General features: G+C 48.5%; 1 protein-coding gene and 2 pseudogenes across 1 annotated transcript; 2 read left to right on the forward strand and 1 right to left on the reverse strand.

The window, feature by feature from the left end:
• The first annotated feature begins 663 nt into the window (after positions 1-663).
• On the forward strand, positions 664-24,951 carry LOC139039744 (tubulin alpha-3 chain-like; annotated as a pseudogene).
• A 2,564-nt stretch (positions 24,952-27,515) lies between these two features.
• LOC139046037 (P2X purinoceptor 6-like) lies at positions 27,516-40,907 on the forward strand (annotated as a pseudogene).
• A 2,543-nt stretch (positions 40,908-43,450) lies between these two features.
• Positions 43,451-46,363, reverse strand: LOC139046106 (cationic amino acid transporter 4-like). Its single transcript, XM_070516866.1, has 4 exons — positions 45,382-46,363; positions 44,324-44,916; positions 43,956-44,064; positions 43,451-43,855 (listed from the first exon to the last, which is right to left on the reverse strand). The coding sequence occupies exons 1-4, from the start codon at positions 46,361-46,363 to the stop codon at positions 43,665-43,667; spliced, it is 1,875 nt and encodes a 624-aa protein (XP_070372967.1). The 3' UTR covers positions 43,451-43,664.
• Between the last annotated feature and the right edge of the window lie 25,020 nt (positions 46,364-71,383).

Below are 71,383 nucleotides of genomic sequence, written 5' to 3' on the forward strand. Positions count from 1 at the left end.
AAAGAAGCCCAGGTGGAGAGTCTAATCATTAGCACCTTCCTGGGCCCAGCATGCAACTGGGAGCACAGGCCCAGATGGAGAAGTGTTTCCTGGGAGGCTTGGGGCAGGGTCCCACCACCCTGTTCCCTCCTACCTTGTCTGGAAGGGCCCCTTACCACAGATGGAGCCAGCCTCCAAGATGAAAACCCCCAGCAATAATCCTGTTGGTTGAAGACATCAGTGAGCACCCAGTCAGGGTCTAGGATGTGCCAGGGCACCATGATGGTGAGCATGGTGGAGACAAGGATGTTGGCACCAAGCAACAAGCCAAGCAAGATAGTGATGGCCATAGGCACAGCTCACTTTGGGTTCTGGGCCTCCACACTGGAGACAGCAAAGGAACCAAAGCCTACAAAGGCATGAAGCAGGCAGCAGCCCCAGCAATGATGCCAGTGAAGCTAAGGGGTGAAAAGCCACCTTCCTCAGTACTTCAGTTGTGCTGGAGGGCCAGGACAACCCCCAGGATGATGATGAAGAAGATGATGACCCAATTGATAGAGAATGTGCGGTTGAGCCAGGAAGAGACATGGGTTCCATAAGAGACTAATGCAGAAGCCAAAAGTATGGCAATAGCAGCCAGAAAGTCTGGAAGCTGGGCCAGGAAGGTACCTGCCAGATGCCCACATGGGCCTCAGTGAAGCTGCAGATGCAGTGGCTGAAGATGGGATCCAGGTAGCTGCTGCAGTCAGGGGCCATGACTGCACCACCAACGAGGTACTCAAGGAGTGTGTTCCACCAGTGAGGAGGAGCCACAGCTATCCCCTTCACCACAGTGCCCGTGAGCACATAGAGGCCCATTCTCCCCATGGCACCTACACCTAGCAGGGTCAGGTCCAGTGTGGTCAGGTGGTGACACAATGATGTCTCCATAATTAGTCTCCTCCTCTGTCTTCAGCCAAATCAGTCTTTGTCAGAAGAATGCCAGGCCGGCAGTGCTGGGCAGCTCATGGGCCATGATGGGCAGCTAGAGGGGCACCAGGCCAGCTGCCAGAACATACAAGGGTGAGAGGGGAGTGACAGGTTGCCTAGCTGGGTCCTGACCAGCCTTCAGTCCTTGCTCTGACCCTGCCCTGGGGACCCAAGCCTGGAACCACTGGGATGAGGCAGGCTCAGGGCTGCCAGCAGGTGGAGCAGGAGGTCACAGGGAAGCATGGAGATCCCTTCAGCCTGCCTCCCAGGCAAGGGAGGGAGCCTGGTCAAGCCTGACACGGACATGTTTGGGAGAGGACCTGAGGGTGGGGAGGCAGCAGTCCCAGGAAGCCCACTAGGAGCCGCTCCAGTGCTCTGGGATCTCTGAGCAGGGAGAAAACTGAAGGCTTCCCTGGAGCTGAGCCCGGCCTCTAGGATCTTGAACAGGAGCGACTGTGTGGCCCTGGGCTATGCCCAAGTACCCACATGGCCCCAGATGACAGTGGTCATGGTCCCATCCCCTGCGCCACCAGGCTGGTATATCAGCACATGTCACCTGGAGTGGACAGTGCTCTGGGCCCTGCTCCCAGCATCCAAGACCCAGCACCCCACCCCTACACCCTGACATGCCCCTGGAGCCAGATCTGCTGTGCCACTGTCCCTTGGTACCACAGCCTTCACCTCCTCTCTGGCCCAAGTCCATCCCCGCAGGACTTGCTGCAACTAACGTACCATCACGACTGTTCTGTGTGCTGTGTCAGCCCCACTCTGGGCACTAGATCCAGCACCAGGCCTAGCCTCACAGTCAGACATGCACTCAGCCAAGCCTGCCTACACCTCACACAGTCAACCAGACTCCCAGGTTCTAGGGAAACCCTATGGCTGTGTCTGGTTCACAGATGAGGAAGCCCAGGCCACCAGGAAAGTGACTAGCCCAAGTCACCTGGGTGGCCTCGGGAGTCCTGTGGAGGTTAACATGCAGGTCTGGGGAGAGGTCTGGAGCCCACCTGCTTTCCACTGCTGCAGACACCCTCCTTGATCCCTCATCCCAACACACAGACTCCACCAGCTGGGCACCACCCAGGCCCCTCGACCCTGGGAGGTGTGGGAGCTGCTGGAGTCAGGCAAAACGCTGGTGAGATGAGGGTCTGAATGTTGCTGAGAGGCCCTGGGCAGTCCCTGACCTCTGGCACAATGGGATGGCAGGAAGCCACCCTCACCCACTGACGAGGGAGCACCCGGCTGTGGGGAGTGTTCTGTGAATTGGCAGAACTCATGCTGGCTGTTTTGTTCCGACCTTCTACCTACAGAGAGTGTGCTGAAAGGAGGCAAGCAGACGCCTGTGGATGACGTCCAGCCCTCCAGCTTGGGGCACACTAGGGCCCCTCAGATGGCAGCCCCTCCCAGCCCAGGAGCACCTGTCAAGCCTTGAGGACTTTTGAGGACCCTAACAGCAGCTCCCCACTTGTGGATATCTGTGAGAGGTGTCATGGGCTAAGCATCTGCTCCATACCAGTCCCCGCATCATGGGGACACATCATGTGTCTCAGCATGTGACCATCACAAACCACCTCCGGTTTATTTATTCCTGGGGCTGAGCAGTGTTTGTCCTTCTGCTCTTCCCACTTTGAAAGTGGAAAGGTTAGTGTCACAGGGTGTTAACTTGTTCACAGCAAAATGAGGACAATCCATCCAAGCAAAGCAAAACCAAAATAGTCATCCTCTTCCCCCAGAACTCTCACCTGCAGGCTGTCTGGCTCAGTGGGCTGGTGACAGGGTGGTGGACTCACAGACCAGATGATGCCACTTGGAGCACTCTGCCTTAGCCAGCCCCTTGCTCCCTTCTGGTATTTGGCTGACATTGTCTTGAGGAACTTCTCAGTAGGGCTCCCACTTCCTGCACTGGTGACTCCTCCCGCACCTCACTCCTGTGTATCCGAAACATAACCAAGCAGATGTTCCTTGTTCTGAAACACCAAAAATCTTGAAAAATGCATTTATTTCCAACTAAGAGGCTCAGGCAATTTTGTAACAGAAGCTCCATCAAGGCCTCACTGATGACCTCCTGAGAGCTGGTGCACAGGGTTTCAGAGCACTGACTTTTTATCTACCCAGAGAGGGAGTCTCAGCACACCCCCTTCACAGGAGCCAACATGCAATGAATATTTGTGGCCAAGCGTGGTTGACACAGTAACCTGTAAATGTCCAGGGACATGGCTGGGCCAAGTTCTAGGACCTCACTGAGCAAGGCACTTACACAGAGCAACACATGAAGATGCAGTGAAGATAAAGAACCAAAAAATGAAAGAAGAAGACAGAACACTTTCCACCTCATCCTACAAAGCTGGGATCACCCTGACACCAAATCCAACAAAGACATCACAAGAAAAGACAACTACAGAGACCAACATCTTTTATGAACACAGATGGAGAATTGCTCAACTGAACACCAGCAAATAGAAGCCAGCAACATAAAAAAAAGACCAAGAAGGAATTATCCCAGGAATGACAGATTGATTCAGCATATGAAAATTAATCAATGTATTAGCCGTACTAATAGAATAAAGGACTAAAACCACATGGTCATTTCAACAGACACAGGAAAAAGAAGTCAACCAACAGTCTCCACACTTTTCCCTTTCCAGAATGTCATGTAGGTGGAATCGAATCACACAGTATGTAGCCTTTTCAGGTTGGCCTTTTTCACTTAGTAATATGAATTTAAGGTTGTCTTATGTCTTCTCATGGCTTGATAACTTCTTGCTTTTTAGGAGTAAGTAATATTTCTTGTCTGGATGGACGACAGTTTGCTTATCCATTCACCTCCTGAAGGACATCTTGGTTTCTTCCAAGTTTTTGCAATTATGAATAAAGCTGCTGTAACATCCATGTGCAGGTTTTTGTGCGGTCATAAGTTTTCACCTCATTGGGGTAAATACCAAGGAGTCTGGTTGCTGAATCATATGGTAAAAGTATGCTTAGTTTTGTAAGAAACTGCCAAAGTATCTTCCACAATCCTACACCATACTGCATTCCCTCCAGCAGTGAAGGAGCGTCCCTGATACTCTGCATCCTCAGCAACATTTACTGTTGCCAGTGTCTTGGATTTCTGCCATTCTGACAGGTGTGTAGTGACATCTCATTGTTGTTTTAGTTTGCAATTCCCTAATGACAGAGGATGTGGAGCATCTTTTCATAGGCTTATTTGCCAGCTGTACCTCCTCTTTGGTGAGGAGTCTGTTCAGATCTTTTCCCATTTTTGGTTGGGTTCTTTGTTCTCTTATTGTTGATTTTTAGGAGTTCTTTGCATATTTTGGATAACAACCTTTCATCAGATATGTCTTTTACAAATATTTTCTCCTAGTCTATGCCTTGTCTTCTCATTCTTTTGATGGCCAATTTATTCTTGACAAGAGAGCCAAAACAATTCAATGCGGGAAACAATAGTCTTCTCAACACATTGTGCTGTAACAACTGGAAATCCACATGCAAATGAATGATGTCAGACTGCTACCTCACACCACATGCAAAAATTAACTCAAAATGGATCCAAGATCTGAATCTAAGAGCTAAAACTATACAAACTTAGCTTGGAAATATTGAAGGTTCAGTTCCAGACCACTGCAATAAAATGAATACCCCAATAAAGAGAGCCACATGAATTTTTGGTTTTCCAGTGCATACAAATGTTATGTATACTGTAGTTTATTAAGTGTGCAATACCGTTTTGTCTAAAAAAAGTACATGCATTAATTCAAAAGTACTTTATTGCTAAAAAAAATTCCAACCATCATCTAAGCCTTCAGGGAGTTGTAGTTTCCTTACTGGGGGAGGGTCTTGCCTTGATGTTGATGGCTCTAACTGATCAGGGTGGCGGCTGCTGAAGGTTGGGGTGGCTGTGAAAAATTTTTTAAATAAGACAACAATGAAGTTTGCTACATTGATTCTTCCTTTCGTGAACGATTTCTCTGTAGCATGCAATGCTGTTTGATAGCGTTTTACACAGAGTAGAAATTCTTTCAAAATTGGAGTCATTCCTTTGAAACCCTGTCACTGCTTTATCAACTAAATGCATGCAATATTCTAAATCCTTTGTTGTCATTTGAACAATCTTCATAGCACCTCCTGCAGGAGTAAATTCCGTCTCAAAAAACCGCTTTCTTTGTCCATCCATAAGCAACTCCTCATCCATTAAAGTTTTATCATGAGATTGCAGAAATTCAATCAATTTTTTGGCTGTAAACCTAATTCTAATTCTCTTGCCATTTCCAGAACATTTGCAGTTACCTCCCCTCTGAAGTGTAGAACCCCTCAAAGTTGTCCATGAGCGTTGGAATCAACTTCTTCCAAACTCTTGTTAGTGTTAATATTTTGACCTTTTCCCACGAATCATGAAGGTTCTTAATGGCATGTAGAATAGCGAATCCTTTCCAGAAAGTTTTCAATTTACTGTACTCAGATCCATCAGAAGAATCACTATGTATGGCAGCTATAGTCTATGAAATATATTTCTTAAATAAGAAGACTTGAAAGTCAAAATTACTCTTGATCTGTGATCAAAATGACTGCCCAGATCTTGCAGAATGGATGTCGTGTTAGCAGGCATGAAAACATCAATCTCATTGTACATCTTCATTGGAGCTCTTAGGCTGTCACATGCATTGTTAATGAGCAGTAACATTTTGAAAGGAATCAACTGAGCAGTATGTCTTGACAGTGTGTTTAAAATATTCAGTAAACCATGTTGTAAACAGATATTCTGTCACACTGGCTTTTTTGTTCCATTTATGGGGCACAGGCAGAGTAGATTTAGTACACCCTTAAGGGCCCTAGGATTTTCAGAATGGTCAATGAGCATTGGCTTCAAGTGAATGTCACCAGCTGCATTAGCCCCTAATGAGGGTCAGCCTGTCCTTTGAGGCTTTCAAGCAAGGCATTGACTTCTCCTCTCCAGTATGAAAGTCGTAGATGGCATCTTCTTCCAATATGATGCTGTTTCATCTACATTGACAATCTGTTGTTTAGTGTAGTCACCTTCATTAATGATCTCAGCTGGATCTTCTGGAGAACTTGCTGCAGCTTCGACATCAGCACTTGCTGCTCCCCCTTGCACTTTCATGTTATGGAGACTCTTCTTTCCTTAAACCTCATGAATCAACTTCTCCTGGCTTCAACCTTTTCTTCTGCAGCTTCCTCACCTCTCTCAGCCTTCATAGAGTGGAAGAGAGTTAGGGTCTTGCTCTGGATTAGGCTTTGACTTAAGGGAATGTTGTGGCTAGTTTGATCTTCTATGCAGACCACTAACACTTTCTCCATATCATCAATAAGGCTGTTTTTCTTTCTTATCATTCGTGTGTTCACTGGAGCAGCACTTTTAATTTCCTTCAAGAACTTTTCCTTTGCATTCACAGCTTAGTTAGCTGTTTAGTGAAAGAGGCCTAGATTTCAGCCTATCTCGGCTTCTGACATGCCTTCCTCTCTAAGCCTAATTGTTTCTAGCTTTTGATTTTAAGTGAGAGATGTGTGACTCTTTCATTCACATGAACACTTAGAGGCCATCATAGGGATATTAACTGGCCTAATTTCAATATTGCTATGGGTTCCTAAGCACATGAGGTAAAAGCTGCTGCTAAAGGACATCTTGGGAAACAAAAGGCCACAATATTGATGGCTGTTAGTTGAGCAGTTAGGAGACATTAGGGTCCTCACAGCCTCAGGATGACTCCCATGCTAGGATAAGATGGTCATGGAATTGGGTGAATGACAACAGGTCCCCTGCCAACCTCAAGAAAATTTCCATGTAATGAGGTACTCAGTAAAATGCACTCAATCCCCAGCTCCATGGCACATCCCTCCTAGGTGTCAGTTTGGCTCAATGAGACCCAAGGGGTAGCTAGACCTGTTACTGTGCCTATAAGAAAAAAAACCCAACTAGATGAGGTTCTTCCTCCTGTCTTTTTCTATGTCCTGAGAACTGGGCTTTTTGGCCAGTGAGAATATTCTCTTTGGTCTCCACCATCCTGAATGTATATTCACTAAAATGCACGTTGGTGGCCAGACAGATAAACTGGGGTTCTGAGTAGTCTCTGTTCAGCTGGACTAAGCCCTCATGGGAGTTTGTCACAGTGGCTTCTGTCCATAAAGTCCTCTGTCACCACAACTTTCCTTGCTTGTTAGTGCTAGAAAAACCCCATTCCAGTAGCAGCTGCCCAGTGTCACAGATTAGCAGGTCTGTGTGGAGGCGTATCGTGCTCTCATGGGAGGCCAGAGACATCGTTTCCACTATAGCATCCTTATCACCTGTGCAATGAAGCTCTTTACTTTCCCTGACTATTTTGGGGAAGGAAATTCTTGGACCATGGGGGCTACATCATCCCTGCCCTCCCCAGGGACGCCTCCTGCATCCAGGATAATGACTTACCCTAAGCCAGGAAAGTTACCTCCAGGTCTTTCCTTAAAAAGGCTCATTGGATTGAGTTGCAATTGGAATAAATATACAAATGGAGAACCTCCTCATCAATGGCCACGTGATGGATGTTTTGAATGGGAAAAACTATATTTGAAAAATATTTTAGAGCGCTCTCATCACAAGCAGCTTCCTGATTGGTATTTCTGGAGAGATCAAATTGAAAAGAAAATCCCCCAAAATATAACGGCTAGCCTTATAGACTCGCTTAATAAAATGAAAGAACAGAAGTCAGACTTAGAACAAAGATTAAAGAGCACATTTAAGGGAATTCCCCTTCTCCTCCCACCTATGCTCCCCTGTACCCCCAGCTCCCTGTCCCTGACCCCCTAGAAGATCTGGTGGGTCTCTGGGCCCCTGGTTTCAACTCCCCTTCTCAAGACTTAGCTCCTCAGCCACTTTCCTCAGATCCTGAAACCCCAACTCCTCCAGACAGCATCCAGCTGCCCATCTTCACTGTCGTCTCTTTAGGAGACTCACAAGGGCCCTCAGGCCTGACCCCCAAGCTAGGGGCACACAGGTCACTGGTGTAATTGAAGCCAGGAAGTGAATTCAGTGGAAGCAGCCAGGAAAGGCAGGAAGGCTGGTTTCCTGCCCCTTCCAAGTCCTCCTGCTTTCCAGAGCTCTGTCATCAGGCTCTGCTGGCATCAGGCAGTCCATGCAGGGTCCACTGTGGATGTGCCCTGGACCTCGGCTGCAGACAGTTCACATCCCATGGACACAGCCCATCTATTAAATTATAAACCTCTCCTATCTCCATGGTCAGAAGATCCCACTAAATTTAGAGAGGACTCAGAAAGGTTAGTGGCTGTTCATAACCCCACCCACGCAGATCGTGGCTGGCTGCTAAGGGGGTTCTTCCAGCCCAGGATTGCACTGTAGCTATCAGACTGGCCAGAGGGTCCCCTGGAGGAAACCCCCTCACAGGGGAAATAGAGGGCCAGACCCTCTCCCAGGCCCTCCTGCAAACAACCAAGAAGGGGCTCTGCTCGAGGCTGATGCTCAAGAATGAATAGGAGCAATTTTAGAGGCATTTCTTCCTAAAGTTAATTGGTCAAAAATGAAATTATGCACTCAGAATGAGGAGGACATCTGAAAGCCTTTGTTGAACACTTATACAAACTTTTCAAAGGTGCAGTGCATTAAACCCAGAAGCCCAGAACACAGGAACCTCCTAGTTCCTGCTTTAGTAGGAAATTTTCTTCCTGACATAAAAATCAAATTCCAATTAGTGTGGTTGGTTGGTCAGGGCAGCCAGTAAGTGTAATAGTGGAGGCTGCTACACAGTATTTAAAAAATAGTCAGCAGGAAAGTAAAAGAAGAAAGAATTAAGAGCAACTCTTCTCACTTTACAACTTGAATCCTTGGAGAAGCAAAACTGTGACTGTGAGAGGAAACTGAAGCCACTCAGAGGGCTCCCTATTCACCTCCAGACACTTGCAGGTCTCGCAGGAAACCAGGGCATTGGAGAGAGATTGTCCTGCTCTTAAGAGAAGGGAAATTGGAAAAATAACCCCCTTGGCCCCAGCTCCCCCAGAAGCCTCATCTTTCTCCTTCCCTCTTTAAATGATCAGGTTCATCAATCCTCAGTTGCAGCCCTGAGCAAACAACTAAATGTAAAATAGAGGATCAGGAACCGAATTTCTTAAGTGACACTGATGTGACTTTCTCTACTCTCCCTTCAGAGGGTTTATCTCTACCCATCCCCCAAGATTCTGTGCCAGCTGTCAGAGTCTCTGGGCAGCTTATTTCATGGCCCAGATCCCAGCTCACTCCCATATCTTTAGACCCTTAACACTCACCCAGCCTCTCTAGTCTCCCACTGCTCACCAGCAAACCTTTTTGGCAGAGGTTTGTTATGTAAATTTAATGCCACTAGAAATTGTAATGACCAAGGCATTTTCACCTCCTTGCCCTCAGGCCAAACCCCAAGTCTTCTACTTTCATTACTAGAAAGCCATCCTGATTTAAATTCTTCTGAAGAGAGTGAGTCTTTAAAAGATGTCCCTATTAGTCTCTGGGCTACACATGCAAATGAAGTAGGATTGTTACCAAGCCCATTACTAAGACAAAGAATGAACCATGTCCATCAGTTGCCCATTACCTGCTCTCCAGAGATGCAGAGTGAGGAACTGAACCTCTAACAGGCCCCCTTCTGCACAGGGTGGACTAGTTCTTACTTCCTCCCCTGTAATCTTCCAATCTGGCGAGTGAAAAAAGAAGGAGAGTTTGACTCAGACGAGAACCAAATCCATAGATGTGTACAAGACCTCAGAGCCATAGAGTCTGTATTCCTCCACATACTTGGCCCCGATCCAGCTGTCATCCTGAGCTGGGCTCCTGCTGGTGCAGCCTGGGTGACAGGAGTTGACCTTGCTCAGCTCTCTTGTCAATCCCACTGTAGCCTGACTCACAAGTTTGTTCTGCACTTACATTTAAAGGGAGGCCATTCACATGGACTCACCTTCCTCAGGGATATTGTGAGTCCCCCTCATATTTTCCCCAATCCTACAGCCCACCTGGATTCTGTAGCCTTCACTCAAGGCTCCGCTCCTGTTCAGTATGTGGATGACCTTCTACTCTGTAATCAGAGTAAACAGGGAGCCTTACAGACCCTTCACTCTCCTGAAGGCACGAGCTGTTTGAGGCCATAAAGCCTCCAGATCTGAACCTCATTGGGTGCAGAGGACTGGGACCTACTCAGGACAGGAGCCATGTCAAGGCATTCAACAGCTCACCCCAAATGCCTAGAGTCCGTTTGTCCACCGTCTCCCCAAAATGAAAAAACAGCTATGTAAACATGTAGGGGCAGCTGGTTACCACCCCAGTGGATTCCTGATTCTGCAGCCCTTGCTAACCCTCTGTGTGCTTTTCTCCCAGACATCACCCCACAGCCTATTTCCTGGCCTTCAGAGCCATTAAACTCCTGTGAAGCCTTAAAATTTGCTTTGTCCACACTACAGCTCTTGGCTTACCTAATTTTGACCAACCTTTTCATCTATACTGCCATGAAAATATTGGAACTGCTGCCCGCATTCTAGGACAGTCTTTTGCCTCTCAGACACGTCCTATAGCATATTTCTCATGCCAGCTAGACTCTGGCATCAGGCATGCCCCATGCTTACCTGTTGTGTTCATAGCTGCCACCCTGACTGACAGAGCCAATACTCTAACATTAGGCTCTCCCAGTCATCTCTCTGTTCCACAGGCTGTCTGCTGTTTTACAAGTTCACAGGACACAACACCTCTACACAGGGCCACAGACCACATTTCAGCAGGCTCTTGTAACTAACCCTTTCATCATCTTACATCATTGTAAGACTGGTTTTAGACACTTAAAAAATTTTTTATTGCAGTAACTTTGGTTTATAACATTATGTAAATTTCAAGTGCACTGGGTCGTATTTCAACTTCTATATAGATTACATCATGTTTACTACCCAAAGACTAATTACAATCCATCACCAAACACATATACCTAATCACCTCTTTTGCCCTCCTCCCTCTCCCCATCCCCTCTGTCCAATCCAATCTCTGTCTCTATGTGTTGTTCATTTTATCTTCTATTTTTGAGTGAGATCATTTGGTATTTGACTTTCTCCTTCTGACTTATTTCACTTAGCATAATACCCTCAAGATCCATCCCTGTTGTCATAAATGGCCAGATTTCATCCTTTTTTATGGCTGAGTAGTATTCCATTGTGTATATATACCACGTCTTTATCCATTCATCCATTGATGGGCATCTAGGTTGCTTCCAAGCTCTGGCTATTGTGAATAATGCTGCAGTGAACACAGGGGTGCAGATATCTTTATGCATTCATGTTTTCTTGTTCTTTGGATAAATACCCAGCAGTGGAACAGCTGGATCATATGGTAATTGTATTCTTAATGGTTTGAGGAATCTCCATACTGTCTTCCATAGTGGCTGCACCAGTTTGCACTCCCTCCAGCAGTGCATTAGAGTTCTGTTTCCTCCACATCCTCGCCAACACTTATCATATCTTGTCTTGCTAATTATAGCCATTCTGATGGGCATCAAGTGATATCTCATTGTAGTTTTGATTTGCATTTCCCTGATAGCTAATGATGTTGAACATTCTTTCATGTACCTGTTGGCCATCTGTATATCTTCTTCAGACAAATGTCTGTTCAGATCTTTTGCCCATTTTTCAATTGTGTTGTTAGCTTTGTTGTTTTGAGATGTATGAGTTCTTTATATATTTTGGATATTAACCCCTTATCAGATATATGGTTCATAAATATCTTCTCCCAATTGTTATGTTGTCTTTTCATTTTGTTGATGGTCTCCTTTGCTGTGCAGAAGCTTTTTAGTTGGGTGTAGTCCCATTTCTTTATTTTTTCTATAGTTTCCATTGCCCAGTCAGCCATGGTACTTAAAAATATGCTGCTAACACAGATCTTGAAGAGTGTACTGCCTATGTTTTCCTCTAGAAGTTTCATGGTTTCAGGTCTTATATTGAAGTTTTTAATCCATTTTGAGTTAATTTTTGTGTATGGTTAAGATAATGGTCTACTTTCATTCTTTCGCATGTGGCTGTCCAGTTTTCCCAGCATCACTTACTGAAGAGGCTTTCCTTTCCCCAGTGTATGTTCTTGACTCCTTTGCTGAAAAGTAGCTCTCCATAGATGTGTGGGTTTATTTCTGGGCTCTTGATTCTGTTCCAAGGACATGTGTGTCTGTTTTTGTGCCAGTACCATGCTGTTTTGGTTACTATAGCTTTGCAGTATACTTTGAAATCAGTGAGTGTGGTACCTCCATCTTTGTTCTTTTTTCTCAGGATTCCCTTGGCTATTAGGGCCTTTTGTTGTTCCATATAAATTTTAGGGTTCTTTGTTCTATTTCTGTGAAAAATGTCATTGCATCTTTGATAGGGATTGCACTGAATCTGTGGATTGCTTTAGGAAGTATGGACATTTTAACTATGTTAATTCTTCCAATCTGAGTGCACGGATTATCTTTCCATTTTTTGTCTTCTTTAATTTCTTTCAACAATGTTTTATAGTTTTCAGTGTATAGGTCTTTTCCCCTCTTTGGTTAAATTTATGCCTAGATATTTTATTCTTTTTGTTGCTATGGTAAATGGGATTGTGTTCTTTATTCTCTTGCTGCTACTTTGTTGTTAGTGTGTAGAAACACAACTGATATTTGTATGTTGATTTTGTATCCAGCAACTTGACTGTAGTCATTTATTATTTCCAAAAGGTTTTTGGTGGATTCTTTAGGGTTTTCTGTGTGTAAAATCTTATCATCTCCTAACAGTGACAGTTTCACTTCTTCCTTTCCAATTTGGATCTCTTTTCTTTCTTTTCCTTTCCTGATAGCTCTGGCTAGGACTTCCAATCCTATGTTAAATGAGAGTGGTGAAAGTGGCATCTTTGTCTGGTTCCTGTTTTTAGAGGGATAGCTTTCAGTTTTTCTCCATTGGGAATGATATTAGCGGTGAGTTTTTCATATATGGCCTTATTATGCTGAGGTACTTTCCTTCTATACCCATTTTATTCAGGTTCTTCACCATAAATGGATGCTGTATCTTGTCAAACACTTTCTCTGCTTCTATTGAAATGATCATGTAATTTTTACTCCTCATTTTGTTAATGTGGTCTATCACGTTGATTGATTTGTGGATGTTGAGCCATCCTTGTGTCTTTGGAGTAAATCCCACTTGATCATGATGTATGATGTTTTAAATGTATTGTTGTATTTGATTTGTTAGTACTTTTGAGGATTTTTGCATTGATGATCATCAGTGATATTGGCCTGTAATTTTCATTTTTTGTCTTGCCCCATCTGGTTTTGATATCAGGGTAATGTTGGCTTCATAGAATGAATTAGGAAGCTTCTTGCCCTTGTCAACTTTTTGGAAGAGTTTGAGAAGGATAGGCATTTAGTCTTCTTTGAATGTTTGGTAGAATTCACCAGGGAAGCCATCTGGTCCTGGACTTTTATTTTTTGGGAGATTTTTGATTACTGTTTCAATATCCTTACTGGTGATTTGTCTATTCAAATTGTCTATTTCTTCTTGATTCAATTTTGGAGGTTGTATAATTCTAAATATTTATCCATTTCTTATAGATAATCCAATTTGTTGGCGTGTAGCTTTTCACAGTATTCTCTTCTAATCTTTTGTATTTCTGAAGTGTCTGTTGTAATCCTATTCTTTCATTTCTGATTTTGTTTGTTTGAGCCTTCTCTCTTTTTTCCTTGGTAAGTCTGCCTAACAGCTTGTCAATTTTTTTTTATCTTTTCAAAGAATCAGCTCTTAGTTTCATTGATCTTTTTCTATTTTTTTAATTCTTTATTTCATTTATTTCTACTCTGGTTTTTATTTTATTTCCTTCCTTCTGCTGATTTTGGGCTTTGTCTGCCCTTCTTTTTCCTCTTCCTTTAGGTGCACTGTTAGAGTATTTATTTGGGATTTTTCTTGTTTGTAGAGGTAGGCATGTACTGCTACAAACTTCCCTCTTAGAACTGCATTTGATGTATCCCATAAATTTTGGTATGCCGTATTTTCACTGTCATTTGTCTCCAAGTATTTTTTGATTTCTCCTTTAATTTCTCCTTGACCCAATTGTTTTTCAATAGCATTTTGTTTAATCAACACATATTTGCAGCTTTTCTGATTTTCTCCCTGTAATTGATTTTTAGTTTCATACTGTTTTTGTCAGAAAAAAATGCTTGGCATTGTTTCAGTCTTCTTAAACTTATTGAATGTGATCTAATCTGGAGAATGTTCCATGTGCATTTGAGAAGAATGTGTATTCTGTGGTTTTGGGATGGAATGTTTGTATATATCTACCAAGTCCAATTGGTCTAATGTGCCATTTAAGGCCAGTGCTTCCTTATTGATCTTCTGTTTGGATGATTTACCCATTGATGTATGCCGAGTGTTAAAGTCCCCTACCATATTGTGGTGTTGTCTATTTTTCCTTTTATGTCTGTTAATAATTGCTTTATATATTTAGGTGCTCCTATGTTGGGTGCATAGATATTTGCAAGTATTGTAGCCTCTTGTTGGATTGTTCCCTTTATCATTATGTAGTGTCTTTCTTTGTGTCTTGTTACAGTTTTTGTTTTAGAGTCTATTTTATCTGATATGTATTGCTACACCAGGTTTCTTTTCATTGTCATTTGCATGGAGTATCTTTTTCCAACCCTTCACTTTTAGTTTGTGAGTCTCTTGAGGCGCGAAGTGTGTCTCTTGTATTCAGCATATATATGGATCTTTTTTCCTTTTCCAATCAACCAACCTATGCCTTTTGATTGGAGCATTTAGTCCATTGACATTTAAAGTAGCTATTGATAAGAATGTATTTGTTGCCATTTTTACTTTCTTCTGGATGTTTTAGTAGCTCTTTTCTGTTCCTTTCTTCTTCATTTGCTCTTTTCCCTTGAAGTTTGATGGCTTCTTTAGTATTATGTTGGGGTTCCTTTCTCTTAATTCTTGTGTCTTTATCATAGGTTTCTGGTTTGTGATTACCATGAGGTTCATATATAAAAACCTGTGTATACAGCAATCTATATTAAGTTGATGGTCTCTTTAGTTTGACCTCTTGCTTAAAAGCTCTGCTCTTTTACTCCCGTCCTCTCACATTTTATGTTTTTGACATCAGATCTAACCTCTTTTTTTGTTCGTGTGTATCTGTTACCCTCTTATAATGGAAGTAGATAATTTTAGTACTCTTGTCTTTTGACCTTCATATTAGCTTCATAGGTAGTTGATCTGCTACCTTTAGTTTTGTTACTTTTTCTGATGATTTTCTTATTCTTGTTTGTGATCTTCTCTTTTCCACTTAAATAGGTCCCTTTAGTATTTCTTGTCAAGCTGGTTTCTTGGTGATCAACTCATTTAGTTTTTGCTTGTCTGGTAAGTTCTTTCTCTCTCTTTCCATTATGAATGATAACCTTGCAGGCTAGAATAATCTTGGCTGTAGGTTTTTTCCTTTCAGCACTTTAAATACATTGTGCCACTCCCTTCTAGCCTGTAAGTTTTCTGCTGAGAGGTCAGCTGATAGCCTTGTCTAGTTCCCTTTGTATGTAACTTGTTGCCTTTCTCTTGTGGCTTTTACAATGCTCTCTTTATCTTTAATTGTTGTCATTTTAATTATAATGTGTATTGGTGTGGGCCTCTTTGGGTTTATCTTGTTTGATGCTGTCTGTGCTTCTTGTACCTGGATATCTGTTTCCTTCCTTAGGTTAGGAAAGTTTTCAGCTATAATTTCTTCAAGTAGATTCCCTGTCCTTTTGTCTCTCTCTTCTCCTGGGGCACTTATAACATGGATGTTAATGTGCTTGATGTTGTCCCAGAAGTCCCTTAGGCCATCCTTGTTCTTTTTAATTCTTTTTTCTTTTACCTGTTCAGCTTGAGTGCTTTCCTCTAGTCTTTCATGCAGCTCACTGGTCCACTCTTCTGTATCCTCTACTCTGCTAGTGAGTCCCTCTAGTGAATTTTGGATTTCCAGTATTGTATTCTTCATTTCTGATTGGTTCTTTTTTATATTTTCCAATTCTTTGTTGAAGTTCTCACTGGGTTCATCTATTCTTCTCCCAAGATCAGTGAGCATCCTTATGACTTTTTGTTTGAATTCTTTGTCAGGTAGATTGTTTATTTCTGTTTCATTTAGCTCTTTTTCTGAGTTTTTGTACTTGGAACATATTCCTTTGTCTCATTTTGCCTCTTTTTGCTTATATCTATGTTTTAGGTAGGTCAATTATGTCTCCTGGTCTTGGAGAAGTGGCCTTATGTATGAGATGTCTTATGAGGCCCAGCAGTGTGCTTCCCTCTTGTCACAAGATCCAGATGTTCCACGAGTGTCCCCTGTGTGGGCCATGTGTGTCCTTCTCTTATGGCAGGGTTACTCATACTGTAGGTGCCTGGGGAGGCTAGGCTGTCCCCCTGGCCATCAGGTTGTAATGCTCAGCTGTGTGTGGCTGCTATGGTCCTATCAGTCACTCTTTCAGGCATGGGGAGCCACAGTACAGTTGGCTGCATGTTCTAATAGCACTTTCCTGTTGCAGTTTTTCTGTTAAGTGAGTAGACTCCCAGTGTGGTTGCTTGGTAGACTCAGGGGCTTACTATTGTTGTAGTGCCCGGGCCTGCAAGGCTGTGGTCAGCTCTCTCAGGATTGCAGCTGAGTGGGACTGGCCCCAGCCACAGGAGCACCAATTGTTTTATGATTTAGAAGGTTGGGTTGATCTCCTATGTGGCTGTTGGAGAAGCACAAGTCTGCTGCAGGTGACAAGCCCCACTGCCTGCAGGGCCACACACTCTGTCAACACAGTCTTGCCCTGTGTGCACACTCAGACTCACTGAAGTGGATCCTATTGCCTCACTGCAAAGACCCCACACACTCCACCAATGCAGGCCCAGCCCTCATGCTCCCTATCCCACAGAGGAGGACCCAGTCATCCAGTTGCAGAGGTTCCATGCACCCCCACCTATGCAGGCCCATAAGTTGCCCAAGGGGTTGCTATTGGGTGGGGCCAGTCCCTAGGGCAGTCTACTTGCCCTGACAGAGTTGGATTAAATCAGTGCCCTTGGAGGTGAGGCAGACCCCTGTGCTAACAGATCAGGCAAAGAACTCCAGTGGCATCTGTCAGCATCTGTGTCAGCATACCTGTACTAGGTCACATTAATGGCTGCTGCCAATGTCTTAATTTCTGGAGAAGTCTGACTTCTCATCAAGATGCACCAAGAGCCTATAAGGTGAGTCTCTTTTCAACAAAGGACTGTGTCCCTTTCTGACTATTTTAGGTTGCTGTCTGAAATGAGTGAATTTGTGTCTGGGCCCTTTAAGAGCAGGCATTTTTTCCCCTTATGTCCAATAGCTTTTCTGGGTGTATTCTCCATTGTAGTTAATGGCCAGCAAAGCTAAGTCTTATGACACTTGTCTCAGTTGTGCTGAGTCCAAAAGCTGCTTAATGTGGTAACACTCTCCCCCTCAGATCCCCCACTCCTCCAGGAAAGGCTTCATACCTTAAGGTTGCCCCCAGCCAGTCATGAAGCATCACAGCCCAAAGGTGGCTTTTTTTCTCTCCAGAAAGGAATTTCTGCCTCTTCCACCTCAGTCAGCACTGTCCATGGTTTTCGGATTCTTTTTATCCAGTTTTCATTTCCTTATCCATTTCATTCATTAGGCATAATTGTTCCAAGAGTAGATGTAAATTTGTTGTGTCCATGGGATGAGGTGAGTTCAGAATCCACCTATGCCACCATCTTGACACCATCTCTCCCCTTTTCTGACATGAGTGTTTTATAGAGGTTTCCCTTGATGCACTGTTCTAGCTGCATCCTACAAATTTCAGTATGTCATGTCTCCTTTTCATTCCAGTCAAAATACTTTATAATCTCCCTTGTTATTAGTTTCCAAATATTTCTGGATTTTTCAGATATCTTTTTGTTACTTATTTCTAATTTAATTCCACCATTCAGAAAACACACTTTGTATTATTTGAATTTTTTTATTAAGACTTCTATTAATAGGTGCTTGCAGTTTGTTGAGTTTTTTGAAAACGTCAAGTTGTAAATTTTTATCACAAATTAAAAATGAGGTTCTTAAACCCAAACTTGACCAGATATGAAACAATTTAAAAATCTTGGGGCCTGCCTGTGGCCACGTGGCTAAGTTCTCGTGCTCTGCTTTGGTGGCCCAGGGTTTCACTGGTTTGGATCCTGGGCGCAGACATGGTACTCCTCATTAGGCCATGCTGAGGCAACATCCCACATGCCACAACTAGAAGGACCCACAACTAAAATATACAACTATGTACTGGGGGGATTTGGGGAGAAAAAGCAGGAAAAAGAAAAGGAAGTCCCATGCTGTGTAGATAATGGAGGTAGTTGTACTTACCTGGTCAAGAGGAAAGAAGAAAGCCCTTGAAGTCTTCCTCTCCGAACTTTTGTTCTTTTCTTGGTGCTGGAATGTCGTCTTCATCTCTTCGTGTTGGATGGCTACAGATGGTGGTGGAGGCGGGAAGCCTGCGTCTACTCACCAGCCCTGCTCAGCCCCGGGAGGGGGGTTCTCAGCTGGGGGGCAGCTGCTTTCATCTCCTGGTCATCTTGTGGTCTAGGGATTTCTTGGCCTCTGTGTCGGTCGTTGAAGGTTTGGCGGTGCTGACGTTGAGGTGGCTGCTTACAGTAGGTCTCCTGTCCCTGATCTTCCTGATCTGCGTGGCCATCCTCTCTGACTGTCTTTGGTGAGGAGGCCCCTGTGGCACTGTGGTCTATACCCCGATACAGCTTCTGTCTACTGGTCTGCCTTGTTCTCCTGCACCTGGGTGTCAGTGCCCTCCATCACTTCTCGCTGCACAGGAGGGCTGGAATACTGTGGTTGTCACCCGTAGGGTCTCCGAATGTTGTGAGATGGGGACAGTGGCTGCATGTGGTCAGGCTGGTGATGTGGGGCCTGGCCTTCGGGAGCACTCTGTGATCCCATGTTCTTCATGCTGTCACTATTCTGGTGGTTCTGTTGGGGGGTGTGTGGAGGCCCCTGAGACATGAACAGTGGCTGTGCTGGCCCCGGGCTGTTGCACATTTACTCTGTGCACTGCAGCTCTGTCAGGCCTGTCACATGTGCTGCCTCTGCACCCTTCTTCCTCAGCAGCATCAGACTGCATAGTCTCCCCATCTCCTGCACTGGAAGGTCCTTGCTGGGCTTCCTCCTCTATGGTGGTCTGGGTACCAGTGCATCTTCCCTGCTCCTTCCTGTGGATGAAACCATATCCACTTCTTACCCTGAACCATTTAGTGTTCCCAAGCCTGTGTCACAATTACCCTCTTGTGCCTGCACTCCATCTGTGGTGCTGGGCTTGGTGTCGGCAGCACAGGGGGTGGGGACAGCTGAGGGTCTTGGCCTCACTGCTCAGGGTGTGGTGACAGTGGCTGAGCCAGCTCACCCCTCAAGGGTGCAGGGATGGAGACTGGAGCTGGAGGCGGGGCTGCTCAGGGCTCTCTGGGCTCCACTTTTCCTCCCACTACTGAGCAAACTCTTCTTTGGATTATATGGGATTTATTGAGACTTGTCTTTTGTTGGTGGGGAATGTGGTCTCTTTTGGCAAATGTCCCTTGCGTACCTGAGAAGAATGTGTCCTTTGCTGTGTTGGGGGGAGTGTTCTGTAACGTGAGTTCGGGCAGAGTGGTGACAGTGCCGTCCAGGGCTTCTGCATCCGTCCTCGTCTCTGTCTAGCTGCTCCATCAGTGATCGAACGAGTGTTGAAATTTCGGACTGTGGGCCGTCTGTTTCTCCTTTCAGTTCTGTGGGTTTTCTTTGTATATTTGAAGCTCTGGGTCTAGAAGCTGTGACTCTCCTGATACACAGCCATCGAGGACTGTGGTGCCTTCCTGGAGAATGGCCCCTTTATTATAAAGAAATGACCCTCTTTCTCTGGGAAATTCTTTGCTTTGAAAGCAGCACTGTTGATCTTGGCCTGTGCTCTCCCTGCTGGACCCCAGTGAAAGGACTGCTCCCTGGGAGCTCCCTGCAGACCAGGTGCTGTCTGGCGGGGCCTGCCCCACACCTCTGACCCGAGGCCTGAGCGGACATCAGAGAACTGAGTTCCTGCTAGTCTGCCCACTCAGATGCAGGTTTGAGCCCACCGTGGCGCTCTTGGAGAAGCACGAGATGAGTGGCGGAGTGTGAGGCCCCAGCATCTCCACCTGCTCCCCATGTGCTTGAGCAATGTCCTTGCTGCCTGCTGCGTGTGCCATGCGCCCCTCCCACCCCTGCTGTCCCACCTCATCCAGAGCGGAGTTCCCTCTACACCTTCTTGTGGGATGCCTGGTGGGGCTGTCCGTCCATGCCAGCCTCCCTTCTCCCAGACAAAGGCCCGTCTGCACTCAGCACATGCTGCTGTCAGCAGAAAGCAGATGGCACAGAATGCACACAGCGCTGCCCCTGCAGCCGCCCTCCTTTCCTGTGGTGGAGCCTCAGCCTGCCGGGTCTCTCTCCTCTTTCCTTTACCCTGTCTCTGGGCTTCCTGAACTTAGCACAGAGTCAGGTCTGCTTTTTACTCCCTCTGACATTCCACCTTTGTTAGCTAATTACATAGAATTTGTAAGGACGCTGATGTGACTATGGGCATGGTTGGGTTCAGATCCACCACGTTGCTGTTTGTTTATCTATCCCATTTGTTTGTCCCCGTTTCCCTCTTTTTCTACCTTCTTTTGGGTTAATTACTCGTATGATTCCATCTTATCTCCTGTATTAGCTTCTTGGCTCAGCCACTTCATTTCATGTTTTGTGGTTGCTTTGAGGATTCCTGCCTCCATCTCCTGTTTGTGCCAGTCTGCCTTCAGGTGACACTGTCTACTTCAGGACAGTCCACTTCCATGTCTCCTTCTTGGCCTTCTGCTATTGATTGTCATATTTTACTTTTATGTGAGTTATTCACCCCACAATAAATCATTATTTTTGCTTTAACATTCAACTGTGTTTCTATAATATGGTGAAAGTCTTTGATATTTGCCCCATATGTTGCAGTCGTGGTGTCTGCACTCCTTGCGCAGTCCCAGCTGTCCATCTAGGATTGTTTCCCTCTGCTGGAGGGGTTCCTTCCACATCTCTTGTCCTCGTGCTCTGCTGATGATTAATTCTCTCAATTTTTCAATGTCTGAAAAATCTTTATCCTGGCTTTTTTTTTTTTTACAGTTTTATTGAGGTATAATTGACATAAAAATAAAGTTCTCATTCAAAGCACATAATTTGACAAGTGTTAACAGTGATTAACATATTGATAAGCCATGAAGCCATCACCTCCATCGAGATAATGAACATGTCCATCACCCCAAGTTCCCTCGTGCCCCTTTGTGAGCCCTCTTGCCCCCCTTGGCCCTCCCACCAATCTGCTTTTCTGTATTTCCTATAGTTTTATGTCAATGGGATCACTGAATTCAGTTGTTGCTGTTGTTTGGATTCTTTCACTCACTGTGATTATTTTGAGATTCATCCATGTGGTTACCCGTGTAGACATGGCTCCTTTTATTGCTGAGAATCACCTTTATTTGTGATAAAATACACAACACACAATTTACCACTTCAACCATTTTTATGTTTATAATTCAGTAGCACTAAGTACATGCACATGTTATATAACCAGCACCACTATCTATTTCCAGAACATTTTCTTTTTTTTTCCTGCTTTCCCCCCCCCCAAATCCCCCCAGTACGTAGTTGTATATTTTAGTTGTGGGTCGTTCTAGTTGTGGCATGTTGGACACCACCTCAACATGGCCTGACGAGTGGTGTCATGCCTGCACCCATGATCGAAACCAGCGAAACCCTGGGCCACTGAAGCAGAGCCTGTGAACTTAACCACTTGGCCACTCGGCCGGCCCCTTCCAGAACATTTTCATCATCCTCAAATCTTGTCTTCTGTGGTATATAATCTGCTGTTAATATCATCCAGTGTTCATTTCAGACACTATCATTTTGATCCTTAGCAGTTTGATTTAGTTTTTTTTTAATAGCAAACATGTTCCCCTTATCATGTTAATTTTTCCTCTACCTTCCTGAGCATGTGGGTATATAACAGTTACTTTAATGTCCTTGCCTACTAATTCTATCATCTATGCCATTTCCGGGTCTGTTTTTATTGATTGCTTTTTCTCTTCATAGGGTCATATTTTCTGGATTTTTTTCATATACCTCATGAGTTTAGAGTGGATACCAGACATTATGAATTTCACATTCTTGGGAGCTAGATTTTCTTGGTGTTCCTTTAGGTATGTGTAGGCTTTTTTGGGGATGCTATCAATACACCTGGGAACAGTGTGACCCATTGAGGCTTGCCTTTCAGCTTACTTAGGTGGGTTCAGAACAGCCTGGAGTGTAGGCCTCACTGGGCCCCGCTTCTGAGGACCCCGTGCAGTGTCTGTGAGGGACAGGTCTTTGCAGTGTGGCGGCTGTGAGCTCAGGAGTCCCCCAAACATGTGTGCTGTGCCGGCCACAGCTGTGGGCTCCGTGGGACCCCCCGCTGGTCTGCACAGAGCTCTTCCCTGCAGATCTCTCCGCCCTGGTCACGGCACCATGTTTTCCAGCTGCCTGGGCCTCCCCAAACCACAAATCCCCTCTTCACAACTTGGGGGTATCCCTGGGCTTCATGTCTCCCTCCCTCTGCTGCAGCTGGGAAACTCCCCAGCAGGCTTCTGGGGCAGGAACATGCTGACTTTGCTTCTCTGTTCTGGGCCATCACTGTCTCTGCTGCCTGTTGTTCAGTGACTGAAAACTGTTATTTTATATTTTGTCTGATATTTTAAATCCACCCTTAGGTGGAAGCAAAATTTCTTGACTGCTTATTTTATATCAATTTTTATATTACTTACTGATCACTTGGAATATGAGTTCATAATGGCAGTATCCCTGTTCATAGTTCAAGTGTGTCTCTATCCACGTTGGATGGTGGGTGTTCAGATATGAAATGGTCATGGCAGGTCATGGGAAGTGATGTCTGAGCAAACCTCCAGACACTAAAATGTTTTACAAATATTAATTTATGACCTCAGGTCCCATTGGCATGTCATAGAGGGATGAATGCCTTGAAGACGAGGGTCTCATGTTTATGTTCTGGTTCGAAGCGTGAGTATATCTCTATCCACGTGGGGCAGGTGGGGGTCCAGATTGGCGATGCCTGCTGGGAATGGTGCTGCCCTGATCATGGAATTCACCCAAAGGTCAGATGCCAAGTGACAAAACCATTGGTGGTGGGGATGACTCGTTCAACACATTCTTCAGCGACACTGGGGCTGACAAGCATGTGCCCAGAACAGTGTTTGTGGACCTAGAGCCCACCGTGTCAGTGGGTACACAGACACTCAGGGCGGCTGTCATGGCAGTGTGGGAGAGCCTTGCTAAAGCCCCACATGGGCTCCTTTGCATCCCCCTGCAGAAAGGACAGATGTACAAGTGTATGCCCGTGGCTACCTTAGGTGACACACTAGAAGGTTATTGCCTGAAATGTCCGTGGGACTCAGGCTCCTAATTGAGAAAAACCTGCTGTGAGGTTGGCCAGCACTGAGATGGGCTGTGGGTGGAGTCACTCGTGGCCTCCTCGGCCCAGTCAGGTGGTTGTGTAGACCCTGTTTACAGGGTGCCCGGGCACTGGTCTCTCCTTAGTGCTGTGCGCTCCCTCAGGCTGGGGAATGAGTCTTAACCTGCATCTTAGACATAGAAAGCTCAGTACAGAACATTCATTGGGTTCCCCCAGATTAGAAGTCAGAGGCAGTTTCCAAGGACAGCTGCAAAGAGAGCACCTTTTGGTGGGCACCAGGGGATGACAGAATGTCACCCTGAAGCCTGTGAGACCCAGGCCACATAGGGTGCCCTGATGGGACTGCCCAGCAACAGTCATGCTAGGGACAGTCTAGCCTGTAAGGGAGTTTTAAATTCCACCCTTGGCTGTGGCTACAGGGATGGAAGAAACAGGCACGTGTAGAGTTGCCTGTGTGTGGGTGTGAGAGCTCTCTTCCCTTCTTGGGGACCCGGTCACACTGGCATTTGTCCTGCGAGTTGACTCCTCTCTCCTAGAGCCATCGGGTGCAGCTGTGGTCTGTGTATTACACAGAGGCATTTCCTGTGAGACACTGATGCTGCTGACCTACAAGGAACAGCATGTGCTTGGTAGAAGGGGACGGTCCCGATCTGTCCACCCTGGTGAGTTAACAACAGGCCTTACAGACTTGTGGCCCCTGTGTCCTCTTTGTAGATGAAGTGCACAGGGACCCACAGGCAGCCCTTCCACTTCGAGCAGCTGATCACCAGGAAGGAAGACGCAGCCAATAAGTACGCCAGAGGCCATTGCCCCATCGGCAAGGAGATCGTCGACCTGGTCCTGGACCAGATGCTCAAACTGGTTAGGAGAGTGCTGAGAAGGCTTGCTGTGGACACTGTCCTGGAGAGGATGGTAGGCCTTGGAATGTGACCCGGAGGACATTGTGGCAAACCGAAGCCTTAATCACGAGTCCACAGTCTTACCCTCCAGTGTGGCTGTGGCGCATGCATACATCTTTACCGTCTGTCTGCTTTGCCTCTAAGTGCCATGCATGTTCACTGTGGAGGGTGTGAACCATGTGATCTTGCAGAGGAGGAGAAGTGACCGGGGCTGGTTGGAGGTTGTGTTGTGCCTTCTGCCCGCGTTGGCTCCATTCTCTGCTTTCTCTCAGGTGGATCTGTGAGTGGGGCTACAGGGCTTCCTCATCTTCCACAGCTCTGGGGGCAGCCCCGGCTCTGGGTTTGCATCTCTGCTCACAGAGCGCCTCTCGGTGGACTATGGCAAGAGGTCCAAGCTCAAACTTGCCATTTACCCAGCCCCCCAGGTTTCCACAGCTGTGGTGGAGCCCTCCAACTGCATCCTGACCACCCACACGATCCTGGAACATGCTGACTGTGCCTTCATGGTGGACTAGGAAGCCATCTATGACATATGTCAGCGCAACCTGGATATCGAGCTGCCCGCATGCACCAACCTCAGTCATCTCATCGGGCAGATTGTGTCCTCCATCACGGCCTCCCTCCAACTGTAATGAAGAAAGCCCAGAATTTATTGAATTGAGCACTGACAGTGTGCAGCACGTTCTGGATGCTGGAGACACAGCAGCTTACAGAGACGCTGTCCCTCATGGTGGAGCCCAGGAGAAGGTGGTCAGAGGCGTGAGCTAACATGAGAGCTGGTGTAGACAGGACTGTGCGCTGATGGAATTAACAGCCACGTTGAGGTGCGGGATCTGGTAGTGGGCCCCATGCTGGATGGGCTGATCTAGGAAGACTCTGTGAGGAGGTGATGCTTGACTGTCCTTTTAACATGATCCCTGTGGCTGCTGTGAGAACAGTAGTCAGCCAGAGGATCAGTGGGCAAGGGAGGCTGTGGCCTGCAGTGGTGGGCATGTGACAGAGAGGGAGCGGATGGTCAGGAGGTGGAAGCCCCAGGCCTTAGTGCTGAGACCTAGGGAGGGTCGGGTTTGGGGGGGAAGCCACCCATTGGTTTGAGACAGGCCAAGTTTGGGGTGCAGTGGGGACATGGCTGTCTCAGGCAAGCCCTCCCTGGTCCCCACAGCCTGGCCTTCCTGGGTCCTTGTCCTCGTGGCTCTGGTCCCACCTGCAGAAGGGCTGCCCCAGGCTCTCTCTGTCTCTGGGATGTGCTGTGTGCTGGGCACGGGCAGGCATTGGACCTGGACTCTGGGGCTGGCTCTGCCACTTCAGGGCTGACAGTGAACCTGGCCACTCTCCGACCCCTCCTCCTGGACCTCAGTGTCCCTGTCTGTGGAATGGGTGGCTGGAAGCGTCCACCTGTACAGTCTCCTCCAGCTCGAAGGCTGCACTCTGTTCTGTGGGGATGTCAGAGCTTCTGGGCAGGGATCCCTTCCTGTGACCTGCGTGGCTGGCCCCCCTCCAAGGCCAGTCTGTGCTGTGATTGAGTGCACACACAGGAGAGAGAATGCACTCAGGAAGGACTCTCTCCCAGGCCTGTGTCCCCGCCTGCCTCCTCCTGACCCCGGCTCTCAGGTGCCTGTGTCAGGAAGATCCATGGAGGCCTGAAGGGCATGGAAGGGAGGCAGTAGGGCCTCCTGTAGGAGCTCCTGCAGGAGCTCATCCTCTGGCCACAGGGAGAGTGGGACACCCACACTAAGCAGGCATGGGAGCTTGACTGCTCAGTGGTCCAGGGACAAAGAGCCATGGACCCTCTGAGGAGGGGCCGCCAAGCAGGAGGACCCTTGACAAAGACAGTGGTGGGATGGAGAGGGGAGGGCACGCTAGGCAGGGAGAATGGCTTGAGCAAAGGGGTGGAGGTGGAATGAACTCACATCTCAGGAGGCAGGAAGACACTGTGGATGGGGGCTCAGAGCCTAGGCTCAAGCTGGTTGCTCCACCAGTGCCCCATCCTGGAGCACGCCTTGCACAGCTCTGCTTGAGCCCTCCCCTCCATCCCTTGGCTCTTCCGTGCCACCCTCGTGCAGCTGCTACCTGCCATCCTCTGGATTCTGTGTTTTCTGGAATCCCACATCTGCCCATGGAGCTACCAGGGACAGTCTTGGGCAGGGGCTGGAAGAGAGGATCCCTCACCCCCACCTCCTTCCCAGGTCACCGTGAACTAGTGGCACCAACAGGGAAATGAGGAAGGCACCCACCTCCTGTAGGGGATTGAATGGTGACCTCCCGGAACCTGTGAACGTGACGTTTGAAGAAGAATCTTACAGATGTAATTGCCAAGGATCTCAAGGTGAGAGCATCCTGAAGCACCCAGGTGGCCCTAAATCCAGTGACAAGTGTCCTTATAAGAGGAGGAGAGAGACAGATGCAGATCAGAAGACATAGAGAAGGCCCTGTGATGCCAGAGGCAGAGCCTGGAGTGGGGCAGCCATGTCACAAGGGACGTGTGGGCCAGCAGAAGCTGGAGGAGGTAGGAAGGGCCTAGAGGCCCAGAGGGAACCCAGTCTGCTGACACCGTGATTTCAGACTGCTGGCCCAGGATGGGGACCAAGCTGTGGCCCACCCCACTGTCTGGGCTCCTTGGACCCACCTTGGTCCCTCTGCCCAGTGGTGGTGTCCTGAGCGGCCAGGTCAGCTCAGGATGCTGGGGTTTCAGTGATGAAGTAAGGCACTGAGTGGTAGGTGGGTGGGAGTCAAGATTCAAGCAGGTAGGTGGGGGACAGGGGCTGCCCTTGAACTGGGGCAGGAGGCAGAGGTGCCGGCTTTCCTCCCAGGGCCTGAGATCATCGTCCTTCCTGTGAGTGAATTTGCCTGGAACGTCCATCCTTCTGAATGTTGTTACACATCCTCACCTTCTCTCCACCCGCCCCATGATAGGGACACAGATCCAGTGAGTCAGAGGGTCTGTTCTTAGACACTAAAGTCACACATCTGAGGCCAGGCCTGTGAGCCCACAGGAGGGGCACAGACACCAGATTTACGAGGTGGAGGAAGAAAGGTGGCGGCATCTGGGAAACATGGGAGGGGCCCTTCTCCCAGCATATCATGCAGGTCGTAGGTCTGGGGTCAAGTCTGGGTCTGCCCAGGCCACGTTCCCCATGGCCACACTTCGCATAGAAGGTCCTGCACTGGGGCTGGGGTGTCTGCAGTGCTGGGGGCCATGGAAGGTGACACAGAGGATGACAGGCCTGCACAGTGAGCAGGGGCTGGAGTGCTGAGGTCAGCTGGCTGACACACAGACTCCCATGCTCAGACATCTACAACAGGGATGCTGTGGGCGTGCCGTGTGCCTCCTGGGGGCTCATCGCTCTCTCTCCCCAAAAGTCTGGCCTCTACTCTGCCTTCATGGGTGCTTCGTGTAGGTCTTCCTGGCACCTCCCGGGATGTGACTCTGGCCCCCACAGCCATCATGTCCCTCCTGGTCTCCTTCTACACCTCCTGTGAGCCCGCCTGTGCTGTGCTGCTGGTCTTCCCGTGGGGCTCCTGCTCTCAGTGAGACCCTCGGGCCTTCCTGCCGTGGTGGGGGCTGCGGTTCTGCTCTTCCTGGGGCCCTGAGGCACCTGCCTCCTGGGGCTGCCCCTGCCGTCTGCATTTCCTTCTTTGCATTCTGAGGGCTCTCCCTGTGTGTGTGTGTGTGTGTGTGTGTGGCGGTTGTGGGGGTGGATGAGGGGGTGGAGGTGCCCTCGGCCCTCAGCCCTCCCCTATTCTGCTGAGAGGCCAGGACACTTGGAGATGCGCCCAGGGCCTCAGACCCCAGCCTCCATTTCCTGCTTTCCAAACCAGCCCAAATAGGGCGTGTCACCACCAGCCCTTAGCCCCAGTCCCACCCATACCCCATCCCCCAGCCCATGTCTGCCCATGTCCTCTGGGACCAGGCAGACCTGTGACTACTCAGTATTTCCTCCTGGCCAGCCAGGGTTCCTGCTGGACGTCATCTCCTGCCCCGTCAGTCATTAAAATTTTCACCTCCACTGCTACCGTCACCATTGGCTTCGGGCAGATCAGGGTGGGCTCTCTGTTGGCACCAGGGCACCTGCTGGGTAGAGGACCAAGGCCGGGTCCTGGTATGTGTGCGCTAGTCGATGTGCTGCTGTTCCAGAGCTTGAACACGCAGTGCTCATGTGGGTCTCCATGAATAAAATGACCACTCAGGGCACATATTGGGGGAGGGTCAGATTCTAGCACAGGTCATTTGGGGACCGGTAATGACAGCCCCGCTCTGGGTGGAGTCTCCCCCTAGTGGGCTTGGTTCCCTCACTGAGCGGTTCTGTTCCACTGCCTCTGCTGCACACTCAGCCAGCAGCTGTCACAGGCCCCGAGCATCCTGCCAAACTTCCACAAGCAAACGATTCCCCCAAGCTCGTTTAGCTAGATGATTCATTTTGTGTCATTTTCCAATTCCTGTTGACTGTGTTTCAAATGCCCTGCTTCTTTATGTTCCTGTTTAAACCTCTATAAGAAGCACTAGATCAGTGATCATTGGATGTTCGAGGCCGTCATTGGTTCTCCTTTCCCTGGGTCTGACGTTCCTGGGGGGCAGGAGCTGTCTTGCTCCCGAATGTGGCCGCCCAGCGCTGTGCTTGGTATAAAGCAGGTCAGCGCTCAGGTGGGTGTGCAGAGTGGACCCGAGCCGCATTGTACTAATGACGCCATGGTGCCCCTGCATTGTGACCTGGTGTCCCCACCTGGGCCTCTCTGAGGCCTGGTCCCCATGGCCAGGCTCTGCACCATGCTGGCCCGGGACAGTCTTCCCTGATGGCAGGCAGTGAGCAGATCAAGGTCCGGAGGAGACGTGTGTGTGAGAATCAAGCAGCTGACACATCTTCCCTCTAGCTCTGTGCTGGGGTTGGATTCACACTTTCCCTGTGCTCATTTCTCACCACACCCCTGGGGGCAGGTTTCTCATCATCTCCATTTAGGGAGGAGGGAGAACCCCTTAGAAAGGTGAGGTGAGTGAGATTTGTATATTATGTGCACGCACATGTCAGGGGAAGCTTGGCAACTTCTGTTTCCTGGGATGGCCTGTCCTTTATTCTGGAAACGACGTCCTTTCTTTTCAGTGTCAACAACGCTCCTTGATGTGATCATTGTGCACACACAAGGCAGCTTCTTTATGCATTCGTACTTGGCCACCCTAAGCCACCAAAGCCATTGAACTCTGTGTCATGACAGTCATTGGAGAGCCCCTGGGCTGGGGTGGGGTGGGGGTCCTCCTGACCTTCCCAGGACAGAAGTGGGGAGATGGAGGTTGGAGGTGTCACTGGCTAAGTAGCCAGGACTTCTGTGGCACCAGCACCACAGGCACCTTGGCCCTGGTGAGTGGTGTGTGTCCAGGAGAGTGTATCGTGGTCAGTGATGGTCACATGAACTGAAGGAGGTCAAAGATTGGTATAAAGAACAGGTGCACAGCTTTGTGACACATCCAGAATGTCTTTGTATTTGTATTTGCTCACTTGTGGAAGGCACATTAAACCCTGATAGATTTTAATAGACGCGTGCTCTGCACCATCACTGCAAAGTACTGAATTTCCCATGATCCTTGTTTCTCTGCCTGCTGGCCGTGCTGCCCCGTATTTGTGTCTGTTGTCTGATAGAGCGTTTAGGGTTGGATTCAGGGTCAACAAAGAGCCCTTTACAAACACTATGGATTCTTTTCAGTTGTATCCTGAGGCATCTGTCACATCTGGAATCTACTCCAATCACGAGGAGGAGCGTCCCTTCAGTGCCTGTGAAATGGACTCTTCACAAGTTTATAGTTTTAAAACTGGGAATCTGGAAGATTCAATTCTTCATGAGTCTAAAATGTTTATTTCTTAATATGTCGTTTTTTCACAAACTGATGCTTTCGAAAGAGATAGTTGATGGTCCTCTTTGACTTCTGAGGTCATCCCTGGGGGCGGAGCAGTGATGGGTGTGGGTCCACCTTCACATTCAGGTGCAGATCTGTGTGACCCAAATACCGACACTTCTTTCCATTTGACGACTTCCCCGTGTCCCCTCCCCCTGAGTGATGATGATTCTTTCCAGACATTTAGGAGTATGAGTTTTTAAACCTTTGATGCCTTTTTCTGAAAATTAAAACATGGAAATCCTTGTGAATATTTCAGGATTTCCTGCTACCCAGAACGTTAACTAATAGAATTCCTCTGGGTTTTGTTGCCCTAGACCAGATGCTTTAAGGTGAGTGAACAAGATTCTGTGCTCTCTTCTGGGAGTTACGTTCTGTGTTCAGATGCACAATGCTGTTTTTTAATCATGGGAACAGCTTTAGTGAGATATGATTCACATACAAATCACACTCGAGGTGTGCAATTCGTGGTTTTTTAGTATATTCACAGAATTGTGCAACATCAGCACAGTCGATTCTGGAAGCTTTCCGTCATCCCTCTAAAGAAACACCTTCCTCGTTAGGAGACAGTCCCATTTCCCCAGCCACTAAGGCCTAGGCAAACACAAATCCACTTTCTGTTTCTATAAATTGGCCCGTTTTGCACATTTCTTAAGAATGGAATCATACAGTGTGTGACCTTCTGTGTCTGGCTCCTTTCCCTCAGCGTAGTGGTTTCAGGGTCCTTCCGTGTCGTGGCGTGTGTGATCCCTCATTGCTTTGATTGCTGAAGAATATCCATTGTGCAGCTGTAGCATGATGTATTTCTCCTTTCCTCAGGTGAGGGACATTTGGGTTGTGCCCACTTTGTGGCTCTTATGACTATGGCTGCTGTGAACATTCCTGCACAAGTTTCTGCGTGGACATCTGCTTTCATTTCTTTTGGGCGCACACCTGGGAGCGGAACTGCTGGGTCAGATGGTAACTCTCTGTGTCACCGTTTGGATGCCCGGAGGACCTTCTCCAAAGCACCTGCACCGTTTCCCGTTCCTGCAGCAGTGTGTGAGGGTCCCAGTTCCTCCACATCCTCACCCACACTCACCATCTGTCTTTGATTCTAGCCACGCTGTGGGTGTGAAATGTCTTCTCTCTGTGGCCCTGATCGGTATTTCTCTGACGGCTGATGATGTTGGACATCTTTTCATGTGCTCAGTGGCCATTTGTGTGTCTTCTTTGGAGAAATGTCTGCTCAGCTCATTGGCCCATTTTTAAATTGGGTTGTCTTTTATAAGTGAGTTGTCACAGTCCTTTATATATTCTAGGTATGTTTCTTATCAGATTTATGAGTTGCAAATTTTTCTCTATATGGTGGATTGTCTTTTCTCATTCTTAATGTTGTCCTTTGAATCCCAAAAGTTTTGCATTTTGCTGATGTCTAATTTATGCACGATAGAGTCTTATTAGATGGAAATGATTCAGACATCAACTCACATCCTCATCAATATTTTGGTTATCTGAGTTAGAAGCCAGCTGGGAAAGGGTCAGGGAGAGATTTGAATTAGTTCATTTCAAGATTTGCTATAGATCCAAAAGAACTCGTCAGGGAAGGTATCAAATGTCAAATATTTCTTTATTATCCTTTTAATGCTCATGGGATCAGTGATCATAGCCCCGCTCTTATTTCTGAGATTAGGAATTTGTGTTTCTCTCTTTTTTTCTGAGCTAGCGTGGCTTGAGGTTTATCTATTTTTTAAGTCTTTTTTAAGAGCTACATTTGGTTTTATTGATTACTCTATTGATTTCCCTGTTCCAGTGTCATTAATTTCCTTTTTCTTTTTGAGGAAGATCAGCCCTGAGCTAACATCTGCTGACAATCTTCCTCTTTGCTGAGGAACACTGGTCCTGAGCAAACTTCCTGCCCATCTTCTTCTACTTTGTAAGTGGGACACCTGCCACAGCATGGCTTGATGAGTGATGCCATGTCTGCACCAGGGTCTGAAGTGGTGACCCCCCGCCAAAGCAGAACGTGTGAACTTAACCACTGGGCCGGCCCCCAAGTGTCATTAATTTCTGTTGTAATTTTTATTATTTCCTCTCTTCTGTTTGCTTTAGGCTTCCTTTGTTCTTCTTTCTCTAGCTTTTTGTGTCAGATCTTTTTTTTTTTACAGATTGGCACCTGAGCTAACATCTATTGCCAATCTTCTTTTTTGATTTTTCCTTCTTCTTCTCCCCAAAGCCCCCCAGTACATAGTTGTATATTGTAGTTGTAGGTCCTTCTGGTTGTGCTGTGTGGGACACTGCCTCAGCATGGCCTGATCAGCAGTGCCATGTCCGCACCCAGGATCCGAACCAGCAAAACTCTGGGCTGCCAAAGTGGAGTGGGGGAACTTACCCACTCAGCCACCGGGCCAGCCCCTTTTTTTCTAAAATGTGCATTTACTGGCACCGATTTCCCTCCAGGTTCTGCTTTCACTGCATTTCACACATTATTATTAGTTGTATATTCATTTTCATTTAGCGGAAAATATTTGCAATTTCTCTTGAGACTTCTTTTTTTCATCCATGTGTTGTTTAATCTGCAAATATTTTGGGATTTTCAAGTTATCTTTCTGTTTTTGTTTCCTACTTTAACATCATTTTTGGTCTGACAACATACTTTATTTGCTTTCTATTGTTTCAAATTTGTTGAAGTGTGATTTTTTTTTTTTACCTGGAATGTGCTCTATCTGGTGAATATTTCATGTGTTTTTATTTGTTTGTTTGTGTTTGGTGAGGAAGATTGGCCATGAGCTAATGTCTGTGACAATCTTCCAAATTTGTATGTGGGATGCTACCATGGCATGGCGTCATGAGTCGTGTGTAGGTCTGTGCCCTGGATCCGAACCCATGAACACCAGGCAACTGGAGCGATGTGTGGGAAGTTGACCACTTTGCCCCGAGGTCAGCCCTTTATGTGAGCTTTGCAGCCTGGGTGCTCTGCTGTGTTGGATGCAGTGTTTTATGAATGTTACTGAGCTCCAGTAGATGGGTGGCACCGTCCAGTCCGTCCTTCTTGAGGTTCTGCCTGCTGCGTCTGTCAGTCACTGAAAGAGCGGTGTTTAGTGCTGTCGTGGGGATTTGTCTGGTTATGTGTCCATCCACTGTGATAGTGATTTGTCTATTTCTGCTTCCAGTTTTAACATTGTCCTCACATATTTTGATGTTCTATTGTTAGAGGCGTGTATGTTAAGGACTGTCATGTCTTCTTGAGAAGTGCCCCCTTTCACATCATGGAATGCCTCTTTCTCCCTGAGAATTTCCCTTGTTCTAAAAACAGCTTTGTCTGGAATTAACACAGCTCCTCTAGCTTTCCTTGGATGTGTGCTATCCTGACTTAATCTTGTCCTGTCCTTTACTCCTAATCCAGCTGTGTCTTTATAATGAAAGTGGGTTTCTTCTGGACAGCATGTAGTTCATTCTTATTTTTAAAAATTAGTCTGAAATCTGTCTCTTACCAGCTGAATTGAGACCTTTCCTATTTAAAGTGATTATTGAAATAATTGGATTAATATCTACCACATTTCTAACTGGTTCTATCTGTTGCTTTTGATCTTCCCTTTTTTGTCTAGCCCTTTTTAATTTTTTTTTTCCTTCTATGGTTTTAATTGAGCATTTTATATGCTTCCACTTCTTTTTCTGGTGTGTCAATTATATTTCTTTACAGTTTTTAAATGGTTTCCGTAGAGCTTACAACATAAATTTACAACTAACCTCAGTTCACTTTGCAATGACACTGTTTCTTCATGGTTAGTGTGGGTCCCTTATGACAGAGTCCTCCCGATTCCTCCCTCCCATCCCGTGTAAAATGGCTCCACTTATCTGTGAACTGTTATCACCCAATGTATTTTTATAATTATTATTTTGAACAAGATGAATCTGTTAGATTAGTTTAGAATAAGAAAAACTGAACACTTTTATTTTTCCTTTGATTATTCCTTCTCTGAGTTCCATACATCCATTAGCTGAGTTTTCCTGTGGGTTGGGAAATCCCAGGCCTGATCCCATTTCGGGAAGAGATGGGACACCCCTTCTTAGACAGTTTGGCTGAGCTTTTGCTTTTTAACATCATTCTGGAAGCGTGTCCTAATGGCGGAACAACTGCTGCTGCCAAGAGCATCTCCGGGAGGGTACGGGGCCAGAGGGGCCGCTTGCTGCCCAGAAGGTGCCCCAGGGTGGGATGCGCTCTCTGCTGGACATGGGTCCCCTGCCCTCTCAGCCCCAACCTGCCCCCCCCCCACCCCTGCCTAGAAGCCTCAAGGTGAGGAGACAGACCTGAACCCCCTGCCTGGGCACCTTGTGCCTGCGGGTCAGAGTCGGTGTCCACATCCAAACCCCGCTTGGCACCCAGGACCCCTACAGGACGCCCAGCGGCCACCGCCTCCTCCTCCCGCTCTTCCCTCTCCCCAGACCTCTTGCAGGGACCCCTCATGGTTCTGCCCATTTCTTAGTCACGGGCTCTTGACTGGGACAGAGTCAGGTGCCACCTAGAGCGCAGCTGGGGATGTGGGCGGACCCACCGGCCCGATGGACCCATCAGTGTGGCGGGCAGCTGACAGGACCCCCCCGCAGCCAGGAGAGACATGCTCCCCGAGGCGGTCGCCTGGGCAACCCCTCGCTTTTGGCCGCTGGGGACACCGCTGCTGGCCTGCGCTGACCTTAAGCCCGGTCCTGGCCAGGGCGCAGAAGGGCGCGCGCCATGGGCCCTAGACGCAGGGCTGGGCGCCTTGCCTGCGCTTGTTCTCCCTGCCATCCGCGTGGGTGCAGCAGTGCCCCCCTTTCGCGGACTGAGGACACTCCCTGACTCCAGAGCTGTGCTTAGTCCCTGCGCTTGGGGGTGGGGCAGGTCTACTGGGCATCGCACAGGAGGGCCTGAGGGACCTTGCAGAGCCAGCCACCCTCCTCTCTGCAGACAGTCACACTCTCTGTCTATGGGTCCCAGTTCTCTCTCTTGCTCTAGGGTCCCATATGCAGCTTCCTCCACCAGGAACATCCCTCCCCAGCTTCACTTGTGGAACTTCAGAATCTGCAGTGTCAGCGCAGAGGGCCCTTCTTCCTGAAGCTTTCCTTGGCCCCTCCTGGGCTCTGCCACCCCTGTGCCACCCTCTCAAATTACCTATAACCCTGTCATCCCCTCACCACCAAGGAAGTGAGGTCAAAGGGCAGGGGAGAGGGGGTGCTCCTGTCTGTGCCCTAGGGCCCAGCAGAGGGAGTGTGGGGAGGAAGGGAGGCCCAGGGCAGCTGGGGGTTGGGACTGAGCCCAGGACTGGGGTGGGGCTTGATCCTGTCCCCAGTGGAAGTGTCCCTTTAACACTGCTGGCCTGGCCTGGCCTGGGCCCCTGCTTTGCCTCCTGTTCAGCTGGGGCTGCAGCTGCTGTGCTGACTCCTGCTCCCAGCAGCCAGCAGGAGCTGACAGCAGGGGCTCCCCAGGGGCCGGGACAGGCTGGGGGCTTCTGGATTACAAAACTAAGAAGTATGTGATGACCAGGAAGTGGCGGGTGGGCACCCTGCAGAGGCTGCTGCAGCTCGCGGTTCTGGTCTACTTGGTGGGTGAGAGAATGGCTCCTGGGGCGGGTTGGCTGGAGGGACCCTGACTGGTCCTGCTGGGCTGAGGATTGGGGGTCTGACTCTTCAGGGGCCAGGCTGGTGGTGGTGGAGGGGCATGTTGGACAGGGGAGGGGCAGAAGGAAGGATCTCTGCTGTCTAGAGGCCAGCAGCGACAAGAGCGAGCCATGTGCTTGTGTCCTCCTGTGTGCCTACCTGCCCCCTTTCCTGTGCCTTGTCCCCAGCCCCGTGCTGGGCTCTGAGCATAGAGCAGGACGGTCTTGTCCTGCCCAGGAGGCCCTGGGAGGGCAGGAGGTAGTCCCTTACTCCTGTGTGAGCTGCAGCCCTGAAGCCCCTGAGAAAGGCCACCAGCTGTGCCTGGTCAGGGGAGCCTTTGAGGAGGAGCTGGTGTGGCCAGGGCAGGGGAGGGCGAGGGCTGCTGAGGGAGGAGGTGGGCAACTCAGTCTGAGCTCATGGCTCTCTGACGCATGGCCTGAATGTCTAGCCTGTGCAGGGTGTTTGGGTGCAAATGAGGCTGGAGAAGAGGCGGGGTCTGAACGCTGTGCTGGGGGCCAATAGGGTGTGTAGGGGCTAAGTGGGTGGGGCCAGCTCTACTGCTGCTCACCCTGTTGGGGTGACAGGCCACATTGCCCATCGCCTCCTCCCCGGGTGGGCCCTTCTCGCCAAAAAAGGCTACCAGGAACAGGCCCTGGACCCCCAGGTTTCTGTCATCACCAAACTCAAAGGGGTTTACGTGACTCAGATGGAGGAGCTGGGGAACCAACTGTGGGTCGTGGCCGACTTCGTGAAGCCACCACAGGTGGGTGTGTGTGTGCTGCTGCCAGGTGCTGACACCTCTGACCCCTCCCCTGTAGTGAGTGTGTGCAAGAGGGGATGTGATGCCAGAGGGGCTGCTGGCACTGTCACAGGGCCGTGCTCAGGAAGGACCTGACAGAGGAGTGGCCCTGGACAGGCTCTCCGGGATGTGTAAGAGGTTTCCAGGTGGACAGGGTGATGGGTCAGGAAGCTGGGCCAGAGGGACTGCATTTACAAAGGGGCATCTGGAACAGTGGAGGGTTTGGGGGCTCAAGGCTTGAGCTTGAGGGAGGTCTGGGGGGCAGGGGGCAGAGCCTGGGGCTCCTGAAGGCTCCCTCCCTGCCTTGGGCCCTGTGGGCTGGCTCCTCCTCTGCCCAACCCACATGGCATTCTGGGCCCTCCTCCCTCAACCCAGATCCTCCACAGCCCCCATTTCCTCTGTTCTGCTGATGCCCACACTGTACCCCGGGGACACCTGCCCCAGCATAGCCACCTCCTGCTGCACACCCACCTTGTCCAAGGGACCCTCTCCCTCTCCAAGGGGGGGGCCTCTTTTCATGCAATGAGGCCATGACATCCCCAGTGCCAAAGCTAGACCTGGCTCAACACCTCCCTCCCGTCCATTCCCTGCTGCCCCGCTGTCCCTGTGGTCTTCCTGTGGCCCCCAGGTGCGCTTTATGCAGAGGCCAGGCTGAGCTTTCACAGGTGACACCATCAGAGCCTGCCAGCCTTTGCTTTCCACTCTTGGAGGCTCCCTTTCCATGATGGTGGCCACCAAGTTCCCAGACCTTCCTGCCACCCTGGTGCTGTGTTCCTCCTGCTGCCCCTGAGCCAGGGGCCCTGGACAGCAGCGTCCACCCTCCACCTGGCAGAACCATGTCTGTCTCAGTGCCCGATGCTTGAAGGTGCTTCCTCTCCGGGGTCTGGGACTCCCAGAGCACTTGCCCCCACACCCTCCCGGGTGATGCCCAGAACTCTGTGACCCTGTGCAGGCACTGATGTCCCTGTTTACAGCAGAACAAGCCAGGAAGGGACTGGCCTGTGGTCCCTTGGCCAGTGTGTGGGGTCCCACTTCCCCATGGGCCCCTCTAACAAGAGTCCTGCCCTTTGTATGCCACGCCCAGAACCTCCACCCTGGCTCACCGTCCCAGAGTCCCTCCACCATATCTAGTCTGTCACCTGAATGGGGCCAGGGGAGCTGGGCCTCGAGGAGTCACTTCGCTCCCCCGGGGACAGAACTGTTGGGAGGGAAGGAGTCTCACTCAGCCTTGGGAGACAGCGCTGCACCCCTATCTGGCCAGGGGGCTGCTCCCCCTCCCCCTCTGACCACTTCCTTTTATCTGCACCCTCCAGCTTTCCATGTGCCCCAAACTCAGGGAACCTGGGGGCTAAGCAGGGGAGGGGCGTGTCCCTGGGGACTGCAGGGCTGGGTCACGCAGGGGAGACACCTCCTGGCCCAGGACAGCTCTGCTCTCTCACCACCTCAGCCCCCTCCATCCCACTGGGGACCTGCTGGGCTGATGAGGACTGTCCTGAAGGGGAGACAGGGACACACAGCCATGCTCACTGTGGACCTTGTCTTCCAGCACCTCCACTGGGATGGGGTTCAGGGTGCTGGGCTGGGTCCTTGGGTGGCTCCCATGTACAGGCCTGCTGGTACCTCTGTGTCTCTTCTTTCTGCCAGAAGCCCCCTGCCCACTCCCTTCCCAGGCCCTTGGGGATTAGAGGCCTGGAGTTTGTCTCATGATTTTAAGGCATAAAAACGGGTGAGTGTGTGATCTTCAATGGGACCCACAGGACCTGTGACATCCGGGACTAGTGCCCCTTGGAGAGTGACACTGTACCTGTGTAAATGTTTCTGACACCCAGGGCAGATCCCAGGACCAGCAGAGCCTGCCCCTTACCTCCCGCACCTGCAGGAAGCCCCTGCTGGTCCAGGCTGAGAACTTCATGCTGTTCATCACAAACACTGTCACTTTCAGCGACTTCAACTCTCCAAGTAAGCATGGTGGGTCCTGGCTGGCCCTAGATTCTCCTTGTCTCCTCCTGGCCTGAGCCCCCAGCCCCACCTCCTCTCAGGTCCAATGCCTTAGAGACATGGGATGCTATTTCAAGGGCTGCAGCTATGACCCACGCTTCAGCCCCTACTGCCCTGTGTTCCATATCAGGGACCTCATGGCCATGACTGAAGGGGCCTTTGAAGACCTGGCATTGCTGGTGGGTCCGTGGGGGTAGGGTTTGGGGAGGGCTGGGGGAGAGGGTCCTGGGCCAGCGAGCTGGAGGAGCAGTGATGCACTACGTGCAGGGCGGTGCTGTGGCATCCATGTCCACTGGGATTGTGACCTGGACGCCGGGGGCTCCGACTGCCAACCCGTGACTCCTTCCAGCTGCAGGAGATGAGCTCCAACTTCAGGTGTGGCCCCACTGCCCGCCGGCACCTCCTCAGCCAGGTCCTCCCCAACCTGTCCACCTGTGGTGGCTGGGACAGACCACAGCCTGGCCCATCCCTCTGGACGCTCTGCTGTGTGTGCCACGGGGTCCCATGGCAGGAGGGGGTCTCTCAGCTCCAGGTCCCCCAGCACAGGCTCCATCCAGCTTCCCTCCTGAGCCCTTTGGCCTCTACCCCATCTGTCCCCACACCCTGCTGCAGCTGGGACCCCTCAGCCCAGCCCCTCCTCCACTCCACCCTGCCTCCAGCACCTCCCTCCACGGCACAGGGGCTTTCTTGTTACTTTTCCCTTAAGGTTTTATCAAAAAAATTATAAGAATCTACAGAAAACTTCAAAGATTAGTAGCATGAAAACCCATATACACTTCATTTGATTCACCATGATTGATTTTATGTATTTTTTTTACCATTTTTCCCCATTTGCTTTCTCTCTCCCTCTCTAGAGAGAGCTGTGTATATTTAGATGGATTTCACGGGAAACCATTGGAAGTAAGTGGCAGATATCTGGACACTCACCCCTCTCAATACTGTCCTGACAATGAGGACTTTCCCCAGGTGACCACTGTCCTCTTGTCACACTCAGGAAATGTAACATTGTCAGATAAACATAATATTAAAATTTCCCCAGCTGTGCCAATAATTGTCCTAAAACTTTTTATTTTCCCATCCAAGATGTACTCAAGGCTCTTGTGTTGCATGCATTGTCATGTCTTGGAGGTTCCTAAGCAGACCTGTCCCATCCTTCTGCCCCCTCCTGTCACATTGTCATCCTCACGCAGAAGTGCACACAGCTACCAGGCCAGGAGGTGACACCCATGACATTGCCCTCTGGGCCCCCTTGGCCTGGCTTCACTGGCAAACCACACCCTGCTCCCCTCTCCTCTGCGCTCTCCCCACCCTCCCTCTCTGCCTAGAGCTCCTTCCTGAACCCTGGGAATCCAGCCTGAGGGGCTCCTGGCAGGAAGTCTTCCCTGGTTCCCAGGGAGAGTGAGTGCCCCTCTCTGGATCCCACAGCCCCGGGCCTGCCCCATCTCCCCCACCCCCACTGCCTGTGTCTGTTTAGGGACCCTTCTGTCCCCATCCTCTCAGCAGGCAGGGAGCTTCTGAGAGGCAGGTCCCAGTTTGCTTGTCCCCTGTGTCCTCAGCAATGACACAGGGCTGAGACCCAGGACTCAGGCTGGGGTGGATGGAGTCAGTGGATGAGTAAGATGAGGCCTGTGAGGGCCAGCCCCCCCAGGAGTGGGCAGAGCAGCCACTGGACTCTCTACTGCCCCTGGACAGCCACTCACTGGGGGGAGGCCTTAGGCATGGAGGCCCGGAGCCTGCTCAGCTCTACGGGATCCAATTCGACATCCTTGTCACTAGGCAGGTAGGGGCCAGGCAGGAGCAGGTGGGGGCTGGTGGTGAGGGGCAGGAGGGGGCGACAGCCACAGGCAGAGAGGCTCAGCCCAGGTCTCTCTCAGGCAGGGAAGTTTGGGCTCATCCCCACAACCCTCACTCTGGGCACTGTAGCAGCCCAGCTGGGTGTGGTGAGTCTTGCCATGGTGGCTCCCTCTGGCTTCCGGCAAGCATGTGCCCCCCGAGTGCCCCCCCAACTCCCCCAGGCTGATATTGAGTCTTGGGGAGAGGGCTGGGGAGGCGGCAGGATGGCAGTTTGCGGGCCAGGCCATGGGTCTGCCCTGCCTCTCCCAGATCACCCCCTTCTGTCACCTGCTGCTGTTGTGTGTGGATGGAGAAGCCATTTCTACTGGAGGACCAAGCATGAGGAGGGGCTGCGGGCCTGCCTGACCCTGGGCTACACTTTGGCGGATTCTGGCTGGAGCCGTGCCCTGCTGTCCTCATCTGCAGGCAAAGGCCCCAAAGGGAACTGCCAGCCCTGAGCAGAAAGACAGCTTCCCCACCTCCACATCCGGCTGCCCAGGTGCCTTAGATGGGGCCCAGCACCTGTCCCCTCTGCTCCTGCTGGGACCAGGACACAGCCGCCAGGATGGGCCTGGCACCCACTCGCTGGCCCATTCCTGAGGTCCGTAGCCTTTCTCTGCTGGTTGGGGGTTGGGGGCTGGGAAGGGTGGTGGTCCAAAATTTGGTTCTTCATGGATGAAGTCCTGGCACGACCAGGGCAGGGGTGGGGGGAGAATTCTACCCTTCGGCTCCCAGACAGACTGTCCCCAACTCCAGCCTCAGCAGGTTATGCCTGGGGACCACAGAAGCCAGTTTCGTGTGGAGATTGCAGGGAACAGACACAGGGCCCTGGTAGAGTGGGTCTCCACTGGGGCTGGGGCTGCAGACGCTCTCCCAGACTCCATCTCCAGTGTTCCCAGCAGCTCCCCACTCTCCAGCTGTCCACCACACTGGCTGTGGTCGCCTCCGGCCCTGCCTGGCTCCCAGCCCTCCTCCCCCTGCAGGCACCCCCCTCACAGGGAGAGCCCCTGCCCTCTAAGCTGCCCCACACTGGGGTCTGTGCAGCCAGAGTCCAAGGTCAGGGAGAAGGTAGCCTGAAGAGGAGCTATGGCAGCTGCTCTGTGCCGGGTTCCCAGGGCAGGACCCCTCCCAGCTCTGGGCCTCATCCATAGAGTGAGGAGTATGGTGGCAGATGATCCGACCCCCTAGGGCCCCAGGCAAGGGCACAGGACCCTCTTGGTCCCCTACCTGCTCAGCTGATGAGCACCAGCCCCTTCTTGTTGGCAGCCCTTGGGCTGTGGAGGGCTGGGATGGGGGAGGGGGTGGGGTCTGAGTTGGTGGGCATGGGGTCCTTTGGAATCTTCTATATGTCTCCTTGGTGACCCCTGCCCCATAACCTAGAACCTGCTCACCAGGGTTCCTGGGAGCCATGGGGTGGGGAGCTTGTATATCTGGACACATATATCACTGCTGCCCAAGGTCACGCTTGAGAATGTGTCTAGGCAGCTGCCCACCCAGCCAGAGGCAACTGCATGAGGACTATGCTCTGACCAAGACCAGGGGCTGAAGAGAACGTCCCTAACAGAGGACATGAAAACCCCAGCAGGCTGGCCTGGTTCTGGCTCTGGAATTCTCCTGGGGGCCTGAGTCCTGCCTGCTGGAGAATTTCCCCATGTCCTGGGCCCATGGGCAGGAGTGGAGGGTTGGGGCTTCAGGCGCCAAGCCCTCTCTGGGTACCAAGGAGTGGCAGGGTTTGGGGTACCCACCCCGGGGAAACAAGGGGCTGCCTCCACATGGGTCCCTGGTGAGCAGGACCATGCTGGCAGCTTGCTGGTGGAGCGACATGGGCCAGGCTGGGGAGGGGAGGCCTGGGGCTTAGGCTGGGCAGCATCTGGAATCATCTGGCACCTGGAGCCTCAGCAAAGCCTTGGGTCCCTGCTGCCTCTCACCCCCAAGGCAATGTCCATGGGAGGTGGGTTCAGAAGGGCTGGGGTGAGAGGTCACAGCCCTGGGGCCTGGTTATTGGAGCGGGGTCATGTGTCCCTGGTTGTCCTTGGGGCCCAGAAAAAGTGATGTTGAGGCTGCAGAGTGTCAAGGAGTAAAGCTGCCAAAGCCAGCGGCTTCCTGTGTGGTCCCCACAGGGAGGAACAGGGAGGGGGTGTCGTCTATGGTAGATGGAGCATGGCCTCGGGGAGACCACGGGGAGTGCAGGGTGGGCCTGGAGACCCCCAAGGATGGGGCCACACCACCACAGATGGGTGGAACATCCCTGAAGCAGGTTCAGGTGCTTGTGCACCCACCTGCCCGCCTGTGTCCCAGTCTGAGCCTTTGTCACAAAGTCCTGAGAGGGCAGCAGGGAGAGAGGTTTCTGGAAGCTGCAGACAGCCTTGGGCTGGGAAACAGCTGCTGCCTCAGTCTGCATGTTGGTGCACACCCAGGGGACCATGTGTGCCATGTGGGCCTGGGCCTGAGAGATGTGTGTACCTGGGCAGGGGGCCTCTCCATCCGGGGCATGCCTCAGCATATGCCCTGCTCTCTGGGGGCCCTGGGAAACTGATGGGAACCCCGGACTCCACCACCCTTTCTAGGAGGCCTCCTTGGGGTCTAGACTCTGCTCTCTGGATGAGGCCCTGAGGGGACAGGTGGGGAACCTGAGAGGGAGCCTGGCCTCAACCTGTCTTGGATCCCTCTGTGCCTGGTGTGTAATGCTCTCTTATAAGCTGGCCAGAGTGCACTGGCCTGAGGGCTGGACAGTGGGACCCAGGCCTGGCCATGTCCCTGACTCAGGGCTGTCCCAGGGCTGGCACTTCCCCCTTAAAGAACCCCAGCATCTTTGATTTTTTTCCCTGAACAATCGTCTGGTTCCCAGGGGCATTAAGGACTTAGTGCCACAAAGAGGCTACAGTGGACATGGCAACAGGCTATGTGGCTTTCTGAGCACTGATTACTCTGGATCCCTGGGGCTCAGGCCTCTTCCCTGCCTGCCCTACTGCACCTGCCCAGGTAGCTGGACTTCGTCATAAACTGGAAGGTGCTGAGCAGAGTCCACCACACCAGCACTGGCCACGGCCCACTCCCAATGACTTGAAAAACAGCACCTGGGCTAAGATCCTGAGGTCCTGAGGACTTCCTGGCATGTTCAGGTCTGCACACCAGACCTGCCTCAGATAGAGGGGCTGCCAGCCCTTCTGGGCTCCTGAAGAGGTGAGGGAGGGAGGGCAGGACTCCAGCAGTCCTCATGGACTGGCGGGCAGCTCTCTGTGGTCGGGCTCCTGGGCCGGTGCCTGACTGGGTGGCTGCACGGCCTGCACTGTCACCTCCAAGCTGCTGCTGGGGACCACCATGTAGCGTGTGGCCATCACCCCCGGCTGCTCCTGCTGGTTCTCCTTGCTGTGCCAGATGCCATAGCCAAAATACACCACGAGTCCTGCAAGGGTGGCACAAGGCTGAGGGGCAGGTCCCAGCCCTGCTTCCCTGTGTGCCCTCCTCCTGCAGCCCCCTGGGGTCCCAGCCTGGCCCCCACTCACCCATCAGCAGCCAGATGGAGAAGCTCAGCCAGGTCAGGTAGCTCATCTGCAGCATAAGGTTGATGTTGAGAAGGATGCTCAGGGCGGGAGTCAGGGGCACCATGGGAACCTGAAGGGACAAAGGCAGGGCTGGGCTGGGCTGCAGGGAAGGGCTGCTGGCCCACGGCCTGATTTCTCGGGAGTCCACAGAGCCTTTCTCTGCCTCTGGAGATTCCAGAGACAAGGGCCCACCCGCCATGCAGAAAGAGGGGTGTCGGGTACTGGACTCCCCCGCCCTGCAGCCCTGGTGCATCCTGCCACGGCAGAGGAGGAAGGGGCGAAGGGAGCAGGCTGGGCTGAGCGCGGTGGGTGCTGGCTGGAGGAAGTACCTGAAAGGTGTCCTGACGGCGCTGCTGCTGGTGGGCCCCCAGGACAAGGAGACTGAGCAGAAACGTGACGGAGCTGAGCAGGAGCAGCAGAGTGTAGCCCCAGGGGGGGAGGTCTAGGGCCGTGTCCTGGAAGACCAGCACAAAGTCCAGAGTGATGGCTGAGGCCACCAGGACACCGAGGGCCCAGGTCACAGCAGCTCCGGGTCTGCACCCACCCAGGAAGCGGAGGTAGGGCCTCAGGGCGGCTCGCAGCTGCCCAGGCTCAGGGACTGAAGCCTGCTCTGTGCCCTCAGGGCTGCCTGAGTCCTGAGAACTGGATGGAGGGGCCTTTCGGAACCGTAGAATGATAATGCTGGTGGCCACAAATGTATAGGCCAGCAGTGCACCAATGGACAGGAACCGGACGAGTGCCTGGAGGTCCAGCAGCAGAGCCAGGAAAGCCATGAGGACCCCGAACACCAAGAGGCCCACCATAGGCACCTGGGTCCGGGGTTGCATGTGGGCAAACACCTGGAAGAAGAGCCCATCGGTGGCCATGGCATACGTAGTTTGTGGCAGGAAATGGAGAATTCTGAGCAGGACAATGGTCATGGCTGTGACAGAAGATGGGAGACTGGTCAGCATAGTGCACAGGCCCACCAGGGGCTGCTGCTGGGGGCCAGGACATGGGTGGCCCCTTGAGAAAATGGGCATGAGATTTTCTGGGCTCTGAGAGTGAGCCTGAATATATGTGGATGCCGGATTGTTCCCCCTCACCACCCAGGAATGGGACAGCCCAGTTTAGGTGACAGACCCACTGGAGAATCTGATGAGGGCTGAGTCCCTCTGCCAGGAAGGATCTGGAAGCACATGCTCAGAACTGACATTCAATGTACAACTGGGAGGGGCAGTGAGTAGGTCCCTCCCCACAAGCCCAGGTGGAGAGTCTAATCATTAGCCCCTTCCTGGGCCCAGGATGCAACTGGGAGCACAGGCCCAGAAGGAGATGTGCTTCCTGGAGGCTTAGGGCAGGGCCCACTGACCTGTCCCCCCCCACCTTTCCCGGAAAGGCCCCTTACCACAGATGGAGCCAGCCGCCACAAAGTAGCCCGCCCAGCTATAGCCCCGCTGGTGGAAGGCATCTGCGAATGCTGAGTCAGGGTCCAGGCTGTGCCAGGGCACCATGAGGGTGAGCACAGTGCAGACGAGGATGTAGGCACCAGCCACTACACCAACTGAGATGGTGATGGCCATAGGTACAGCTCGCTTTGGTGTCTGGGCCTCCTTGCTGGAGGCAGCAATGATACCAAAACCCTCGAAGGCATAGAAACAGGTGGCAGCACCAGCCATGATGCCGGGGAAACCAAAGGGCACAAAGCCACCCTCCTCAGCACTCCAGTTGTGTGGGCGGGCCAGGACAAACCCCAGGATGATGATGAAGAGGATGATGACCAGGTTGATGGCAGAGAAGACATAGTTGAGCCAGGAAGAGACACGGGCTCCACAGGTGATGAATAAGGAGGCCAAAACTGCAATGCCAGCAGCCAAGAAGTCTGGGTACTGGGCCAGGAAGGGCACCTGCCAGATGCCCACGTGGGTTACAGTGAAGCTGCGGATGCGATGGCTGAAGATGGCATCCAGGTAGGTGCTGCAGACGCGGGCCACGGCAGCGCCACCAATTAGGCACTGAAAGAGCACATTCCAGCCAATGAGGAAGGCCCACAGCTCACCCATGGACACGTAGGTGAATAGGTAGAATATTCCAGCACAGGGCACACGCACTGCAAACTCCGCATAGCATAAGGTTGCCAGCAGGGAGGCCATGGCGGCCACGCCAAAGGACACGAGCAATGCAGGGCCAGCCATCTCCTTGGCCATAGTGCCAGCGAGTAGATAGATACCCATGCCTACCATGCCACTCACACCCAGCAGGGTCAGCTGCAGTGTGGTCAGGTGGCGCTGTGGCAACGTCTCCGTGGTGGGCTCCTTCAGTGTCTTCAGCCGGTTCAGCTTCTGGCAGAAGCGTGCCAGGCTGGCAGTGCTGGGCAGTCCCAGGACCATGGTGGGCAGCTGAGATGAGCACCAAGCCAGCTGCCGGCACCTACAAAAGTCAGAGAGGAGTGACACGTTGCCCAGACAGGTCCTGACCAGGCTTCAGTTCTCACTCTGACCCTGCCCTGGGGACTCAAGCCTAGAACCACTGGCAGCTGGAGGGCTGGATGAGGAAGGCTCAGGGCCTGGCAGCAGGGTGGGCAGGAGGCCACAGGGAAGCGTGGGGATCCCTTCAGCCTGCCTCCTGGGCAAGGGACTGGGTGTTTGGGAGGGGCCCTGAAGGTGGGGAGGGGGCAGCCCCAGGGAGCCTGGTTAGGAACCACTCCAGTGGTCTTGGATCCCAGCAGGGTGGAAACCTGAGGTCTCCCGCGAACTGGGCCAGGCCTCCAGGACCCACAACAGGAGCGGCTCTGTGGCCTTAGTCATAGCCCAAGTGGCCACCTGGCCTGGGACAGTGAATTTCACCCCCCACCCCCAGCCCCCCCAGACTGGTGCATCAGCTCACCCTGCTGGGAATGGGGGCCATCCTTGGACCTCTGCCTGAAGCCAGGGCCCACCTCTCAACACGATGTGCCACCACCGCAACCCTGCCAAAGTCACTTCTGTTTCACCCCTGTCCCCAGGAAGGAGACTTCAACTCCCCTCCTGCTGAGGAACCCCTGCAGGACTTGCTGTGACTCACCTGCTATTGCTGCCACCGCTATGTGCGCTGCGGTGGCCTCCACCCCTGGGCGCAAGCTCCAGCCCTGGGCCGTGCCTCGTCATCACACACTCACTCAGCCCACCCTGCCCACACCTCACACGGTCAAGACAAGACTCCCAGGTTCTGGGGAAACCCTATGACTGTGCTCAGTTCACAGATGAGGAAGCCCTGGCCACCAGGTAAGTGACTAGCCCAGGCCACCAGGGTAGCCTTGGGAGGCAGGTGGAGGTTAAGGTCCAGGTCTGGCATGGGGTGGAGCCCACCCTCTGTCCATTGATGCAGACGCCCTCCCTGATCCCTCATCCCAAAACACAGACTCCACCAGCTGGGAACCATCCAGGCCCCTCGACCCTGAGAGGTGTGGGAGCTGCGGGAGTCAGGCAAGACGCTGGTAAGATGAGGGCCTGAATGTGGCTGAGAGGCCCTGGGCAGTCCCTGACCTCTGGCACAATGAGATGGTAGTAGGCGACCCTCATCCACTGACAAGGCAGTGCCCGGCTTTAGGGAGTATTCTGTGAATTGACAGAAGTTGTGCTGGCTGTTCTGAGTTTCTAGCTACAAACAGTGTCCTGAAAGGACACAAGCAGACCCCTGGGGGTGACATCCAGCCCTCCAGCTTGGGGCACCCTAGGGCCCTTCAGATCCCAATGGCAGCCCCTCTCAGCCCAGGAACACCTGTCAAGCATGGAGGACCCTGGGGGACCCTTACCACAGTTCTCTACTTACGGATATCCGTGCGAGGCGTTGTGGACTGAGCATCTGCTGCATGCCAGTCCCTGCATCATGGGGACACATCATGTGTCTCATCATATGACCATCACAAACCCCCTCAGGCTTATTTATTCCTGGGGCTGAGGGGTCTGTGTCCTTCTGCTCTTCCCACGCCTTTGAAAGTGGAAAGGCTGGTGTGACAGGGTGTGAACTTCTCTACAGCAAAATGAGGACAATGCATCCAAGCAAAGCAAAACCAAAACAGTCATCCTCTTCCCCCAGAACTCTCTCCATGTTGTCAGGTTTCTATGTAGTTTGTGGGATAGGACATTAGGGGCACCTGTAGGCTGTCTGGCTCAGCGGGCTGGTGACAGAGTGGTGGACTCCCAGCCACGAGAGTGCCACTTGGAGCACTCTGCCTTAGCCAGCCCCTTGCTCCCTTCTGGTATTTGGTTGACATTGTCTTGAGGAGCTTCACAGATGGGCTCCCACTTCCTGGAGGGGTGACCCCTCCCGCACCTCGCTCCTGTGTGGCCTAAACATAATTGAGCAGAGTTCCTTGCTATGAAACACCTTCACAGAAACCCAGAAAAATGCGTTTCCAACCAAGAGGCCTGGGCAGTTGTGTAACAGGAGCTCCCCGAAGGCCTGACTGACGGCCACCTGAGAGCTGGTGTGCAGGGTTTCAGAGCACTGACTTTTTATCCACCCAGAGAGGGGCTCTCACCACACCCCCTTCACAGGGGCCAACATCCAATGGATACTCATGGCCAAGCATGGTCGACGCAGTAAACTAAACTTCCAGGGACATGGCTGGGCCAAGTGCTGGACCCCAGCGAGCAAGGCAGTTACACTGAGCAACACATGGAGATGCAGTGAAGAGAAAGCACCAAAAATGCAAGAAGAAGAGAGAACACTTCCCACCTCATCCTACACAGCCAGGAGCACGCTGACACCAAACCCAGCAAAGACATCACAAGGAAACTACAGACCAACAATTTTCATCAGCATAGATGCAGAATTACTCAACTGAATAGCCACAAATTGAATCCAGAAACATATAAAACGGACCAAGTGGTATTTATCCCAGGAATGCAAGATTAATTTCAAATATGAAAATCAATCAATGTAGTATGCCAGACTAATAGAGGAATAGAGTAAAGTAATAAAGGACAAAAACAACAATATTTTCTCAACAGAGACAAAGTCAGTCAACAAACCTGCAAAAGAAGGGACCACCCTCAAACTGATGACGACCATCTACGAGAAAACCTCAGCTGCTGTGCTCAGTGGAGAGAGACTGAAAGCTTTCCCTTTGCTCAGGAACAACATCGGGATGTCCTCTCACCACTTGTACCCAACATTTTACTAGGGGCTCTGGCCATGGCAATTAGGTGAGAACATGAAATAAAAGGAATCCAGATTGGAAAGGAAGAAGTAAAACTATCTCTAGCCTCAGATGACATGATCTTATGTAGACAAAATACTAAGGAATCCACACAAAAAATATTAGAACTGATAAACAGGTTCAGTAAAGGTGCAGGATACCAGATGAATATACAAAAATCAATTGTATTTCTATTCACCTACAATGAACGATCCAGAAATGAAATTAAGAAAATAATTCTGCCTGCACAGCATCAAAAAGAGTAAGTTTATGTATAAGCATAATTAGAATAAATTTAACAAAAGAAATGCAAAACTTGTACACTGAAAACTACTACACATCATTGAAAAAAATTAAAGAAGACCTAAATAAGTAGAAAGATATCCCATGTTCATGGACTGGAAAGCTTCATATTGTCAAGACAACAATACTCCCCAAATTGGTCTGCAGATTCAGTGCAATCCCTATCAAAATCCCAACTGTCTATTTTGCAAAAATTGTCAAGTTTATTATAAAATTCATATGCAGATACAAGGGATCCGGAGAAGCCAAAACAATTTTGCAAAGAACAAAGGTGGAGGACTTACACTTTCTGATTTCTAAACAAAGCTACAGGAATCAAGACAATGTCTTACTGACATAAGGATAGACACATATAGGTCAATGGAATAGAATCCAAAATAAGGTCAGTTAATTTTTTTAAATTCATGGTCAATCTCTATTTATGGACAATTGATTTTTAAAAAATAGACTTTCCATTTATTTTTAAGAATCAAGCAAGGTGGAGTTCTCATACACCCCAAGCCCCTATACATGCACAGCCTCCCCCACTATCAACATCCCCCAGCAGATTGGTACATTTGTTATTACTGATGAATCTGCATTGACACGTCATTATCACCTACAGTCCATGGTCTACATTAGGGCTCTCTCGGTGATGTACATTCCATGGGTTTTGACAAATGTGTAATGACGTGTGCACACTATTACAGTAAGCCCTAAAAGTCCTCTGTGCTTCACCTATTCATCCCTCCCTCCCCACTAACCTCTGGCAACCACTGATCTTCTCACTGCCTCCACAGTTTTCACTTTCCAGAAGTCATGTAGTTGGAATCAAATTGTACACTATGTAGCCTTTTCAGATTGGCCTTTTTCACTTATTAATATGCATTAAAGGTTGTTTTATGTCTTCTCATGTCTTGATAGCACTTTTCTTTTTAGCACTGAGTAATATTTCTTGTCTGGATGGACCACAGTTTATTTATCCATTCACCTACTGAAAGATGGCTTGGTTGCTTCCACGTTTTGCCAATTATGAATAAAGCTGCTGTAACATCCATGTGCAGGTTTTCGTGTGAACATAAGTTTTCAACCCATTTGGGGAAATGCCAAGCAGTTTTGTTGCTGAATCATATGGTAGAAGTATGTTTACTTTTGTAAGAAACTGCAAACCTTCTTCCAAAATGGCCGTGCCATGTTGCATTCCCACCAGCATTCCTGTTGCTCCACATTCTCAGCAACATTTGCTGTTGTCAGTGAATTGGATTTTTGCATTTTAACAGGTATTTAGTGGTATCTCACTGTTGTTTTCACTTGCAATTCCCAAATGACATAGGATGTGGGGCATCTTTCATAGGCTTATTTGCCAGATGAATATCTTCTTTGGTGAGGTGTTTGTTCAGAACTTTGCCCGTTTTCACTTGGGATGTTGGTTTTCTTATTGTTGATTTTTAAGAGTACTTTCTATATTTTGGATAACAATCCATTATCACCTATGTCTTTTGCAAATATTTTTTCCTACTTTATGCCTTGTCTTCTCATTCTCTTGATGGCCAATTGATTTTTGACAGGAGAGCCTTAACATTCAACAGGGGAACCAACAGTCTTCTCAACACACTGTGCTGTAACACTGGATCTCCACATGCAAATGAATGAAGTCAGACTCCCACCTCACATCACATGCAAAAATTAACTCAGAATAGATCAGAAACCTAAATCTAAGACAGGAAACTATACAGGCATACCTTGGAGATATTGTAGGTTTGGTTCCAGACCACTGCAATAGAATGAATATCACAATAAAGTGAGTCACATGAACTTTTTGGTTTCCCAGTGCATATAAAAGTTATGTTTACACTATACTGTATTCTATTAAGTGTGCAAAGCATTATGTCTAAAAAAAGAAAGTACATACATTAATTAAAAATACTTTATTGCTTAAAAAATGCTAACCTTCTTCTGAACCTTCAGTGAGTTGTAATCTTTTCGCTGGTGGAAAGTCTTGCTGGATGTTAATGGCGGCTGACTGGTCAGGGTGGTATTTCCGGAATGTTGGAGTGGCTGTGGCAATTTCTTACAATAAGCCAACAATGAAATTTGACACTCTGAGTGAATCTTCCTTTCACAATTTCCCTGTAGCATGCAGTGCTGTTTGATAGCATTTAGCCACACTAGAACTTCTTTCAAAATTGTAGTCCATCATCTCAAAACCTGCCACTGCTTTATCAACTAAATTGTCTAATAATTAAGTCCTTTGTTGTCATTTCCACAATTTTCACAGCATCTTCACCAGGAGTGGATTCCATCTCAAGAAACCACTTCTTTTCTCATTTGTAAGAAGCAACTCCTCATCCATTAAAGTTTGATCATGAGATTGCAGCAATTCAGTCACATCTTCGGGCTCCACTTCTAATTCTAGTTCTCTTGCTATTTTCACCACATCTGCAGTTACTTCCTCCACTGAAGTCTCGAACCCCTCAAAGACATCTGTGAAGGTTTAAATCAACTTCTTCCAAACTCGTGTTAATGTTGATATTTTAACCTCTTCCCACGGTTCATGAATATTCTTAATGGCATGTAGAATGGTGAATCCTTTCCAGAGGTTTTCAATTTACTTTGCCCAGACCCATCAGAGGAATCACTATCTATGGCAGCTAGAGCCTTATGAATTGTATTTCTTTTTTTTATTTTTTTTCTTTTTTTTTTCAAGATTGGCACCTGAGCTAACAACTGTTGCCAATCTTTTTTTTTCTCCCCAAAGTCCCCCGGTACATAGTTGTGTATTTTAGTTGTGGGTCCTTTTAGTTGTAGCATGTGGGACGCCACCCCAGCATGGCCTAACGTGTGGTGCCATGTCCGTGTGCAGGATCCGAACCCTGGGCCACTGGAAGCGGAGCACGCAAACTCAACCACTCGGCCATGGGGCTGGCCCCGAATTGTATTTCTTAAATATTAAGATTGAAAGTCAAAATTACTCCTTGATCCATGATCAAAATGACTGCTTAGATCCTGCAGAATGGATGTCGTGTTAGCAGGCATGAAAACAAAGTCAATCTCATTGTACATCCTCATCAGAGCTTGGGTGACCAGATGCATTATCAAACAGCAGTAGCATTTTGGGAGGAATCTTTTTTTCTGTGCAGTAGGTCTCAAAGGGCTAAAATATTCAGTGAACCATGTTGTAAACAGATGTGCTGTCATCTAGGCTTTGTTGTTCCATTTATAGAGCTCAGTCACAGTATTTAGCATAATTCTTAAGGGTCCTGGGATTTTCAGAATGGTAAATGAGCATTGGCTTCAACTTCAAGTCACTACCTGGATTAGCTCCTAACAAGAGAGTCAGCCTGTCCTTTGAAGATTTGAAGCCAGGCACTGACTTCTCTTCTCTAGCTAGGAAAGTCCTAGATGGCATCTTCTTCCAACATAAGGCTGTTTCATCTGCATTGAAAATCTATTGTTTAGAGCAGCCCCCTTCATTAATGATCTCAGCTGGATCTTCTGGAGAACTTGCTGCAGCTTCTGCATCAGCACTTGCTGCTTCACCGTGTGCTTTCATATTATAGGGATGGCTTCTTTCGTTAAACCTCATGAATCAACTTCTCCTGGCTTCGACCTGTTCTTCTGCAGCTTTGTCACCTCTCTCAGCCTTCAGAGAATTGAGGAGAGTTAGGGCCTTGCTCTGGATTAGGCCTTGGCTTAAGGGAATGTTGTGGCTGGTTTGCTCTTCTATCCAGACCACTAACACTTTCTCCATATCAGCAATAATGTTGTTTTGCTTTTATCTTTTATGTGTTCACTGGAGTAGCACTTTTAATTTCCTTCCAGAATTTTCCTTTGTGTTCAGAGCTTAGCTATTTACTGTAAGACGCCTGGCTTTTGGCTAATCCAGGCTTTGGACATGCCTTCCTCATGAAGCTTAATCATTTCTAGCTTTTGATCGAAGGTGAGAAACATGTGACTCTTCCTTTCACTTGAACACTTAGAGGCCACCATAGGGCTACTAAAGGGCCTCATTTCAATGCTGCTGTGTCTCAGGGAATAGGGAGGCCTGAGCAGAGGGAGAGAGAGGGGGGAATGGCTGGTTGGTGGAGCAGTCAGAACACACGACATTTATTAAGTTTGCTGTCTTACATGGGCACAATTAGTGGCAATCCCAAACAATTACAATACTAACATCAAACATCAGTGATAGATCACATAAAAAATTAGTAATAATGAAAAAGTTTGAAACGTTGTGAGAATTGTTAAAATATGACACAAAGACACAAAGTGAGCAATGCTGTTAGAATAAGAGCGCCCATAGACTTGTTGATGCAGGGTTGCCACAAACTTTTGATGATGTTCAGGACAGGCTGCCCAAGATATGTCACTCTGGTGTGTGAACTATTTTAAGCTGAAGACAATCAAGGGTCAGAAGACTCTGGAAGAACATTTACCCTTCCCCCAAATTGCCTAAAAGAATTTAAGATAATAGGGCCTGCCCTAGGAAGAAGCTCTGACCATCGATAATTGTGGGGATGGTAGACGTCTAGCTGGGGCCACTGCTTCAAAAGATCTCTTTTGGGTCCCATTGTCTGTAGATGGGACAGTGCAAACATTCGTTTACCACATGTGAACTCTTTTCATCTTCCCGTACATTTCCTTCTCCCTCTTTGAAATCTCAGACCTCTATCTCCCTCTCCTGAGTCCAGAAGGACATATGCACCTCATTTTCCTGACTGTCTTTGGAATTCTTCCTGCTCATGTGAATTCCTGTGTACACATATTAAACTTTGCTTGATTTTCTCCTGCTAACCTGCCTCATGTCATTTTAATTCTTTGACCAGTCATGAGAACCAGAGGGGAAAAGGGGGGATTCTCCCTCTTCCCCTGCAGTGTTGGCACAGCTGGCAGGAGCCCCACTGGCTGGCAAGCTGCCCTCTCTGGCTGGAAGGACTGCTTCCTCCCTAGGACGGTGGCAGAGGAGGAGACCTTGGGTCACCTGGTGAAGGCTGGCAAGAGGAAAGATTCTGACCACGTCAGCTTCCTGGAATCTCTATCTGTGAGGTCCAGTGGAAGCAGGTGGTGAGAAGTTTTTTCTCTCTTTCTAAATTTGGGTGGGCAGGAGAAAATATTTGGTAAACTAGTTTCTTGTGCTTTTTAGTAACTCTGGATAATTTGGTGGGGTACTCGTGGCTGTGTTGATGCGTTTCCTCCCAGAGCTAGTCACTGTTTTTTCCTTTTTGTTTCTGTGTTTAGCATCAAATGTTACAAGAAAGAAATAATATAGAGCAGGATGCAGGCATAGGCCTTACAAGGCTGCTGTCCAGGCCAGCCCCACAGGCTGGTGAGTTTGTGGTCTCAGCAGACCAGCATCTGTTTACACAAAGTTTGCTGTGGGTTCACACGCACATGAGGTAAAAGCTGTTGCTAAGGGACATCTTGGAAAACAAATGACCACAATAGTGGTGGATATGGGTTGAACAGATGAGACATCAGGGTACTTGCTGCCTCAAGAGAACTCCTATGATAGGATAAGTTGGTCAAGGAACGGGGTAGATGACAACAGGTCAGCTGCCAACCTCAGTAAAGTTTCCACTTGGTGACATCAGCAACATGACAAAGTGAGCTGTTCCCTTTGTCTCCCCACCTTTGGAACTACAATGAAAGGGACATTCACTGACCACAGGAGGAAGGCCACACAGCACAAAGGATGCCTGAGAGACAAAACTATACATTTTAGGGTGGATGGACTGGCCACCGGGGAAGTGCCAGAGATAGGTGAGCATGCCCTGCTCTCCCTCAGTAGTGTGGTGCATGCACATGAACAATTTGCAACCCGCTGCAAGCTCCCAGAAAGTGGGAACACGCAGCCGGGTGATGGTAAGAGGAGGAGGCGGTAACCCTCAGCCCGTGATCGTGGTCACTCTCCCTGCACAGAGAGGGAGCCCACCACACCCCTGTGCTGTAAAGGAGCAGCCATAGCTCCGGTCCCAGGTCCCAGCAAGGAAGCCCCGCCTGTGACTGTGGAGCTTAAACAGGGGCCTCAGCAGTTTTCCGTGCTGAGGCACTCACTTCCCAGGCGTGCACCAGAGCTGGCAGTGCCGCTGTGCTCCCAAAGTGGGGACAAGTCTGGGAAGCTGTGGTAAAAGGCACGGCAGCTTTGAACACACGTGCGTTCACTCTCCTGGTGGGGAGGAGGGGCCCACTGTGCCCCAGGGCCATCAAGGAGTAGCAATAGCGCTGGTCCCAGCAAGGAAGACTTGCCCTCAAGCACAGAGGCCTGTGGACTGAGGATCGTAAACAGGGACCTCCGCAGATTTCTGTGCTGGGGCAAACACAGTCCAGGCACGCGTGAGCTCTCACAGTGCAGCTGCACTCCCAAAGAAGGAGAGGGATCCAGGAATAGGCTTGGCAGCTTTGAACCCACTGGTGATCTCTTTCTGGAAGGGAGAGGGAGCTCAGAGAACCCCTGAGGTGCCAGAGAGTGACCTTAGCCTAGCGAGGAAGCCCCACCCGACGAGGACAGTCCACACAGTGCCTGAAGGCACCCCAGGCTGGGGTAAGCACGCATAATACCCCAACAGCTTCCAGCATTCGGGGTGGGGCCAGAAACCCTGCTCCTGCTCCCCCCTAGCGGTAGCAGGGGGAATCTGCATCCTAAGAATACCACAAATGCCCCAACAAAAGATTAGTTCAGCAAACAGCATGAGAAACTTCAGCAACAATTCAGACCAGAAGGAAAATGACAATTCTCTAGAAACTGACACTGAAGACACAGAAATACACAACCTAAACGGCAGAGTTCAAAATAGCCATCAAAAGGAAACTCAAAGACTTACAAGAAAACACAGAAAGACAATTCAAGGAGCCCAGCAATAAAATGAATCTCTTCACCAAAGAGATTGAAACTATAAAAAAAGCAAGCAGAAATTCTGGATATGAAAAACACAATTAATATTAGTGAAGTAAATAATAATCTAGAATCATTAAGAAATAGAATTGATCTTATGGAAGAAATAGTCTTCTTGAAGATAAAAATGTAGAAATTCTACAGGTGGAGGAGGAGGCAGAACTAAGATTTTACAAAAATGAAGGAATCCTCTGAGAAATATTCAGCTGAATTAGGAAAAGCATCATAAGGATTATAGGTATTCCAGAGGAAGAAGAGAGGGGGAAAGGAGCAGAGAGCCTGTTCAGAGAAATAATTGCTGAGAACTCCCCAAATATGAGGATGGTTTCCAATGTACAGATAAATGAAGCTAATCAAATACCCAACTTCATCAATGCTAAAAGACCCTCTCCAAGGCATATAATAGTAAAAATGGCAAAAGTTTGGGATAAGGAAAGAATATTAGGAACAGCAAGGCAGCAGAAAATAACCTACAAAGGAAACCCTATCAGGCTTTCAGCAGAGTTCTTGGAAGAAACCCTACAGGCTATGAAGGAATGGAATGATATATGCAAAATACTGAAAGACAAAAACTTTCATCCAAGAATACTCTATCCAGGGAAACTAACCTTCAGATACGATGGAGCAATAGAAGCTTTCTCAGATAAACAAAAGCTGAGGGAGGATGTCACCACAGTCCTCCCCTACAAGAAATAATTAACGATGCCCTCATACCAGCAACAAAAAGGCAAAGGTCTACAAAGCTCTGAGCAAGGAGATAAATAGACAGACATGATGAGAAACCTGCAGCTCTCCATCAGAACAGGGAGGCAAAGTCTCCATTACAACTTGAAAGAGAAAGGGAAAGAAAGCATCAAAAGCAATGATAAACACTTCAACTCAGCCACACAATCAGGAAATTAAAAGCAGAACAAGGTGTAACAGCAATGACTCAGAGGGGAGAGGAAAGGGAAGGAACCTGGTTAGGCTAATGGAGATAAGAGGCTATAAGAAAATGGACTGTCTCATCTCCAATATCTTTCACACAATCCACATCATAACCACTAAACAAAAAATCAGAGCAGAGCCACAATTCAAAAAAAGAGAGAGAACTGAGAAACCCCTCTCAGAAAACCAACAAAATGAAATGGCAGTCAGAAATACAAAGGGGGAGCAGCCCTGTGTCAAAGTGGTTAAGCTCATGTGCTCCACTTCTGTGGCCCAGGGTTTCACTGGTTCGTATTCTGGGCACAGACATGGCACCCCTCATCAAGCCATGCTAGGGTGGCGTCCCACATGCCACAACTAGAAGGACCCACAACTAAAATATACAACTACATACTAGGGGTATTTGGGGAGAAAAAGCAGGAAAAAATAGACTGGCAACAGTTGTTAGCTCAGCTGCCAATAATTTTTAAAAAAGAAAAAGGAAGAGAAAGGTTGAAACGCAGAACAAGCAGAACACAAGAGATAAAATGGTAGCATTAAGCCCTCCTACAACAATAATCTCTTGAAATGTAAGTGGATTGAACTCTCTACTCAAAAGGCACAGAGTAGCTGGATGGATTAAGAAACAAGACCCAACAGGGGCTGGCCTGGTGGCACAGTGGTTAAGTTCCCATGTTCTGCTTTGGTAGCCTGGGGTTTGCCACTTCAGATCCTGGGTGCAGACATGGCACTGTTTGGCAAGCCACGCTGTGGTAGGCATCCCACATATAAAGTAGAGGAAGATGGGCACAGATGTTAGCTCAGGGCCCGTCTTCTTCAGCAAAAAGAGGAGGATTGGCAGCAGATGTTAGCTCAGGGCTAATCTTCCTCAGAAAAAAAAAAAAGACCCAACAATATGCTGCCTCCAGGAAATGCACCTCAGATTCAAAGACAAACATAGGCCTAGAGAGAAGGGATGGAAGACAATACTTCAAGCTAAGGCCAATGGAAAAAGGTAGATGTTGTCATACTTTTAACAGACAAAGCAGACTTTGATTTAAAAAAGGCAATGAGAGACAAAGAGGGGCAGTATATAATGATAATAGAGACATTCCACCAAGAGGACATAACACTTATTAATATATATGCACCTAACACTGGGGCACCAAAGTACATAAAGCAATTATTAACAGACCTAAAGGGAGAAATCAACAGCAACACAATAACAGTAGGGGACCTCAACACCCCACTTACTTCAATGGACAGATTATCCAGGCAAAATGTCAACAAGGAAATAGATTTAAATGAAACACTTGACCAGATGGAGTTAATAGACATATATAGAGCATTCCATCCCAAAACGGCAGACTATACATTCTTCTCAAGTGCCCATGGCACATTCTCAAAGATAGACCATATGTTGGGTAACAAGGTAAGCCTCAACAAATTCAAGAAGATTGAAATCATCCCAACCATCTTTTCTGATCACAATGCTCTGAAGCTAGAAATCAACCACAAGAACAAAACTGGGAAAGTCAGAAATATGTGGAGACTAAACAACATGCTATTGAACAACCATTGGATTGTTGAAGAAATCAAAGAGGAAATTAAAAAATACCTGGAGACAAATGAAAATGAAAATACAATGTAACAACTTTTATGGGATGCTGCAAAAGTGATCATAAGAGGGAAATTCATAGCAACACAGGCCCACCTCAACCAGCAAGAAAAATCTCAAATAAGTAATCTCAAAATGCACCTAACACAGCTAGAAAAAGAAGAACAAACAAAGCCCAAAGTCAGCAGAAGGAGGGAAATAATAAAAATAAAAGCAGAAATACATGAAATAGAGACTAAAAAAACAGTAAAAATGGTCAGTGAAACTAAGAGCTCGTTCTTTAAGAAGATAAACAAAATTGACAAATCCTTAGCCAGACTCATGAAGAAAAAAAAGAGAAGGTTCAAATAAATAAAACTAGAAATGAAAGAGGAGGAATAACAGCAGATGCTGCAGGAATACAAAGGATTATAAGAGAATACTATGAAAATCTATATGCCCACAAGTTCAATAACCTAGAAGAAATGGATGAATTCCTAGACTCATACAACCTCCCAAAACTGAATCAATAAGAAACAGAGAATCTGAACAGACCAATCACAAGTACGGAGCACTTCCAGCAAAGCTGCAGGGTACAAAATCGGTTTAAAAAAAATCAGTTGCATTCCTATACACTAACAATGAACTAGCAGAAAAAGAAGCCAAGAATACAATCCCATTTATAATCACAACAGAAAGAATAAAATACCAAGGAATAAATTTAACCAAAGAGGTGAAAGACTAGTACACTAAAACATATAAGTCATTATTGAAAGAAATTGATGATGACATAAAGAGATGGAAAGACATTCCATGATCATGGGTTGGAAGAATAAACATAGTCAAAATGTCCATACTACCTAAAGCAATCTACAGATTCAATGCGATCCTAATCAGAATCCCAATGACATTCTTCACAGAAATAGAACAAAGAATCCAAAAATTTACATGGAACAAAAAAGACCCCAAATAGCCAAAGCAATCCTGAGAAAAAAGACCAAAGCTGGAGGCATCACAATCCCTGCCTTCAAAACTTGCTACAAAGCTACAGTAAACAAAACAGCATGGTTCTGGCACAAAAACCGACAAACAGATCAATGGATCAGAATTTAAAGCCCAGAAATAAAACCACACATCTATGGACAGTTAATCTTTGACAGAGGAGCCAAGAACATACAACGGAGAAAGGAAAGTCTCTCCAACAAGTGATGTTGGGAAAACTGGACAGGCACATGCAAAAGAGTGAAAGTAGAACATTATCTTGCACCATATGCAAAAATTAACTCCAACTGGATTAAAGATTTGAATGCAAGAACTGAAACCGTAAAACTCCTAGAAGAAAATATAGGCAATACACTCTTCGGCGTTGGTCTTAGCCACATCTTTTCGAATACCACGTCTACTTGGGTAAGGGAAACAAAAGAAAAAGTTAACAAAAGAGACTATATCAGACTAAAAACCTTCTACAAAGCAAAGGAAACCATGAACAAAATGGAAAAACAACCCACCAATGTGGGAGAATATATTTGCAAATTATTTATCAGACGATAGGTTGATATCCAAAGTATATAAAGAACCCACACAACTCAACAACAAAACAAAACAACAACAAAAACAAACAACCAGATCAAAAAAAACAGGCAAAGGATATGAACAGACATTTTTCAAAGGAAGATATACGGATGGCCAACAGGCACATGAAAAGATGCTCAACATCACTAATCTTGGGGAAACGCAAATTAAAACTACAATGAGATATCACCTTGCACCAGTCAGAATGTCTGTAATTACCAAGACCAAAACCAACAAGTGTTGGAGAGGATGTAGAGAAAAGGGAACCCTCATACACTGCTGGTGGGAATGCAAACTGGTGCAGCCACTATGGAAATCAGTATGGAGATTCCTCAAAAAACTAAAAACAGAATTACCATATGATCTAGCATCAGGCAGTCCATGCAGGGTCCACTGTGGATGTGCCCTGGACCTCTGCTGCAGAGAGTTCATGTCCCCTGGACACAGTCGGTCTATTACATTATAAACCTCTCCTCCTCCATGGTCAGAAGATCCCACTAAATTTACAGAGGACTTAGAAAGGTGAGTGGCTATTCATAAGCCCACCCACGGAGATCGTGGCTGGCTGCTAAGGGGGTTCTTCCAGCCCAGGATTACACTGTGGTTATCAGACAGGCCATGGGGCCCCCTGGAGGAAATCCCCTCACAGGGGAAATAGAGGGCCAGACCCTCTCCCAGGTCCTCCTGCAAATGACCAGGAAGTGGCTCTGCTCGAGGATGACACTCAAGGGTGAATAGGGGACATTTTAGAGCTGTTTCCTCCTAAAGTTAATTGCTCAAAAATGGAATTATGCCCTCAGAATGAGGGGGAACACCCAAAAGCCTTTGTCGAACGTTTTATACAAACTTTTCAAAGGCGCAGTGTATTAAACCCGGAAGCCTCAGAACATAGGAATCTCCATATTCCTGCTTTAGTAGGAAATTTTCTTCCTGACATTAAAAAAACAAATTCCAAATAGTGTGGTTAGTTGATCAGGGCATCTGTTAAGTGTAATAATGGAGGCTGCTACACAGTTCTTTGAAAATAGCAGGAAAGTAAAAGTCAAAAAGAATTGAGAGCAGCTCCTTGTTTTACAACTTGAATCTTTAAAGAAGGAGAAATGTGACTGTGAGAAGAAACTGAGGCCCACTCAGAGGGCTCCCTATTCGCCTCCAGACACTTGCAGGTCTTGCAGGAAACCAGGGCAATGGAGAGAGATTGTCTTGCTCTTAAGAGAAGGGAAAGCTTAAAAATACCTCCCCCCTTAGCCCCAGCTCCCCAGGAAGGCTTGGATTTCTCCTCGTGAGGGGCATTTACCCCTTAAATAATGGGGTCAGCTGATCCTCAGTCACTGCCCTGAGCCACCATTAAACTTAAAATAGAGGATCGGGAACTGGATTTCTTAAGAGACACTGGTATGACTTTCTTTACTCTCCCTTCAGAGGGTTGATCTGTACCCGTCCCCTCTGATTCTGTTCAAGCTGTTGGACTCTCTAGGCAGCCTACTTCACAGCCCATATCCCAGCTCTCTCCAACATTGTTAGCCCCTTAACACTCATCCTGCCTCTCTAGTCTCCCAATGCTCCCACCTTTTTGGCAGAGGTTTGTTAGGTGAATTTAATGCCACTAGAAATTGTAATGACAAAGGCATTTTCACCTCCCTGCCCTCAGACCAAACCCCAAGGATGAGTCTTTAAATGTGTCCCCATTAGTCTCTGGGCTACCCATGCAGATGAAGTAGGATTGTTGCTTAGTGCAGAGCTCCTGCACATTACTTGGAAAAAGAATGAACCATTTCCATCAGTAGCCCAATAGCCACTCTTCAGAGATGCAGAGTGAGGAATTGAATCTATAGTACACTCTCTTTCACATCAGGATGTACTCAACTTACTTCCTCACCCTGTAATACTATGCCTGCCCTGATGTCAGTTCCCCTACATTAAACCCAGCATATATGTGGTTAAACCCAAAGCACTCTTGCCCTGCTCACTCCCTGGCTCCCTGGCTGCAGAATCCACTATCTGCCATGGAGACAAACAGCCAAGGATAGCCACCTGGATTCCATATCATCTCCTCCTCCTTCCTGCAAGCAGTGTCCCAAGGCTGAAGGCAGGCTCGTGGGAAACTCTGACCAGTAAGGCCACTGACTCCCCCCTGCCACAAGCAGCCATATTTCTCACAAAGCTTTAAAACCCCTGGCTCCCCATCTTTCAGGGAGATGAGATGAAATGAGACAAATTTGAGGGCTCACTCTCACCTCCCAGCTGATATCATCTGAAATAAAAACCTTTTCCTTGCCTGGTATTCCAGTTTTTATTTGGCCCATCTTGTGTGGCAGGTAGGGAACATATGTCTGTGGGCACTAACAATACAGCAATCTTGACAGTGAAAAAAGAAGACAAGTTTGACTCACATGAAACCAAATCTATAGATTTGTACAGACCTCAGAGCCATAAAGTCTTCTGTATTCCTTGGCATCCCTGGCCCCTGATCCAGCCATCATCCTGATTCAGTTCCTGATGGTGCAGCCTGAGTGACAAGAGTTGGACCTTCCCCAGCTCTCTTGTCAATCCCACTGCAGCCTCACAAGTTCCTTCTGCTTTTACATTTAAAGGGAGGCCATTCACATGGACTCGCCTTCCTCAGGGATATTGTGAGTCCCCCTCATATTGTCCCCAGTCCTACAGCTCACCTGGATTCTGTAGCCTTCACTCAAGGCTCCGCTCCTGTTCAGTATGTGGATGACCTTCTACTCTGTAATCAGAGTAAACAGGGAGCCCTTACAGACCTCTCACTCTCCTGAAGGCACGAGCTAGTCGAGGCCATAAAGCCTCCAGATCTAAACCTCAGGGGGTGCAGACGACTGGGACCTACTCGGGAGAGGAGCCATGTCAAGGCATTCAACAGCTCACCCCAAATGCCTTGAGTCCACTTTGTCCACTCCCTCCCCAAAATGATGAAATAGCTACGTAAACATCTAGGGGCAGCTTGTTACTGCCCCAGTGAATTCCTGATTCTGCAGCTCTTGCTAACCCTCTGTGTGCTCTTTTCCCAGACATCACCCCCCAGCCTATTTCCTGCCCTTCGGAGCCATTAAACTCCTATGGAGCCTTAAAATTACCTTTGTCCTCACCCCTGGTTCTCTGCTTACCTAATTTTGACAAAGCTTTCATCTATACTGCCATGAAAATAATGGAATTGCTGCATGCATTCTAGGACCGATATATCCTATGGCACGTTTCTCGTGCCAACTAGACCCTGTGGCATCAGGTATGCTCCCAGGCTTATGTGCAGTGGCTGCAGCTGCCACCCTGAATGACAAAGCCAGTACTCTAACATTAGGCTCTGCCAGTCATCTCTATGTTCCCCGGGGTGTCTCTGATCTTTTGCATGTTCACAGGACACAACACCTCTCTACAAGGCCAGACAGGGCAGGCTCTTTTAACTAGCCCTTCCATCATCTTACATCCTTGTAACACTGTGAATCCAGCTGTCTCGTCACCCCTCCCTGAAGCTGTAGAGACCCACTGCATCCCACGGTCTTCCCTTACGTCCATAGAAATGGTCTCAAAGCCACGAGAGGGTCTCTCGGACATCCCTTTAGAAATCCCAGACTTACTTCTGTTTTGTGATGGCTCCTGTAAGTGGAATTTCCGGGGAAACATAGTAACTGGTTATGCCACAGTTTCCCTGCATGAAATGCTCGAAGCTTGTTCCTTGCCCACTGTAAAATCACCCAAGCTGCTGGATCATAGCTCTCACTAGAGCCTGCATATGAGCACAAGCGAAAGCTGCCACTCTGTACATGGACTCCACATATGCTTTTGGAGTCGGCCAGGCAGTGGGCACAGTTTGGAAATCCCCTGGAGTCTTAACTTCTGCAGGCACTCCCATTGCTAACGGTTACTTAAGTGCTGCCCTATCACAAGCTGTTCACCTCCCTTCTCAAAGTGTCATTGTTCCTGTTCAGCCCACACTCAGGAGACTAGTGTCACATCTTTAGGAAACAACAGGCTGACAGAGCTGCTAAATGTGCAGCTCACCGTGGACCCCCTTGTCCCTTCTCCACCCAATTTTTAAACCCGCCTTTATCTGTGACTCATGTTATTAACTCTCAGGCAAATGCCCTACAATCTGAAAGAGACAACTGGATACAAATGGGTGCCAAACAAGGATCAGATGGATTAGACACTGGACCAAAGGGACTTCCTGTAGTCCCTTTTCTTTTGATTTTTTGACTTGCACTTATCTTCCTCCAAATGGGACATATTTGCAAATGGGGGATAGTTAAGGAAATAAAACACTGGTATTGCCCTGGCAGCCACAAAATTTCTGACCAAATTATTTCCTAGTGCACTACTCGTCAATCTCACTAAGTTTCTGGGGGAAATCCGTGTGCCCCAGGAAGTCCTCCCAGGCCCACACTGCCCTGTGCGGTGCTCCAAATGGACTTTACAGCCTTGCCCCAACTTTAGGCTGTTCTCACTGTTTGGTCATCGTCTGCGTGGTTAGTGGATGCACTGAGTGCTATCCGACTAGATGTGCAGAGGCCCCAACAATGGGACAGAATTTAACAACTGCAGCTGTTCCTTGTTCTGGCTTCCTTTACGGATTGAAGCAGAGCTAGGAGCTCATTTACAGCAGAGGTAACCATTTGCCTGCAGAAATTCTGGGGCACTCATTAAAATTGCATACCCCACATCATCCTCAATCATCAGGACAAGTGGAACATAAAAATGTAGACATGAAAAGGACTTAGGAAAGATCTGTCAAGAAACTGGACTTAAATGGCCAGAAGCTCTGCCCTTGGCCCTTAGAAAGATATGGAATACTCCAAATAGGAGACCCAAAGTGACTCCTTTTGAAATAGTTTTTGGATGCCCGATGCCTACTGGCATCTCTAAGCCTTCCTTTCCTGGATTAAGTGAATATTATGGAAACTTAAGTGAATAATTTGATGCTATGACTAGCTAGAGACAAAAATTAACTAGTCTACTTCAAGCATATGGTCAATAGGTAAAAGAGCTGTGGCTTCCACTTGCAGACAAGCCTTGCCCTCCCTCTCGACCAGGAGATCGGCTGTACATCCAGGACTTTAGAAGAAAAAATGTGCTGTCACCTCACTGGGAAAGACATTATGAAGTCCTATTGACCACCTACACTGCCATCAAAATAAAGGAAAAATCTTTCAGAATCCATGCAAGCCACACCAAAATGGACCAAAAACATCACTCCCAGGACAACTTGGAGACAGTCTCCACAGGTGACCTTAAACTAAAGATTTCCTGGGCCAATTTCAGGTCCCAGAAGCAGCTGGCCTCACAAAGTAGACAGCTTTTCCCAACATCACGGATCAAAAAACTCACTTTTACCTATTTTCCCACCTTGCTTTTAAAACTCCCTACACACACACACACGCACACAGACACACCACAACCATTTTCCTATTAATGAGTATATGTACTTCTATTAACCACTTATTAGAAAGCTGACTGGAGAGCGCTGGTCTCTGTCCGTCCACTCCCCCTCTCTAAGTTTCCACTACGGGCTCTTTTCCAGTCTGTGTCTTGCTCTCACTAACTCTCTCTTTCTCATCAGGTGAGGCACAGACCAAACACTCCCCTATGCCAGTTTACAAACACTGGCCACCCTAACTAATCAATCTAACTGTTGGCTATGTCAACAGCTAGAGAGCACAGAAGAACCTGAACTGGTTTCTGTTCCTGCCGATGTGAACCCCTGGTGGACTGAGCACGGAAGATGGACGAATGAGATGGCACGATGTCCACGGCAAGGACAACATCACTCTGCCTCTTCTCCTGGTGAGTCATTAGGGCTCCAGAAAACCTCTAGAGAAATTCCAGGATCATCCCTTGCTCAGATAAAGAAAATAGGTGAAAATTGTTCCCTTGGCATCAAAAGTAAACTGGACACTGTACTCTTCCTGGGCAACATAGGAGGTCGATATTGTAATCTAACTCTGTGGTTTGAGTCTACAGGTGGCATCTTCAAACCTCTCAAGGAAATTGTAGGTGACTCTAACACTCCTCCCTTTGGCACAAACATTTGCCAAATCACCAAAGGTTTTGGATGGCTTATGAGTCACGCTTGTCCAACTTGGGGTATTGCACCTGCCTGCATGGTTAACTGCCAATACCACAAACTATATGTGGGTGGATCCAAACTCTGAACTCACTTCATTAGGTGACAGGACCAGGCTTTATAGCTGCCAAAATCAGACTTCAGGGCTCCTGCATCTGTTCTGCTCTCCCAGGTTGAGAGGACCACATGGAAAATGGAGAAGTTTAAGCACGATGGTACCAGTGGCAAAGGTCATGGAACACTCCAGACCCTGGGAAATACAGGTTCAGCTCTAACCTTGTCTGTAAACCACACTGGTCTTTTTATTTTATGTGGCGACAAAGTATAGAAAGGGCTCCCAACTAATGGTCAGGATTATGTGGACTTGGCTACCTGGCCCCTTCTGTCACCAGATGCTCCCCCCTAAATGCCAGCCACATTGCAAGCTTGAGTTCCTTTGTTCATAAGATTGTGACACATAAGCGTGTCAGTTGAGAAATCACAGAGAATCTGCTTGTATATCACAACTCCATGTTCTTTTCAGCATAGAGAATCTTATTCTCCAGGTTTGGAAATTATGAGTTGGAAAAGGTGATCTTAAATCTCTCCATGGTGATGGAACAAGTGTTCAACCCCATCATGCAAACATTGAAAATACTCCAGTCAGAGATTAACAGCCTAGCCTCCAAAATCGCCCTGTTCTGGACACACTGACTACCCAGCAAGGAGGCACTTGTGCAATCATTGATGAAAAACGTTGCTTTTATGTGAACCAAACAGGGCAAGCAGTATCTAACTTACATCTATAAAGAGATTTGCATTTTCCATTAGATGAATGAAGCTCACCCATTTCATTGGACTGACCCATTCCCAGGATTGGGAACTGGTTTAATGGCGTGTAAAGAGATGGGTTCTGATCCCTTCCTTTCTACCTGTTCATCCTCATTCTAATCCATGTTCTTTTCTCCCTTTGCAGATTTCTTACCAATAGGCTACTATCTCATTTGCTCTCTCCACACTCACCAGCGCTGCTTTCAATATGTGAAAGTTCCAGGGAAGTTTCAGAGAAGGGAACTGATGGGGTTCAGGCCAGGCCACCCCAAAATGTGCCACTCTGCTATGTGGATTATTTCAAGCTGAAGACAATCAAGACTCAGAAGACTCTGGAAGAACACTTGACCTTCCCCTAAATTGCCTAAGAGAATTTAAGCTGGAAGGGCTGGTCCTAGGAGGAGATCTTACCATGGATAATTCTAGGTATGGTGAGCAGGAAGGCATCTGGAAAGGGCCATTTTTATAAAAGATCTCTTTCAGGTCCCCTTTTCAATACACGGCCCAGCAAACATTTGTTTACGACATTTGCCAAATATGAACTCTTTTCATCTTCTGTAAGTTGCCTTCTCCCCCTTTGAAGACTCAGAACTTTATCTCCCTCTCCTTAGTCCAGAAAGACTTGTATACTTCATTTTTCTGACTTTCATTGGAATTCTTCATGCTTACGTGAATTCCCCATGTACATGAAGTAAACTTTGTTTGATTTTCTCCAACTGACCTGTCTTATGTCATTTTAATTCTTTGACCAGCCATAAGAACCAGAAGGGAAAAAGGGGGAGAGATTCTCCCTCTTCGCCTGCACCTTCAATTTATAAAAAATGCAATATTTGCAAAGTAAAATAAAATAAGGTACGCCTATAATATGTGTTGTGACTTTGTCAAATGAACATTTGTTAAGTAGAGGCCTGGGGGTATTGGATGGCGAGCCTTGGTCCAACAAAAGACCAAAAAGGAATTGAAAGAGAGGAGTTTCTTACTCACACGTCCTGGAGAAGGTCCACGGGATACCTTGGGGGGCCGCACCAGGAGGTTAAGGCAGAGGGCAGGCAGAGAGCAGGGCAGGACCTGGGGCATATGCCTTTCTTGGGGTTCACATTCAGAGGCTTTGGGGTTCCCGGGCTAAGTCAGGATTGGTCAATTCAAACCAAATGAGGTTTTGGTAAGCTTCACAGAGTTCTTATCTAAGGAGTGCACACAGGAGGAAGGCCCTGGGAGAGGGGAGAATGCCTCTCACAAGGGCAGCTTCTGGAGTCAGATCAGGAACTGACATTTACTCTGACTCTGCCAGTGGTTATCTAGGGCACGCACTCTCAGAAGGGGCTGGTGTCACTTCAAGTCCCCTGCAGGCTGCTTGGCCACACAAAATGGATGCCAAGGCAGCAACGGTATGGAGAAGTTTTGCGAAACTCCCAACAAACTCTTAGAAGAAAACAGGATTAAATCTTCATGACCATGGATTACGCAAAGGTTTCTTTCTTTTATTTCTTATTTTTATTGAGGTAACATTGGTTTATAACATTGTATAGGGTTCAGGTGTACAACAGTATAATTCAGCATCTGTATACACTACAGCGTGCTCACACCAAAAGTGTAGCTTCCATCCATCACCATATAATTGACCCCCTTTACCCACTTGCCCTCCTCCCAATGGTTTCTTCAAATATGACACCAAACATTCAAGCAATCTAAGAAAAATATAAATTGGACTTCATCAAAATTAAAAACTTGTGTGCTTCCGGGGATACCTTCAGGAAAGTGAAAAGAAAACAATCCACAGAATGGGAAAAAATATTTGCAAATCATATATCTGATAAGGGGAATGTATCCACAATATATAAAGAACACTTACAACTCAACAATGAAAAGATATATAGCCCAATTTTAAAAAGAGCAAAGTATCTGAATAGACATTTCTCCAAAGAAAACACATAAATGTTCTATAAGCATGTAAGTGAGCAAAAGTGAAGCCATCTTGTTTTGCTAAATGGCCCCAGCCCCTCCTCTGTGTGACTACTCGCTGCTCTGCACACGCTTTAAAAAATTCACATGCTCTCCTGATTTATGGCCTCCACTTATGTATGTCCTCCCTGATACCTTGATAAATTAAAGCTTTGTTCTATGAGTTTCTCTCAAGGAATAGGCTGACCACAGGTGGGAAACACACCTACAAGGTATCCATCACAGCAGACGGAATAGAAGAATGTGATGCCTAGAGCCCATCATACCTGGAGACCAACATCCCTGGACCCCCTCCTCACCACCCATTTTCCCTGTATAATTGCCTCAAGATTCTGTAATCCTTGAAGATGGGTTTTTGAGACATTAGACACCCATCTTCCAATTAGCCAGCTAACTAAACTTCCTTTCTTGATCTCTAACTCGTTGTGATTAATTGGCTCAAATGATGGCGAGCAGTGAGCCCATTGTTCAGTATCAAGCACATGGAAAGATTCTTTTTCTTTTTTAATTTTTTTTTCAGGAAGATTAGCCCTGAGCTAACATCTGCTGCCAATCCTCCTCTTTTTGCTGAGGAAGGCTGGCCCTGAGCTAACATCCGTGCCCATCTTACTCTACTTTATATTTGGGATGCCTACAACAGCATGGCTTGCTATGCGGTGCCATGTCCACACCCGGGATCCAAACCAGAAAACCCCGGGCCACTGAAATGGAACTTGTGCACTTAACCGCTGTGCCACTGTGCAGGCCCCCACATGGAAAGCCTCTTCGTATCGTGAGTCATTAGGGAAATGCAAATCAAAACCACAGTGTGATGCACCCCCAGGATGGCTACAGTCAAGTCAGAGAAGAGCAAGTGTTAAAGATGATGTGGAGCAACTGGAAGCCTCACACACTGCTGGTAGGAATGTAAGATGGTGCAGCCATCTTGGGACACCATTCAGCAGTTCTTTAAAATGGTAAACATGAAGTTACTGTATGATCCAGGAATTCCATCCCCAGGTATATATCCAATACAAGAAAACAAATATCCAGACCAAAACTTGCACATGAATTTTCACAGCAGCATTACTCATAGTAGACCCAAAGTAGGAGCAATCCAAATGTCCACCAACTCGTGATGGAGAAATAAAATGTGAAATATCCAGACAATGGAATATTATTTGTCCATAAGAATGAATAAAGTGGTGATACAACATGGATGAATCTCAAGAACATCATGCTAAGTGAAAGAAGCCAGTTACAAAGACCACATATTGTCTGATTTCTTGGATATGCAATGTCCAGAATAGGCAAATCCACAGAGACAGAGAGTAGACTAGTGGTGGCCAGGGGGGATGGGGGAGAGGGGGATGGGAAGTGACTTCTATTGGGGACAGAGTTTCTTTTGGGGGGCGATGAAAATGTTCTGAAATTAGTTAGAGGCGATGGATGCACAATTCTGTGGCTATACTACAACCCATGAAGTGCACATTTTCAGTTGGTATTATGGTATGTGAATAAAGTTATCAAAATAAAAGATAAAGCACCAAACCATCCACAAGAAAGAGCTCCAGGGGCAGGAAGGGCTGGGTGCCAGAGAGAGATGGAGCCTGGTAAACAAAGGAGCAGAGTAAGAAGTGGGGAGACCAGTGCTTCCCCCAAGCTGGCCCCTTGTGCTTTACCTGATGGAGGGTGTGAAATGTGAGACAGTCACTCATGTCTAAGGGCTTTAAAATGGACCTTGGAAGCCATGAAGGAAATGGGTCTCATGACGTCCTCGTCCAGCAGAGAACATGAACTTCTGAACTGAGCAACCTGCAAGAACCTGCAGCCCATCACAGTGATGGGCTTTTGCCCCCCTCTAGCTGGACTTAGCAATCAATTAATTTTCACCAAGATCAGTTTTCTACCCCCAACCCCCATTAACATTCTTTGTAATGCAAACCTCTCTTCTGTGCCTTTAAAAGCCTCTGACTTTTACTCCCTAGCAGAACACTATTTGGGTTTTGACCTGAACCTGTGCTCCCAGAATTGCAGTGTCCTATATCCCCAAGTAAACCCCTCTTTGCCTCTCATTTTGGCTCTTCAGTTTTAGGCTAACTGTCATGGGGTCAGAAAGCAGGGCCTGAAGTGACCTCACTTGCATGGA

The sequence above is a fragment of the Equus asinus genome, chromosome 8, assembly GCF_041296235.1.
Source record: "Equus asinus isolate D_3611 breed Donkey chromosome 8, EquAss-T2T_v2, whole genome shotgun sequence".
Lineage (NCBI taxonomy): Eukaryota > Metazoa > Chordata > Mammalia > Perissodactyla > Equidae > Equus > Equus asinus.

Coding starts and splice junctions, on each gene's coding strand:
- LOC139046106 (XM_070516866.1), bottom strand. CDS start 46,363: ATGGTCCTGGGACTGCCCAGCACTGCCAGCCTGGCACGCTTCTGCCAG. Junction 44,917..45,381: donor GGCGGCTGGCTCCATCTGTG/GTAAGGGGCCTT, acceptor CTTCTGTCACAG/CCATGACCATTGTCCTGCTC. Junction 43,856..43,955: donor CTCCATCTGGCTGCTGATGG/GTGAGTGGGGGC, acceptor CCACCCTTGCAG/GACTCGTGGTGTATTTTGGC.